At 44.3% G+C, this 72,089-nt stretch overlaps 2 protein-coding genes across 2 annotated transcripts; both read right to left on the minus strand.

Moving 5' to 3' along the window:
- Positions 1 to 1,021: 1,021 nt before the first annotated feature.
- On the minus strand, positions 1,022 to 33,963 carry LOC149452795 (tumor necrosis factor receptor superfamily member 10A-like). The gene is made up of 11 exons (XM_089688943.1): positions 33,846 to 33,963; positions 30,502 to 30,636; positions 28,954 to 29,062; positions 25,040 to 25,146; positions 24,930 to 24,962; positions 16,168 to 16,260; positions 13,926 to 13,966; positions 12,171 to 12,266; positions 4,757 to 4,924; positions 3,525 to 3,561; positions 1,022 to 2,506 (listed from the first exon to the last, which is right to left on the minus strand). Exons 1-11 carry the CDS (start codon positions 33,961 to 33,963, stop codon positions 2,223 to 2,225), a joined length of 1,221 nt encoding a protein of 406 aa, XP_089545069.1. The 3' UTR covers positions 1,022 to 2,222.
- Positions 33,964 to 39,684: 5,721 nt separating this feature from the next.
- LOC149452796 (vitelline membrane outer layer protein 1 homolog) lies at positions 39,685 to 54,656 on the minus strand. Its single transcript, XM_089688948.1, has 3 exons — positions 54,417 to 54,656; positions 49,789 to 49,901; positions 39,685 to 40,015 (listed from the first exon to the last, which is right to left on the minus strand). Exons 1-3 carry the CDS (start codon positions 54,564 to 54,566, stop codon positions 39,721 to 39,723), a joined length of 558 nt encoding a protein of 185 aa, XP_089545074.1. The 5' UTR covers positions 54,567 to 54,656; the 3' UTR covers positions 39,685 to 39,720.
- Between the last annotated feature and the right edge of the window lie 17,433 nt (positions 54,657 to 72,089).

A 72,089-nucleotide genomic window follows, 5' to 3' on the forward strand; every position in this document is an offset into this window, starting at 1 on the left:
CAGATACCCCACATCAGCAAGGATATAACCAGCATGTGTAGCCCCTGGACAGTGCAGGAAGCCGGGGAGGAGCAGACCTGCACCCAGAAGAGCCGTCTGTAGACTTTCTGCCCCTTATGAAGGTGGGGGCTAGGGTAGATTGTAAAAAGGCCTTTTAGGCCAGGCCAAGAGTTCCTTGAGTGAGGCTGCTTCCCGGGAGGGTGTACCTATGGAGGAGGTGACCACAGCCCTAATGACCCCAGGTGGAAGGAGAGACTGTTCGTGGGAGATGGCTGCTAAAAGTACTGCATATGCTTTCACATGCAACTACTGTGGACCGTCCATTAAATGTGATTGACAATGTATTGTCTAAGGAATGTTATGTGACTGTTATGCCATTCCTTGAATCCCATCAGTAAAGTGCAGCAAATCTACTCATGTGTGGAGATTCCTTCCTCGGGATATAAAGGTCAACGGACGGAATGTCGTGTGGAGGCTACTGGCCTGGAATGGAGTACAATAAGTTGGAGGGTTCGGCCTCATCAGGACATGCAGTGTTCTAGCAGGACAGGAGTGGAAGTAGGGATTTGTGCAATTCTAGCCAATCACTAAGCCCCTCTTACAAATGTCATCCTGAGACGTCTTTGTTTAGATCCCTTCAAAGTCACAAGGTTGAGAACATTTCAACATGAGACATTTCAAATAAAATAATGGATAATATTTTAGACTAATCCATTTGTTCTTCATTCTCCGAAAGAAAAAAAAAATTGTTTCTATGATGGGTATAAGGTGGTCAGACAGGCAGCTTTAGGACTCTTTCACACCGCCAGCCAGGAAACAGTAAAAACAATATTATTCTTTCATAAAACATAGCATGGTTCAGGAAAATACCACATTATGGTCACTAGAGTCACTAGATGAAACTGATGGTCAAAGTAAGAAATGCTTTCTGTATTTGCTATGATCCATAGCTCCAGCTAGTGGCCACAATGCAGCATTTTCCTAAACCACTCTATTTCACACACAAGGAATGTACCAGAAGTTTCACTGGATAAAGTGCTTTTTTTGTAAATACACCCCAGTAAAACAGACATTTGCTTCAGGTGGATGAATTACAATCAGCACCTGTTTTCTAATTCTTTTGAATAGTTGAACAGTCCAATAATTTGGATAGAAGCAGTAGAAAGAAAGGCAGATTTCCGAATTCCCAATGGCGAAAATCCAATCCTAGAGCATGCTCCTCACAACCAGCGACTCCAACACACTCATGCAGGTTAACCATCTAAACGTGGAGGCTCTTGTGTCTGCTCCAATCTTACCTGAGGCTTAGGATTTGCATAGACTTAGGAGACTCTGGAGGTCCAGATGTCAGCTCCAACCAGAGGCTTCGGATTTGGTCATACTTGAAAGCCTCTGGAGATTCCCAGTGTCTGCTGCAACCTGAGGCTTCAGATTTTGTCATACTTGAAAGCCTCTGGAGATTCCCAGTGTCTGCTCCAACCCAAAGGTTTTTGATTTGGTTATACTTGAGAGCCTCTGGAGGTTCTTGTGTCTGCTCCAAGCCGAGGCTTTGGATTTTGTCATACTTGAGAGCTTCTAGAGGTTGCAGTGCCTGCTCAAAGCTGAGGCTTTGGATTTTGTCATACTTGAGAGCCTCTGAAGGTTCCAGTGTCTGTTCCAAATCGAGGTTTTGGATTTGGTTATACTTGAGAGTCTCTGGAAGTTCCAGTGTCTGCTCCAATCTGAGGATTTGGATTTTGTCATACTTGAGAGCTTCTAGAGGTTGCAGTGCCTGCTCCAACCAAAGGTTCCGGATTTAGTCAGACTTGAGAGCCTCTGGCGGTTCATGTATCTGCTATGCTATACCTTTCCAACCTGGCCTAACCTTTTTGGGTTGCTTAGGAATTGGCCAGCTGTTGAACCTGAAAACCTTTTTTTCATAGTCCTACATCTGACACATCTTTCCGAGTGGATGCAAATCAACATTACTTGGTGGACAATATGGTAAGTAAAATATTGGGCAGGGAAAAATTTTAGAAGAATACCTGACTAGCATGTAGAAATGCTGGCCTGGCAAAAGCATGAGTAAGGTGCAGATGGCCTTATTCCCTGCATAAGAAAATCTGACACATTCAGAAATGGAAAAGGAAAGAAGCTAATAAACGTCCCATGAAAGAGTTCCATGGGACAAAGTAAAGAGGTTACCAGTCCCTCCAACAGTCCAGCATCTCACCAACTTGGTCTCATGCAATAGGGATTCCATTACATATTAAATCGTTAGCAACATTTTCTTTACATCCCCTAAGGTCCATCTTGTCCAGGACATGGAAGACCTTCCTCATAGAGGCACTCTGACCATTCTGAATTCTCCACAGGAGGAACATTTGATAGCTAGCTTCTCGAAAGGTCTTGTGATCTAGGAGGGTTAATTCAATATCTGCTTCACTTAGTCCCAGACGCCTCATCATGTCTTTCCACCTGACCGGGGGAACATGTTCTTTGAGACAGCTGTAGCATTCGAGCCATTCTATAAGAAAATAGAAAATAACATATAGTACAGCTAACAGTGATGAACTAACTGGCTTCCACAAGTCAAAGCTTCTGAAGAATTGGGGTGGTTTAACCTGAACCTGAGTTATGGCAAACAAGGCAATCCTCTCTTCATCTGGTCTGGTTTGTTCAGTGAAAGGGTACGATCGTTGCCTATTTACTTTCAGCTTGAGCTGTTGAGCTCTGTAATCCACCTGCTGGCTGGATAGAAGCCTACATTCTATTCATATCCAAAATTTCGTATTTACCTGAGTTCATAAAGTACAGGCCAAAGCCAAGGTCTGCCTGCAGCCAGGGGTCTCCAAACTTTCTAAACAAAGGGCCAATTTACTATCCTTCAGAAGGGCCGGAGTGTAACCAGCGGGAGTAGAAAATGTACTTGTGGTGGTAACAATGCCCCATTAGAATAGTGTTCCATCATTGGTGTCAGTGGGAGGAATAGTGCCCCAGCGTGGTGTCAGTGGGAGGAACAGTGTCCCATTATCAGTGTCAGCGGGAGGAATATTGTCCCATTATCCATGTCTGTGGGAGGAATAGTGTCCCATCGTTAGTGTCCGTGGGAGGAATAGTGGCCCATCGTTGGTGTCAGTGGGAGGAATAGTGGCCCATCATTGGTGTCAGTGGGAGGAATAGTGCCCCATCATTGGTGTCAGTGGGAGGAATAGTGCCCCATCATTGGTGTCAGTGGGAGGAATAGTGTCCCATCATTGGTGTCAGTGGGAGGAATAGTGCCCCATCGTTGGTGTCAGTGGGAGGAATAGTGTCCCAGCATTTGTGTCAGTGGGAGGAATAGTACCCCACTGTTGGTGTCAGTGTCACGAATTATGCCCCATTGTTGGTGTCAGTGGCAGGAATTATGCCCCATTGTTGGTGTCTGCTCATTTACTAAGCTCTGGAGCAACTGCATTTGCAAAGTGCACAGACTATTTGCCTTTAGTAAATCACCCCTATGTATACAGTAATGTTAGGAAAGAATCCACATGTATTTTGCTCACCTTCGTCAGTTAGTATTTTGTCACTTTTGAATTCCATCTACAAATTCAGAAGAAAGAAAAAGTATTGTTTAGATTTAGAGTAAAAAGTCATCAAGTCTTCAATATAATAATCAAAAGAAAAACACTCAAACAAGTAAGATATTATATCAAACTTCATATTTAAGTCTCCAAGACTTCTCCTGGGCGTCACCCATCCTCTGGAACTTCTGGAACTCCCTACCCCAATCTATCAGATTATCACCTACTCTACTTACCTTTCGGCGTTCACTGAAAACCTATCTCTTCAGGGAAGCCTATCCCGCGCTCTGCTAATTCTGGAATCCTCTACTCTTCCAACCAGTCCATCCCCCACAGTGATTACCTACTGTACCATTCACCCCTCCCTCCTAGATTGTAAGCTCCAAGGATCAGGGCCCTCCTATCCCTCTTGTATTGAACTGTATTGTTGCTGTATTGTCTCCCTTTATATTGTAAAGTGCTGAGCAAACTGTTGGCGCTATATAAATCCTGTATAATAATAATATTTACATGTCATGATACTTCCCTGCATTTTTTTTTTCAGTGGAAATCTCATAATTGGTTAGTTTTTGTCATTCCCCCGGGAGTTCCTTCTTTGCTGGACAACATGGTAAATAATAGACAGGAACAGTTGTCCCCAGTTGTCCCTTACTGGAAAAGTTTGGATTTCCCATCACTCTGTGTCAGTGGTCATCAGCATGAATAGAGAGGACAAATCAGTCAGGGGTTCTAATCCATCCCTTCTAGAGGAACCAGTCTCTTTGTAGATAAGTAAAGCATGTCAAGTTGGAGAGAAGTCGAAGAGCTGACTAATCCAACCTACTAAAGCAGTGGTCTCCAAACTGCGGCCCGGGGGCTGGATGTGGCTCTTTGCTTGCTTTTATCTGGCCCTTGGGGCACTATTCCTCCCACTGACACCAAAAATGAGGCATTATTTCTTGCTACTGACACCAACAATGAGGCACTTTTCCTCCAACTAATATCAATGATCAAAATATCAATACTAAAAATCCCAAATACCACCTAAAGAAAGCTCTATTTGAGTGAAAAAAAAAGATCTAAATTTACAGTGTTGCATGACCGCGCAATTGACAGTTAAAGTAGCGCAGTGCCAAATAGAAATAAAATGCTATGGTCATGAAGGGGGTAAAATCTTCCAGGGCTCAAGTGGTTAATGACACTTGGTCCATACAGAGGACAGTAAAGTCACTTACTCTAAGGCAGACACAGGTACAAGTCTCTAAATTGGGTCCATTTTTATCTGTAGGATCCATGGTCAATGGTTCTTCCTCTTCACAGCCGGGTTCCATCACACCGCACTGATTACTTTTTCTAACTTGAATAAAATCCTCTTTATCTTGCTGTCCCAGAGGAATATATGGCTGAAATAAAAAGAACTGCAGTTATGAATTATAAAAGGGTTAAAACCTAACTCCAGCCCAGACCTTTTGACACCCATCAACTAGACAATATGTGAGGGGACATCTAGCTCCTGGTTCTTCCCAAATATATTGACATATATTTCAAATACTATAATTTTGACTGTATTCAATATATTTGAAAAAAAAAAAAAAAATTATATATATATATATATATATATATATTGAAGTGTGTTTGTATATATTTTAAAAAATATATTTAAAAAAATGTAAAATATATTTTCAAATATACTGTATGTCTTTAAAAATACATTTAATCTACATTTTTGGAATGCATTTACAAGTATATGTAAAAATATATGGTAAAATGACTTTTTTCTATGTTAAAAAAAATCTGAAGAATATATTTAAAAAATATATATTTAAAAAAAAAAAACACATTTCAACATACAGTGTGTATATATATATATATATATGGGCAGCACTCTGGCTAAATGTGAGCAGCACAATGGCTAAATGGTTAGCACTTCCGCCTGGCAGTGCTCGGGTCACTGGTTCAAATCACAACCACGGCACCACCTGCCTGGAGTTTGCATGTTCTCCCTGTGACTGCATGGGTTTCCTCCCACACTCCAAAGACATGCTGGAAGGTGAATTGGTTCCTGTCTAAATTGTCCTGTGTATGTATGAATGTGAGTTAGGGACCTTAGATAGTACTGGTGGTGGACTGACAACTCATGGGGCCCCTGGGCAATAGGGGATCATGGGGCCCCTGTGTCCTTGCCCAAACTAAAAAAAGCCTATGATAAAGGTACCAGGGGCATCTCATGGGGCCCCCCACTGACCCTGGGTCCTTGGGCAGTGCCTGAGTTACCAAATGGTCAGTCCGCCCCTGGATAGTGCACCCCTTGAGGGTTAGGGACTGATGTGAATGTACAATATATATGTAAAGTGCTGTGTAAATTGACAGTGCTATATAAGTATATTGAATATTGTAGCATTTCAAATATATGTCAATATATTTGGGAAGAATATTTTTAAACTTTGTTTAAAATATATTTTTCTTCCATGTGGATTAGCTTGCCTTTATTCGTCCCTTGGGGCACTATTCCTCCCACTTATACATGGAACTGTTGCTTCCACTAATATCAATAGCGGGGCACTATTCCTCCCCCTGACACGGACAATGAGTCACTATTCCTCCAACCAACATGAACAATGAGGCACTATCCCTCCCATTGACACCAAGGATAGGTCACTACTCCTCCTACCAACCACAGGTGCCATGTAATTTTTTTTTAATCCCACTGATTGCCAAGCCTGAGGCATTGCTTGCTCCCACTGACACCAAGATGGTTTCTACTCCCATTGACCACAGCCTGCACCCTCTGAAGTCTGAAGGACAGTAAATGGCCCTTTGCTTGGAAACCCCAGAGTAGGGTGAAGTTACCAGATTTTCCAAATGAAGTCCGGGGATACCCTAATGTCTAAGCCCACCTTTAACCACACTCATACCCCCCATCTGGGATCTCCTCTTCTTTGTGTTGAGTAGGACTGAGGTCTGGGCTATATGCAGGACCCTCAAGTTCCTCCACACCAAACTCATCAAACCGTGTCTTTACAGAGCTGGCTTTGTACAGAGGGGCACAGTCATGGAGGAACAAGAAAGGGTCTTCCCCAAACTGTTATCATAATCTTTGAGGAATACAGTTGTTTAAATGTCCTTGTATGCTATAGCATTCATATTATCCTTCTCTGGAAACACCTGCATATAATAATTTGAATTTTTATTTTACTTTTGCTATGCAGAGCCATACAAAGCAGTGTGCAGGAGCTGACAGGGGAGATATATACTGGAATTTTATTTATTTTTTACTAGTAATGGTGGCGATCAGCGAATTATAGCGGGACTGCAGTTGGCGCCTCCTACCCAGAAATGTAAATCACTAATATATATGTGATTTTGCGCAGCCCTGCTGCCCTGTAGCAGTAGTTCTACTATAGGGCAGCGGGCAAGTGGTTAAACAATGAATACAAAACCCACACCCTGGATCAAAGAACTGACTAACCAGAAATATAAGCCTTATCACAAGTTCTAAATGGCCGCTATGAATGCGCACTTGTGCGCACACGGTATATAATCTGAACTTTGCCTGCAAAGCTAATTACAGTGGTTGTAAACCCTTCCATGTACCCAGAGAAATGATTAACCACATGCCGCCCAGCCACTGTAGAAATACGTTGGCAGGGTGGCACGGCTGGGCAAAACCACGTTTTAAAACGTGTGTTTTTTTCAAAACAGGTAGGGGGCGTGCGCAAGGCGCGCCTCTGCCCTACCTGTCCCGCCGATCACGGCCGCTGATGTCAGTCGCTGGGTCACAGGCGGTCGTTACCGGCTGTGTCCCGGCGATTAGCGGCAATCACTGACAGAGAGCAGGGCTGCAGTAGCTCTGCTCTCTGCCAGTTCCCTGTCAGCTCCTGACTGGCTGATCGGGAGAGAAGAGTTTATCTCTCCCGATCAGCATGTTCCCTGCAGTACACACCCCCGCCCCCTAGTAAAACACTCCCCTCACACAGTTAACCCTTTCACTGAATAATAAAGTTAACCCCTTCCTCCCCAGTGCCATTAGTACAGTGTCAGTGGTTTTTTTTTGCACTGACCGCTGTATTGGTGTCACTGGGGACGTCAGTGAACCCAAGTCAATTCCCCCCCAGTGTCAGAATGTCCGCCGCAGTCCCGCAGTCCCGCCATAAGTCGCTGATCGCCGCCATAAGTCGCTGATCGCTGCCATTATTAGTATAAAAAACTAAAAATCCCAGTATCTTTCCCGCCATTTGTAAACGCTATAACTTTCACGTAAACCAATTAATTTACACGTATTGGGTTTTTTTTTTAGCAAAGACATGTCGCAGAATGCATTTTGGCAGAAATTTATGACTAAATTTGATTTTTACATTTTTTTTTACTGGACATGTTTTATAGCAAAAAGTCCAAAATATTGTTTTTTTTCCTCAAAATTGTCAGGCTTTTTTTTTTATAGCGCAAAAAATAAAAACCGCACAGGTGATCAAATACCACCGAAAGAAAGCTCAATTTGTGGGAAAAAAAGGATGTAAATTTCATTTATGTACCGTATTGCATGACCGCGCAATTGTCCGTTAAACTAGCGCAGCGCTGTATAGCAATAAAATGGTGTAAATTGCAGTATCTATACCATAGTTTGTAGACGCTATAACTTCCACACAAAGCAATCAATATACACTTATTGGGATTTTTTTTACCAAAAACATGGAGCAGAATACATTTTGGCCTAAATTTATAACTAACTTTGAGTTTACTATATATTTTTTAGAGCTGAAAGTAAAAAATATCGTTTTTCTTCAAAATTTTTGGTCTTTTTTTGTTTATAGCGTGAAAAATAACAAGCGCACAGGTGATCAAATACCACCGAAAGAAAGCTCCATTTGTATGAAAAAAAGGATGTAAATTTTGGGCTTTCAATCACCTGCTGTGTCCTGGGGGGGGGGGGGGCTGGGCTGTCCCAGGACCCCTTGGTGTTGGCATAGACTGTCAGCAGTGACTCATGCAGATAACAGAGGAAGAGAGAGGAGACAGAATTCACACTAGGTGCTTTGGATGGAGGCAAGTACACATTATAGAAGGATAAGCTTTATTCATTTTACATTTCAAAGGATTGCAAACACATAAGGAGAGCTAAATCATGAGTGGAGGAGGGGTGAGCAGCACTTCGTCCCTTGAGTAAAGTGACTCACCTCTTATACATCATGACCCATAAACTTCCAGGACCCATAAACTTCCAGGACCCATTATCCTGCAACTCTCACCTATAGGAAGTGTCACATCTATAAAACCTATGGGGATTACTAACAGGCAGAAGAGCTGACAAAGGAATGGAGCTACATTAAAACTAAACTCTGAGTAAACAGCTAAATACAGAGATTAAATGCATATATGAAAGTTGTTTCACCTGCCAAAGGATTTGCATTTCTGTCCATCCAGTTCTGAAGTTTACAACGTTCTGCCTCATAGCACAGCCCTTTGTAGCAGGGGACCTGATCTTTCTCAGCTGCAGTTTCACTTTCACTTACAGGTCTCCCCACCTCCACCCTGTGACTGGACAGTGAAAGGAGAAGCAGCACATTGCTGAGCTCATCTTTCACTCTGCTCTCTTCTCCTGTCAGCATCCTCCTTGGTATGCAGTACACCAGACTTGCTCTTTGTGCTGCTTCTTCGTCCCCCTCTCAGAACTCTGCTGTACAGGAACAGACAGCAGTTCCGGGCCACAGACCTCTAGCATTCAAGGTGAAAAGGCCAAAAAGCAGCCCCCTTCCCCTTAAGTTGTAAACTGTGTCACATGGGACATTACTCCCACAATCAACTTTATATCAATCTCCTATTCCCCCCCCCCCCCCTCTAACAAATTTGGATATTTTTTTTTAATTTTTTGGGGACCTCTCTGTGACATAAATGTGACATAAATGTACAGATTTCAGTAGATAAGATGTGACCTGTAGCAATATATAGTCGTAAATGTAGTTGCATGCCTTGTCATTAAAGAAATATTCAGTCAGAGGTATTCAGACACAGATGGTCACTAATTAGCATCTGAAGTGATCTAGCTTCCTCTGGATGTGACACCTAAGTGCCAATAAGATTTTTTCTATAATCAGACTTTGCCACCTTCCTGAAGTAAAAGAGCAAACGGCTGGAGACAGGTTGGCTTCATGACAGCAGGAGACCAGAACTTTAAAGTATATACATACATCAAAGGAGTATGTTTCATCCCTCATACAAGCTAAAATATTAGTTGCAGAGAGATGAAAATACTTTCTTCTGATGGGGCACTCTGTGGGCTGCATCAGCATATAAAAACTATATTTGTGGCATATGTAGAATGCCAGGAAAATGCAGGAAATGGTTATGTGGCGCTGGAGTGCGATAGCGGAACAGCGATTGGTACTGTTGCTATTGGGCTGATGCGCTGGTGTCGGAAATTCAATCCCCGACTTGGTGATTCAAGCTGGTCTTGGTCCAATTGACTTTGGGCAGTTCAGCACCCAGAACAGCCTGTGGGCAGGTACAGGAACACCCCCCAGAGGTAATTGGCCCAGGACTCATGTCCAGCCCATGTCCATGTTCCCATAAATTGAGGACTGGAGATATGGACATTGTGAGTCGTATGGAGTCGGTTCTATTTGACTGACGGATTGCTGACTCTCTGACTTGCTCCAGTCGCAGGATAAATCTTGGTAAAAGTTTTATTTCTGTTTTTTATTCCCTTTTATTTGATAGTGAATAGTCTATGTGTGTCTTCTCGTATTTTTTGTATTTTTTATAACTTTTTATACTTTGTACATATTTTATGCACCGCCCACTTTCGGAATATTAAATCTTAAAATTAATAAGTGACTTCTGTGTATTTAAGCACGGGCTCATATCTTCGGAGAGATTAGATTGGATTGTATATTAGTGCCTTTATATGCTCGGTCAAGCTCATTGCCAATCTGTATGCAATTGCGCTGCGTGTTGGCAGATTGCGTGCAGATTGTAAACGGTAACAGATCTACCAGACGGAGATCTGGGTGTGTGTGGTGTCCCAACAGACCGTTCTGCGGATAAACTGTTGGGTGCTGGCCAGCTACCATTTGTGGTGTGTCTGGTGTGGGGGTGTGTGGACAGTGGAAGAGTGATTAACGCCGGGGTTCTAGCTGTTGGATAGCTGGAGGGATCCTAGAAGGGTGTGTGATTGCTAAGCTGCTCCTCAACTCTAAGCAGTGCACCAGATTGTATATAAGATTTGTATCTGCCAGTGTGTGGTCAGCCATCTGGATTGGAGTGGAGTCTCCCTCTGGTGGTGGCCAAGAGGTAGTGCGGGCTGTGAATAGTATCACGGCCGGTCTTATATACTGTTTTATATATTCAAAGTTAAGTCCCCCTTATTCCCTTTTACCCCAAGTCACGGCCGCACGTGCGCACCTCAGTTAGCTAGTCTCTGCGGGCGTGGCGTGTGGTTGGATCCGTGACACTCTCTCTTCACTTATTTCTGGTCTAGGCAAGAATGGCCTGTGCAGTGCCCTCAGCCTCCTGGCATACCCATATCACGGGTTCCAGGATACCACGGGACACTCTACACGCATGCGCCGCATCATCAGGGGGCTAGCAGTCTATTTATACACATCATCACGAGGCCATTGCATAACCTGGAAGAAAGAGCCAGTGGTCCCTGATGAAGATGGGAGTGCAGGACCTAGATGACCTCATGGGTTCACCTGCACCCAGAAACAGACCTGAGCTAATATTTCTGGGCTAGGCAAGAATGGCCTGTTTAGTGCCCTCAGCCTTCTGGCATACCCATATCATGGGTTCCAGGATACCACGGGACACTCTACAGCACCACATCATCAGGGGACTGGCAGTCTTTTTATGCAAATCATCACGAGGCCAATGCATAACCTGGAAGAAAGAGCCAGTGGCCCCTGATGATATCAGAAGAAGATGGTGGTGCAGGACCAAGTGGTGGTGGTGACACTGTGCAAAATTGCTTGTAAAATGTATGAACCTTGCCTGTCTGTAGGACTCAGGCTCACATTGTAAGGTGTCCATCTGTCTTCCCATACTCATAGACCCACCTAATGACTGACCATTACATTGAAGATGGCTGTTTCTCACTCCAAGCTGTTCATGGCTGATGGCAATCTAGATGGCCTCCTGGGTTCACCTGCACCCAGAAACAGACCTGAGCTAATATTTCTGGGCTAGGCAAGAATGGCCTGTGCAGTGCCCTTAGCCTCCTGGCATACCCATATGACAGGTTCCAGGATACCACGGGTCACTCTACAGCGCCGCATCATCAGGAGGCTGGCAGTCTATATATGCATATTATCACGAGGCCATTGCATAACCTGCAAGAAAGAGCCAGCGGCCCCTGATGATATCAGAAGAAGATGGCGGTGCAGGACCAAGTGGTGATGGTGACATTGCGCAAAATTGCTTGTAAAATGTATGAACCTTGCCTGTCTGTAGGACTCAAGCCCACATTGTAAGGTGTCCATCTGTCTTCCCATACTCATAGACCCACCTAATGACTGACCATTACATTGAAGATGGCTGTTTCTCACTCCAAGCTGTTGATTGCTGATGGCAATCTAGGTAGGTTCACCTGCACCCAGAAACAGACCTGAGCTAATACAAGTACATGACATATATGGGTTTGTAGGGGTAACATACAACTTGAGCTCCAAGGTTGTCCACTCGCTCCTGAGCTGGCTTGGTCAGGACAGCTACAACGCTGACAGTTTCCAGAGAGTCTTCTAAAGATGGCCTCTGCAAGGAGATTAATAGGGGTTAGGGCACATTCTACAACCACTATTATTATCTTAATATTTAATGTTTCTATATTAATTATTTTAATATTTAATACAATTTTTGATTATTTTAATATATTTAATATTTAAAAAATTGCTGTTTGAATGTCACAGTGTTTGCCCACCCGAATAATCCCTGGAATGTGTCTATGTTTACTTCCTATAATCGTCAGCTCCATCTAGTGGACATAATGTTGCATTTACCTGATTGCAGGGCCGTGGCTAAGGGGGTACCAGCAGTCCTCCTGTATGGGGCCCGGGCCAGCAGGGGGGGGTCCAGGCAGCTTGGTGAATCGGATGTGGACGGGGATGGTGATTGGAACGGCAGGGGGGCAATTACTGGAAATGATCCCCTGTATGGCTCTCTCTGCAGCAAAAAGCCATATAGGGGATCAATTCCAGTGATTAGCAACCCTCCCCCGCCCCCCTGTCACACCTTTTACCCTCCCTGTGCACCATACTTTTCACCCTGCTCAGGCCCCCCTGTGTGCCTCCTCAGTGCTGCCAGCTTCCCTCCTCTCCTTTCCACCAGCAGCTGCAAGCACACAATAGAATCCTTGATGGAAGATGGAGAGTGGGGGAAGGGTCTGGCATGTCACATTTACCAGCCCCTTCCTTTCCTGAATGAACACAATGAGTGATCAATACTGATCACTCACTGTCTTCATTCATACCTGAAGCATAGTAAACTGTGTTTTTTTTTTTTTTGGGAGGGAGGCCTGTCAGGTTGTCTGTATGGGGTCCCACGGTTTCTAACAGCAGCCCTGCCTGATTGAGGTAGTGCAGCAAAATACCACATTATGACCACTAGATGGAGCTGACAATCACAGGAAATAAACAACTTGGACACATTATTCTTGATGGCTGTGCAAATTTTGTGACACTCACAAGCATTTTTTTTTTCAAGAAATAGACCTCTAGGTGTATGTTAACCCCAAAAAATAAAACTGTCAATGTGCATTCCTCTTTTCATATCCATCGTAGCATGGTCAGTCTGTGTCCTTGCTCCTTTAATTGGGATTTTCAGGACGCTGTGTTGATACAAAGCATGCCTGTAGTCCTGTCATCAGCCTGACCTATCACAAGTGATCCTGCCAGTGACATATTTCATGTCCTGAGTGACAACCTTCACTCCCTGTACTGTGCCTGTGGAGGAGCAGCATTGTCTCCCATAGACAGTAAATGTGTAAGGACTACAGGTCACCTTCCCCTCTCAGTTCTATAACATAGGGGAGAGCTGTTCTGTAGTTCACATAGGAAAATCCAGGCAGGGCTGACAACACTGAAATTTTAGTGCAGCAAAGGCAGCATTGTCATCTTACTACCGTATATCTAAAGCTCTCAAACTTTTTGGCACGATCAACAGCAGTTTTTCTGTACTTGTAAAAAAAAAAAACATTGATTGAATGTACAATATATATATAGTATGTAAAACGCTGCGTAAATTGACTGCTATACAAATACCTGTAATAAATAATAAATATAGAAATGTAAGTATTTATGTTTTTCAGAAAATTACAGTATATTGTATATACATATAAGTCCTAAATATACAGTAAGTCCTAAATGATTAAGTTTTTTATATATATATACACACACATACAGTATATCCTCTTACCTGATCAACTTCATTTCTACTATCAGCTAGTTTCTCTTTGTCTGCAAGGAAACAACAATCAACAATTAAGAAATTACACTTTTAAATTGTATTATGTAGTTCTAGGTGATGCTGGCTAATTCATAGAGCCAATCTTTCCTGTTCTGTCTCCAGAAGGGGAATATATTATGCCTGTCCTGCCTGCAATATCAAATTTGACCACTAGATGGAGAAGGTCATCAATATACTGTTTTACAGAAACTAGAGACTGCTTAGATAAGAATTAATAAAAATTCCCATAATTCTGAAAGAAAGTTAAGAGATGCATCTTGGGAGCTCAGGCTCCAACTTAGAAACTGGGAGAGAAGGAGCCAGCTATCACATGTTGGACTAAGACTTCTATCCCTTTGTATCCCTTAAAGGCAGCATCGCTGGTGAGAATCACTTATCGCCATCTATAGCATAACTATTTATTGTGTTTTCTGCATGTTCTTACATTGATTGCATGCTTTTCTGGTTTATTGCAGAATAGGTGGGTTTAGCTGCATGTGTGGGGTTTACCCACACTACTACTTCCTGTTAGAGAGACCAGGCATCCACCTCCAAGTGACACCAGTTAGGGAGCCCCTTACCAGACAATGTGGACCATCAAGATATGAATGGTCAAAAGTGCTTGAACATATCATAGCGGTAGTTGTTTGTGACTGGCCGACCAGGAGACAGGGCTGTGGTCCATCTAGTAGAGTTCGGCTTTGCTAGGGGATCTGGCTCAAGGTGGCAACCATTGGAAATAAAGACTGGTGGTGGAGGGATCCCAATGGAGGACTTGCCTTGTGCCTGGGGAATTGTGGTTCAAGGATATGTCCAAGCACCATTGGCCATTGACCATTCATATCTTGATAGTCCACATTGTCTGATTAGAGGCTTCCTAAACGGTGTCACTTTGTGGTGGATGCAGGTTCTTTATAACAACAAGTAGAAGTGTGGAGACACCTTCAGCAATATATGGACTGTGAAAGGACTTTCTTTTGATTTCACGTTTCTTCACCTTTTGGGACTTTTATTTGGATTGTCAGATTTTCTTTATATTTCACACATTGTTTTGCTTTTATTTGTGAAGTAATATTTAGATATCAAGTTTTTTGGTGTTTATATGTCATTTGTTTATTGGATTTACCGCTGCTTTCTGTTATTATTTAGATACAGTATTACCTAATTGTGCACCTTCCAGACCCAATTCATATGAGGGTTACAGAATCTATGTGAAAGTTTAGACTATAAATCCAAATTTCTGTAATCTGTTCAGAAAGATAATTATATAATGCCCTCCAGGTTAGTTAGGTAGCTTTACTGTTTGATAGAGGCTGAGTAGCAGCCTGGGAATGAGTCAGCCTGGGGAGTGAGGTTACCTCTGGGCAGGCTGGGAGGCTCTAACAGGTCAGGGCTTCTGGAGCGGAGGAGGGGAGGAGGCCCAGATCTGCATGTTTGAGGGACCTTGGCCAATCCCCTGGCAGGAGGCTGGACATGATGACCAAGGCAACCCTAAAATATCAGAGAGCCTGTAGAGAGGTGTGGAGTGTTGGGTGGAAGATTGATTGAGGAAGACTGGAGTGTAGAAACTGGGAGGGGAGCCTACGTACAGGCAAGTCACTGGGTAAGAGGATCTCCACTGCCTCAACGTCTCCTGGGAAGGATGGCCTTTGAAGCAAGGAAGGAGCCAACCCAGCGTAAGGCCTGAAGGCAGCCACCAACCCACCAAGCCAACAGGAGAGGACAATGTGAGTACTCTTACACCCCCTGGGCCAGATAAGGGGAGAAGGCAATCAGGTGCAAGACCCAACTAGCTTTTCATCTGAGACTGTTCTAAATTAACAGCTCTTGGGCCCCCTTGTCCAGGAATACCATCAGGCAGCTGGGTGAAAAGGAAGAATCAACCGGGATCTGAGGAGGTACACCAAAGTGCTCTTCATGGAAATACTGCTGCTATCTGAATTTTTTGTACATAGCTGCTAAGGAGTTGTCCTCAAGTTATACAGCTCCTCAGGCATCCCATATACCTCTAGACCCCATCCAAGTTCTTAACCCCCTTAAAAAAAAAAATTCACGAAACAAAGCTTAAGGACTATTTACTGACTCCAGTGTGCAAAGTGTGAAAATGTGTGTTGCCTGGCTGTGCAGAGCAAAGGGGGAGCCAATTCAAAACCAGCGACCCCTAAGGGGTTACTGCTACAATTAAAAAAAATAGTTTAACAGATCACTTTACCTTTCTGTTTTTTTTTCCAATATATTAAGAAGACAATACCAAAAACGATGACCGCAGCAACGCAGATGGAAACGGGTAATGCAACAGTCAGAGCTGCAAACAGAAAAAATACAGATCCTTGATTAACGACATGAACTGAATATTTAGGGTTATGGAGTAACATGTAAATATAAAGTACAATAATAATGGTAGTTGGCCAATGAGGTCATCCATGGTAGCATCTGTTTGTGTACACAATGATTACCACAACAGATTTCTGCCTTAAAGGGAAGCTAAACGATATCCTTATTCTCCATAGATAATCCATACACACCCACTACTTAAATTGGCTGTAAACCTAAGACATGAAATTTGAACAAAGCACATAGCTACATAGTTAGTCTGGCTGAAAAAAGACAACAGTCCATCCAGTTCAACCATAGAAAAAAAAGTTATAATCCTACACCCACAGTTGATCCAGAGGAAGGCAAAAAAAACAGCAAAGCTCGATCCAATTTGTTCCTGCAGGGGAAAAAAGATCTTCCTGATCCCCCGAGAGGCAATCGGATATTCCCTGGATCAGCTTTACCTATAAATGTTAGTATCCAGTTATATTCTGTGCATCTAAGAAAGAGTCCAGGACTTTCTTAAAGCAATCCATGGAGCTGGCCAGAACCAACTCTTGAGGGAGTCTATTTCACATTATCACAGCTTTTACTGTGAAGAAACCTTTCCGTATTTGGAGATTACATTTCTTTTCCTCCAGACGTAAAGAGCGCCCCCTTGTCCTCTGATGACCTCAGGGGGAATAGCTCTACACTGAGTTCACTATATACACCACTGATGTATTATACATGGAGATCATATCCCCCCTTATGTATTATACATGGAGATCATATCCCCCCTTATGTATTATACATGGAGATCATATCCCCCCTTAATCTCCTTTTTTCAAGAGAGAATAAATTCAGTTCCTCTAATCTTTCCTCATAGCTGAGCTCCTCCATGCCTCTTATCAGTTTGGTTGCCCATCTCTGTACTTTCTCCAGTTCCCCAATGTTCTTTTTGTGAATTGGTGCCCAAAACTGAACTGCATATTCCAGATGAGGTATTACTAATGATTTGTACCTGGGGGGGGGGGGGGATGATATCTCTCTCTCTGGAGTCTATACCTCTCCTAATACAAGAGAGGTTTTTGCTTGCTTTAGAAACCGCAGCTTGGCATTGCATGCCTTTAAAGTGTGTACTTGTCTCAGTCCCGAGCACTAACTGTCATTTCTGTCTGCTGCCTCCTTTCTCTGCTATAAACATAAGTCACTTCTGATTAATTTTCCTGACACCAACAGAAAAATGGTGACAGGGGAGTGTCATGTTTCACATGACTGTCATATGTACTGTCATGTGCTTATATAGCTGTCATATAGTTAATGCTGTATAGATAGCCCTCCCCCTTTCCCAGTAATGCACTGCAGCTCTAGCCTCATGTCATGGAGCAGGAAACATTATGATCTTTTGACCTATCAGATGTTCATTGTTGTAAGAGTCTCTCCGTTTATGGAATAAACTTCACAAGATCTACAAGATGTCTTATCGATTGAGTCACTGACAGTGGCATGCAACTGAGGTTGAAGTTATCGCTATCTCATCACAACTGTAAGTTACAGAGATCACACTATCAATGCTTAGATTGGAGAGACAGAACAGTCAAAGGATCAGTGGAATGCTTCATAGGATCCTGGTTAGTCAAAAGATCAGTGGAATGCTTCATAGGATCCTTGCAAGTCAAAGGATCAGTGAAATGTCTTCATAAGAATCCTTGCTAGCTAGAATACACAGTGAGATGTTACATGGACACTGGATATAACAGCTAGAGAGTGCAGCCATCTCTATACAAGTCTGTACATGCCTCCAAGTATATCCCAGCATAACACTCATCAGTGTCAGGACAAATTATTGATGTTTTACAACTGCAAGTTTATTCACTGCATCTGTATACATTACTACATGGCTTGCCTGTGAACTTATAATAAAGAAAAAGAAAACCTTCCTGCAATCATTGCCTAAAAAACCTGAACTCATCCACAGAAAAGGTGATACATTTCTCTGTAAACTTTCTATCAACCCCTCTCCTTGCTAACATGATATTTCAGGAAAGTAATATACAGTCTGGGGAAACTACAGTAATACACAACCACAATCAGAGCTTCAACCAGAGCAGGACTTAGATAAAAGAGAAAAACGCTTAAGAAATCCAACCTGGAAAGTGCAAGAAAATCTTAATGCTGACAAAGGAGAATTGCTGTCTAATATTAATGACTTATGGTCTAATACTGTTAAATGCATGTCTGCTCTCTCCAACAATCTCATGAGCCAATACAACTAGAGGGCTCTATCTAGCAACTGAATATTGCTTATGAGAATTATCAAAGACTGTTTGTTAAATATATTGCTCTGTTAAAAAAGCGGTACAACACTCAAAGGTCATTGGAAGAATTAATGAGTTTTGAGGAGCTCAATCTTGAAAGAGACAATTTAGTGCTGCAAACAAAGACAAAGGCAGAAGTGAGAATAACACAGCTCCATGAATCCAGATTGTATCGCTCTGCATCTACTAGATGCTCCTCAAGATCTTCCAAATCCATACAATCAAGGTCTTCTACACTCAGTCAACAACTAATAAAAGCCTGCTGATGCTGAAGACTTCCAAAATTGAGGCAGCTTTCGCCCAAAAGAAAGCAGAAATAGAACCTCAGGCAGCATATAAGAACGCAGAAATGGAGGCTCCGGCCGCACATAAGTAAGCAGAAATGGAGGCTCAGGCCGCACATCAGAAAGCAGAAATGGAGGCTCTGACTGCACATCAGAAAGCAGAAATGGAAGCTCAGGCCGCAGAAATGGAGGCTGAGGTCGCACATAAGAAAGCAGAAATGGAGGTTCAGGCCGCACATCAGAAATGGAGGCTCAGGCCGCAGAAATGGAGGCTCAGGCCACACATAAGAAAGCAGAAATGGAGGCTCAGGCCGAACATAAGAAAGCAGAAATGGAGGCTCAGGCCGCACATAAGAAAGCAGAAATGGAGGCTCAGGCCGCACACCAGAAAGCAGACAAAGAAGCTGAAGCCACACGCCAAAAGGCAGAAATTAAAGTTTTGGAAAAACAATGTGAGCATGCCTCAGCCATGGCAAAGTTAAGGGTCTTAGAACAAGCCGCTAGTGAAAACGAAAGAGACAACAGTTCCAGACATTCAGTTGTATCTTATGTCTCAGATTCTTCACCAGGGATGGACTGACAACTCATGGGGCCCCGGGCAATAGGGGATCATGGGGCCCCCATGTCCTTGGCCAAACTCAAAAAAGCCTATGAAAAAGGTACCAGGGGCATCTCATGGCGCCCCCTACTGACCCCGGGCCCTCGGGCAGTGCCCGAGTTTACAAATGGTCAGTCCGCCCCTGTTCTTCACACATCTCTCCAGAACGTCAACTCCCTGTCACAGCAGCCAAAGTACTCAAAGTCTCTTCTCTGCACCTACTGTACCTCAAGACAATTTGCCCTTATATCCCCCAATACATCAGACTGCAACATCTCAGCTAGCCGCAGACACTGCTGTGTATTTAATAGACCATCCATCTTACTTTGGCACCAGCAGAGTACCTCCTAGCAAACACCCTACTCTACAAACCAACATGCCAATGGACTCTAGGCCAGCTCCGGCATTGAATGCCTTAGCAGCAACATATGTTCCCAAGTCACTCCACGTAAGTCCACCAACCGTCACAACCAACTCTGTTCCACCTGCAGTCATGCACCCAAAATCAGAAAACATGGACATACAGTTCACTAAATACGTGCTTCGCAGAGAGCTTGTTAAGACAGGCCTCACCAAGTTTGATTACAAGCCTGAAAATTACAGAGGCTGGAAATCCACTTTTAAGGCCACAATGAGTGACCTAGACATCAATGCCACAGAGGAATTAGATCTACTCATCAGTCCCCAGTCTACTGAACGCATCAAGAGGCTCAAAGCAGTTCATATTGACAACCCTGCTGCAGGCCTTAATGCTGCTTAGGGCAGACTTGAACATACCTTTGGCAGCACAGAGGCCATTGAAGATGCTTTATTCAAAAGGTTGCAAAGCTTCCCAAGGATTTCTGCTAGCGACAATCTAAAGTTTCAAGAACTCAGCGATGTTCTATTAGAGCTTCAACTTGCTAAGGCTGACATCAACCTACCTGGACTCAGTTACCTTGACACCTCTCATGGCATCAAAACTATTGTTCTCAAGCTACCATATGGAATTCAAGAAAGATGGGCAGTGCTTGGATCAAAGTATAAGGAAAAACATAGAGTTGCCTTTCCTCCGTTTTCCTACTTCTGCGAGTTCATCAAAAGAATTGCAGACACTAAGAATGACCCAAGTTTCTCATATGGGGACTGTAACCCTCTCAGTACACTCTCTCCAAGACCTATGAACACACATATGTCGCACAGAGACCGTAGAGGTCCAGCATTAGTGAAAAGGACTAATGTTCTACCCGCATCTGCTACAGTTCTTGAAAAGACTGATCAAAACAAGAGAATTGAGGACCCAAATCGCCAGTGTCCAATACATAACAAACCACATCCACTTAAGAAATGTATCTGCTTCAGAAAGAAAACCCTCCAAGAACGTAAGGAACTTTTGAAGAAATTTGGGGTTTGCTACAAATGCTGTGCCTCCATAGAACACTTTGCAAAGGACTGTAAAGTGATCATCAAATGTATAGATTGTGACAGTGATGACCATGTGCAAGCTCTTCATCAACATTCGCACAACTCTACTATGATCACAAACAATCTTCCTGAGGCAAAGCAAGGTGGGGAGCACCCAGATCAAACAGCACCTACCACCCCAGTGTTCTCTACATGTACAGAGGAGAAGGATTCTGTGACAAATCCTGTGCAAAGATATGCTTGGTCCATGAATACCCCAAAGGTCAACCTGAAAAGGCCATAAGACTGTATACTATTCTGGATGATCAGAGTAACAGATCTCTTGCAAGAACTCAGTTTTTTGAACTGTTGAACATAACTGGAGATGCTCTGCCTTACACTCTAAGCACTTGTTCTGGCACTACAGAAGTCTTAGGTAGGAGAGCCAGTGGTCTTGTAGTTGCTCCTCTGAATGACAATGTGGAAATATCTTTTCCCACTATCAATGAGTGGAACCAGATTCCAAGCATCAAAGAGGAGATCCCTACTCCTGAAGCTGATTTTCACCATTCTCACTTAAAGCACATAGCCAACTGAATACCAGCCCTCAATGAAAATGCTGATATCCTGCTGTTACTTGGTCAAGACATCCTAAGGGTGCACAAAGTTCCTCATCAAATTAACGGTCCACATAATGCACCATATGCTCAGCGTCTGGATCTAGGAAGGGTTAATGTCTGCCTAGACAAGTACAGGAGGTCCTACTCAGTCTCTTCCTTTAAAACACATCTCCTGTCAAATGGACGAACAACTTGTTCTGCACAACGACCAAATAAATATATTGTGAAAGAAAGACTGTTTGAAAAAGGTGCACAACAGCACATCATACAAGACAATAAGAAAGCTCTTAATCTTTGGGATGACAACATCAGCAACACAGTGTTCGAGGTAACCACTAAAGACAATGAGTTGGCAGCTACCATAGAAGACAAAGAATTCTTGAAAACCATGAGTAAAGAGTTCTACCAAAATGATTCTAACAGTTGGGTAGCTCCTCTACCATTTCATACCCAAAGAAAGAGACTACCAAAAAACAGGGTACATGCAGAATCATGGTTTGTTTCTTTAAATCGCAGTTTGAACCAGAAGCCTGAGATGAAAAGGCACTTTATGGACTTTATGCTGAAGGTGTTTGAGAGAGATCATGCTGAGCCTGCACCTCCTCTTATGGAAGGAGAAGAATGTTGGTATCTACCATGCTTTGGTGTCTACCATCCTCGCAAGCCTGATCAGATTAGGGTGGTCTTTGACTCAAGTGCTCATCATGAAGGCGTCTCCCTCAGTGACAATCTTCTCACTGGACCTAATCTGAACAACAATCTCATAGGAGTTTTACTTCGCTTCAGACAAGAACCAATTGCTGTTATGGCTGACATTCAGCAGATGTTCCACTGTTTCATCATCCGTGAAGATTACAGAAACTTCCTCAGGTTCCGATGGTACCGCAATTATGATGTCAACGATGAAGTCATAGACTATCGAATGAAGGTACATGTTTTCGGTAACAGTCCTTCTCCTGCAGTAGCAATTTATGGACTGAGGAAAACAGCTCAAGAGGGTGAGAAAGAATTTGGATCTGATGCAAGACAGTTCGTCGAAAGGAATTTCTATGAACCCAGAACATGCTTGCCACTGCAAACCTCAGACTTCACAAAATCATCTCTAACAGCGACAAGGTCATGATAGCCTTTCCTTCTGATGACCATGCTGTCAGTGTGAAGAAATTCCAAGTAGGATCTGACCTTTCTGTTACACAGCACAGTCTTGGATTGCTTTGGAATGTTAAACAAGACACATTCACATTTCAAGCATCAGCCTGTGACAAGCCCTTCACAAAGCTAAGAGTATTGACTACAGTGAACAGCATTTATTATCCATTAGGTTTCATTACACCTCTCACCGTTCAGGGTAAGATACTGCTGAGACAACTTCTGAAAGTTCAGACTGGGATACCCCCTTACCCAAGCAGAAACAACAAGGGTGGGAATCCTGGAAACAGTCTCTAAAAGCATTAGAACAACTCCAGATACCACGCTCTTACACCCAAGCATTCTTAAAGAATGCCACCAGAAGAGAGATTCATGTCTTCTCTACGTCTGAAGAATGGCACTCTGTTCCCACAAGCCTCAACCCTGCTGACTGTGGCAGTCATGCAGTACCTACTACTGCATTTTGGGACACATCTTGGCTATATCCACCATGAAAGAAGGTTCTGCACACCTTTACTTCAGGCCTATAAAGGAACTAGTGCTTCTTTTGCCCAAAGAGGAAGACAAGTCATCAACCTGATTTAAAGGGAGGTAAGAAGGAACGTGCATGTTGCTGCCTTCCCCTCTGAATCTGAATAGGGTCCCTTTGACAACGTGCCATTGCACGAAACGCGTCAGAGGACCAGCCTGCCTTGCCGACGTCACCTCTACCTGCTGTAGCCACGTGTTTGGCCAGCAGCTATCTTGATTTACTTATCTATCTACATGCATGAGATGTTATTTTTGGCACATCAGATACAGCAATTAGCTATCTGTTATCACAAATGTACTTATGCTATTTGCATCCACTGCTTGGAGCAATTGCCATCTGTTGCTACATGCCTGTTATTACGCTTGTTGCTTTAATATGTGATTACCACGGGCGGACTGACCATTCAAGCACTCGGGCACTGCCCGAGGGCCCGGGGTCAGTAGGGGGCCCCAAGAAATGCCCCTGTTACCATTTTATAGGCTTTTTTGGGTGTGCTTTGAGTGTGGGCAAAGACACAGGGCCCCCATGATCCCCTATTGCCCGGGGGCCCCATGAGTTGTCAGTCCGCCCCTGGTGACTACCATCATTGGCCTGAATAAATTACTACACTATATCAGCTTTTTGTCCTGGTGGCTTTGTTTTGAGCTACTCAAAGGTGGATGTCCTATTGTTGCTGAACGCACCTATTGCCGGGTGTAATTAAAACCTGTAAGCTGTTCCCACCAGGGGCGGACTAACCATTTGGAAACTTGGGCACTGCCCGAGGGCCCGGGGTCAGTAGGGGGCCCCATGAGATGCCCCTGGTACCTTTTTCATAGGCTTTTGTGAGTTTGGGCAAGGACACAGGGGCTCCATGATCCCCTATTGCCCGGGGGCCCCATGAGTTGTCAGTCCGCCCCTGGTTCCCACCATTGATGAGGGTCCATTGAGTGGTCCGGAGGATTGTCCCTGGGTATACCAAGTGCCATATTCCAACCAGGTTCCAGATGACCATCAGTGTCCCTTTTACTACATGCGTAAAATCATTTTACGTCTGGTGAGTGCAAGCACACCCCTTTTCTTTCTAATCACGGAAGTCACGTGAACCTATGATTGTACGATGGAAGTTTAAGAGAATGTTCGTTATCTTCCTGCTTTGAAAAGCTGACGCACCTTTTCGGCATATTTATGGACTCTTTATTGATTTTCTTTTGTGTATGACTTATAATGCACTTATATGATATGGTTGTCACTTTATAATATCTGCTGTCTTCAATAAGACAACACTCTTATCACTTATTAGCGCATCAGTTTGCGCAATCATCACCAATTTTCCACTTTGATATTTAATGGGGCAGCACAGTGGCTAAATGGTTAGCCTGTCCATCTGGCAGTACTAGGGTTGCTGGTTCGAATCCCAACCATGGCACCACCTGCCTGGAGTTTGCATTTTCTCCCTGTGCCTGTGTGGGTTTCCTCCCACACTCTAAAGACATGCTGGTAGGCTAATTGGCTCCTGAATACATTGGCCCTAGTATGTGTATGTATGGATGTGAGTTAGGGACCTTAGATTATACACCCCTTGAGGGTTAGGGACTGATGTGAATGTACAATATATATGTAAAGTGCTGCGTAAACTGACAGCGCTATATAAGTACCTGAAATAAATAATTCTAGCGCAGCATTTTTTGACTACAGATAAGTACAACCAGTGTAAAGGACTAAATATAGGAAAACAGATATATATTAAAAAAATTAAAATGAACCCAAAACCATTACAGTGTTTTGGTAAGATACTGAAATGAATTGGTACCTTGGCTGTTTCCATCCCACGTCTGGGTTGAGGCTGAAAACATAGAACAATCATTAGTGAGCAGTCAGCTGACAATAAATGAGATGATATGAAAATCGCCGAGTACGTACAATCATCGGGATCCCCCTTGGCGTTGGGGTGAAGGGAGCCGATATCTTCACACACGGTGTCGGAGGTCGGTGTACACCTATGCTTCTCGTACTGCCCTTCGGGACATCTGGAACCAGACGAGGACAGACTGGTCAAGTAGTGTATGGTCCTCTTAATCCAACTAATTTATATACTAACAATGGGATTGTTACAATGTAATTGTCATCATGCGTACAATGCAGAAAACGGAATTCACTGGACCGAAAGCTGATCTAGGCTGCCATTGGTCACTGGTACCACTGCTGTGGCAGCTGATTGCACGATCTGCAAAAAGGGGAGGATCTGTGTTACTCAGAACCGATGTTTGGCCAACCCTGCCTAATGGGCACTCTCTAAGGCTAGACTGACACCTATGCACTTTGCTGTGCGTTTTCAGATTTGTAGAAACGCACTATGGTCACTTTAACATGATGTCTCATGCAGTGGTGTATTTAGGTTTCATGCTGCCCTAGGCAACACAAAAATTGCCCCCCCCCCCCCACAGAGAGACCCTGACACCGACCAACACCCTCCCCCATGAAGAGAGCCTGACATTGACCAACAACACCCCAGCCCCCACCCGAGAGAGCCTTCAACTACCACCTTCCCCCATATACTGGCAACCCCCCCGACCCTGCCAGAGAGAAGACACTCCCCTTCACAGCTCCGGACATCCCCGGGAACGAGAGTCGGGCTCTGCATACACCATCAAGCAGCCCGCAGCTTCTCTCAGATCCCACCTGGTTCCCATGCTGCATGTGTCCCTTCTTCCATGCCTTCTTTTGGGGGGTGGCACTGCCCCCTTGAAAAATGCCTCTGCCCCCTGAAAGATGCTGCTGCCCCCCCTGAAAAATGCCTCTGCCCTCTGAAGGATGCTGCTGCCCCCCCCTGAAAAATGCCGCCCTAGGCAAATGCCTTGTTTGCCTTGTGGTAAATATGCCCCTGGTCTCATGGGTCACGTTCACATCTGTGAGTTTTCAACTAGTACGTTTTTTGGAAAGGGTCAGGGACTTTTTTGCCCGCAGCAGATTGCATTTTTGGTTCAATATACTTCAATGGAACGGGCATTGAAAACGCATGAAAAATGCATGTACTTGGGACTTTTTTTATGCGTTTTACTGCATGACATACAGCAAATGCACTGAAAACGCATTGCAGAGCCCACCTCATTTCCTAGTTAGAGGACGTCCACAATCATCTAGCACTTTCCACCCCAGCCTGGCTGTCCCTGACCCGCCTCTTTCATTCAATGGATATTCATTCTTTCGATCGTGGAAGCTCAGATTCATGTGGGCATTACCTAGGGTGCTCTGCATGCAAATGCAGCCTGGCTATCAACACCCCTCTCCTTCTGAAAGAAGTACTGAGGCAGGGTGCTCTGATGTTTTCGGGAAGGATATACATCATCCTATATGTTAAGTAAAATGGTGCAGCGCTAAATACTAGAGTACAGTTCATATACATGCGTGATATCACTCTAAAGGTGATCAAATGCATAAAAGTTCGATGCAATAGTGCGGATCATGTAAAGATCCTAATTCAAGGTGAGTGGACGTCCTGATCCAAGGTGTGATAATAGGTGTGATCACACAAATAGGTGAAAAACGCACTCACCAGATGTGCGTTTAATACACGCAATATGTAATCCTGCGTCACCGGGCAAAGAAACGATCATCAGATCCCAGATCAGATTGTACCCAGATCACCATCCCGGCTCCACGGACGTAAGGTCATCCGAAACCGCTACCAGGTATCACCACCAGGGTCCTGAGTCCTCCAGATGGGCACTGCGAATGATAGCACTCACACAGAGTGCCCAATAAGAGACCTCATAGCGTGATAATGCTTTAGATGCCTTTATTCAGGGTTGGTTGGTGTGGGGTACATAAAAGAATATAACAAAGAGTTTACTGACCATATGTATTCATAAGGTGGTTAGGTGTCCTGCTGCTGCTGCCCCCCTGACGCGTTTCGTGCGATGCACATATTCATAGGGTCCAGGGCTAGCCAGGACATCCTCATCTGTGCTATTTATAATGTGAATGGCAATTCTGCCTAATGCGCCCGCCATTTTCTCGGCTATCCGCGCATGCGCAGAACGTCGGCGTCGTCTTCCCGCGCTACTGCGCATGCGCGAACGATCGGCGCCATTTTGTCGTGGATCGCAAATGCGATCAGCAGTAAAAAGTCTCCTACAGTGCGGCGCCATTTTGTTGGCAGGGTAAAGGGATATAGGAGCAGTGTTAACTGCTCAGAACATTATTCAGCCAGAAAGCCTTTACACATAGCGCCTCTGTATGAAAAAAGGAGAGAGACTGCTCACACTCCTAGGATCCAATCTAATACTTAAGGGATATTATATTTGAACCTAGAAGACCTGGAGATTACTCATAATTGTGTATATATATATATATATAAAAAGGAAAAGGACCTTATATAATATACATAAAATCCATACTATTTTACTCAAAATCATTGGAAACCCGGCATAGATATTCTCTAAGGGTATACAAATATAAATAGCACTGTAATATATGGTCAGATAAAAATACGATATATGTGTATTATTATTATTATTATTATACAGTATTTATAAAGCGCCAATAGTTCGCTCAGCGCTGTACATTACAAAGGGAGACAGAACATGTGACAGAACAATACCAATACAATGCAAAACATGAGGGGATCGAGGGCCCTGCTCTTTCCAGCTTACAATCTAGGAGTATAATTTATATGGAAACATATGGTCATAAACTTCAATACAATGCAAAATCTCATAAATACATAATAGAAACATATGATGTGATACTAAATTCATATATCACAATATTATATCAGATTAAAAATGCCTTAAAAATGCCTTAAAAATGCCTTAAAAAACGATGACGAGAAATGTGAAGAAACATCCCGTTAAAAATAATAATAAGAAAAACACCCGATGTTGTATGTTAATACCATGTATATGTTTACATTCATAATGATTTGGTGTTTAATCTTAAAATACTTATACAATTCAAATAAAAATCTATATATCTCCGTATGGACCCAAAAGGGTTGGTAAACTTCATCCGTCTGTTATCTATTGTCTAAAAAGCAATTTAGATCAAAATCTATATTCAATCCTTTAGGGTATAGAGACCCAAGTTCATAGATCCACCGCGATTCCAGCTGAGATACCGCCCGTTTTCTATTTGTTCCCCGCCAATGAGCATTTACAATACCTATGCCCATAAATTTGAGTGACGAGGGATCGCTATTGTGATGGATCTTATAATGCTGTGATAAGGAATGGTCTTTGTATCCCTTTTTAATGTTATTAACGTGCTCCTTCAGTCTGTCTCTAAGGCGTCTAGTAGTACGCCCAACATACTGAAGGTTGCACGGACATTGGAGCAAGTATACAACAAATCTACATCCTGCTGACTCCTCCCACCAGCCATAATCTGCCTTCATGGCATAGAGAAGCACAGTGATAACCTCTCTGGGTCTAAACTGGGTATGCAATGTAAAAAAAAATGTTTTATTTAAGTTTTCATTAGTGGTTTGATGAGGGAAAGATGAATGAACCTGGGAAGGCAAAAGATAAGCAGGTGAAACTTTCCCCTTCCATTGGCTCTAATGCCTTTCACTAAATGGCAAAATTTCTTGATTTTTGCTGAAATTTCAGAGAAAAGAAAAGTTTTATTTTTTATCTATCCCTAGTTTTACTAGATAAGTGCACTGATACCGCTCTAATTCTCCATGTAAGGAGAATCTAGGGGACTAAAGACAGCGTTTTTGATGCATTTTGATGCATTTTTTGCCTTTTATCAGCTCAGTGGGTCCCCACGAGTCCAAGGATAGACATATCTCGTGAGCCATTTGGCCGTCTATGATCACCCCTGGTTAGGGTTACCTTGTACAGTCCTTGCAGTAGAGGTGGCAGTTACTGGTGCAGAAGGTGTTCGGTTTGCACTGACATCGATAATCTTCAGTGGCTGTACAATCTGCAATCTGTACCTGATCTATGAAGAAAACACACATTCAATACGCTCACACAGGCTCATTGATCTATTCTTCTTAAAGTGCACCTGTCATTTCACGGCAAACATTCTACAATGAAAGGAGGGTACGAAAGGTGAGCATCGGTTCTTATCAATGCTTCTCTAATGTGACATGTCCTCATTCTACAAAAATAATCCCTACAAAGTCATCTAGAGCCCAGGCAAAGATGCCAAATGCCCCCCCCCCCCCCGAAAAATGTATGAGCATTATTTGTCATAAGAGGAGCCCTAATGTTGGGGGGCTGCTATAGGGACCCTGTTGCAAGGGGGGAATGTGACATGTGGATCTATGGAGACCCTGTTGCAAGAGGGGCTCTGATGGGGAACCTGATGTAAGTGGGGGCTCTGATAGGGGACAGGGGATTTAGCTCTGCAAGTAGATCCCCTGAGCTACTCTGACACCCCCCCCCTGTATTGGCCCCACCCTCACCCATCCTCCGGTGCCCCTTCCCTGCAGCACTGCTGACTGGCTTCCCTCCTCTCCCTCCTGCTGACTTCAGCTACAGCAGGGTAATCTCAGAGGACACAAACTGGGCCAAACATGGTTCTTCAACCTGGAATCCCCCCCCCCCCTAGCAGCACAGATCCACTGCACCCTTGCAATCACTGCTGCAGTGCTAGCTGGCTTCCCCTTCTCCCTCCCCTACCTGCTGCCCGGCAGCCTGACAGGGCCCTTCCCAAATTTACTATGCTACAGTTTATGAATGAACACAGTGAGCGATCGGCACTGATCACTCACTGTATCCATTCAGGAAATGTGACATATTTACTGCACCCTTCACCCATTATTTTATGGGTCATGTGCTTTCAGAAAATGTATGGTAAAATCAGCTGTAAAGTAAAAATTATAACCTCCAGATTTTTTAAATAAATTGTTTTTTTTTACAATTTTGAGTATCTTTGGTTTCCACCATTTCGCAAAAAAGGTGCAGTTTAAGATTTACAAATATTTGTTATTTATTAAATCAACGCAGTTTTAGATTTTATATTTAGTAGGGATTTAGACAGAATTGTGTTTTTTGTTGCTGTGTTTGTGTCCACTAATAATGATTTTAGTGTATTTTTAGCAAAGTATTGATTTGATTAACATTTGCGCAAATATCACGGGGCCTAAAAAATCATTAGCACCTTCTATTTATTCTACTGGTCTTATGCTTTCAGAAAATGTATGGTTTACTTTAGGGGGCCTTTAACAAACTCTGAAAGCTGTAAATGGAAAATTGCAAAAATGGTCTGACCACCCAAGTTTTAAAATTGGAGCATGGGGCATGGCAGCGAAAGGGAGTTATAAAAGAAGAAACAGTAAATAGTCATAATAATAGAATAAAATATGGACAGACGTTATCATGAAGTGAGTAATCCTGGTGACTGGAAAAGAAGACATAACAATGAAAATCTACCATCAAATCTACAGGGGTGACATGGCAAGCACGAGTCCAGTCCATTGGATCCGGCAGCAAATTCCTTCCCTGGAGTACATGGTGAACATGACCCCGGACCGTGGTTCTCAGTGCAATGAGTGGAGACATAGGTGCCTGGAAGAGATCATAGCCAAATCATAGGGTTCAAGAAATAAAGGACTCATATTTTATAAATGACAACTATATTAAATAGATAGATAGATAGATAGATAGATAGATAGATAGATAGATAGATAGATAATCTAGAATAGATAGATAGATAGATAGATAGATAGATAGATAGATAGATAGATAATAGATAGATAGATAGATAGATAGATAGATAGATAGATAGATAATAGATAGATAGATAGATAATAGATAGATAGATAGATAGATAGATAGATAGATAATAGATAGATAGATAGATAGATAGATAGATAATAGATAGATAGATAGATAGATAGATAGATAATATAGAATAGATAGATAGATAATATAAGATAGATAGATAGATAGATAATAGATAGATAGATAGATAGATAATATAAGATAGATAGATAGATAGATAGATAGATAGATAGATAGATAATAGATAGATAGATAGATAGATAGATAGATAGATAGATAGATAGATAGATAGATAGATAGATAGATAATAGATAGATAGATAGATAGATAGATAGATAATAGATAGATAGATAGATAGATAATAGATAGATAGATAGATAGATAATATAGAATAGATAGATAGATAATATAAGATAGATAGATAGATAGATAGATAGATAGATAGATAGATAGATAGATTTAAAGATAGTGGAGTGGATGCATTTATGGATTTGGGTAGAGTAAGAGATCAATAGATCTACAGAATGATTCACAGAAACATAGATACATAGATATTTAGATAGATAGTAATGGTGCATGAAAATTGTGGTGCCAAAACCGAAAATTCAGGATGCATGTGGCCGAAAACCGAAACTGATACGGACAGTTTTTATTTTATTAATGTGGCTGGAGTTTTTGCATTGAAGTCTATGGGATGTGATTTTGCAATGAAATCTATGGGACACGATTTTGCATTGAAGTCACTAGGGGGTGTTTTTGCATTGAAGTCTAGGGGGACGCGATTTTGCATTGAAGTCACTGAGGGGGGGGGGGAGGAGTTTTGGCATTGAAGTCTATGGGGACGCGATTTTTCATTAAAGTCACTAGGTGTTTTGCATTGAAGTCTATGGGGAAGTGATTTTGCATGAAAGTCTATGTGATGCAACTTTGCATTGAAGTCACTATGGGGCAATTGTGCACAAAATTCTATAGGACGCAATTTTGCATGAAAGTCTAAGGGATACGATTTTGCACAAAAGTCTATGGGACTCGATTTTGTATTGAATTCACTAGGGAGCGTTTTTGCATTGAAATCTATGGGCACGAGACTTTGCATGAAAGTCTATGCGATGCGACTTTACATGTGAGTTGTCTTGACACATTTCTTTTATAATAAAACAGAGAAGCCATTATTGGCACCTTTTTTTTCTATTGGCATGCCGATAACACAATTTTTGGTCGATATGTTTTGGCCACCGATAGATCGGTGCATCCCTGATAGATAGAGAGAGAGAGAGAGAGAGAGAGAGAGAGAGAGAGAGAGAGATAGATAGATAGATAGATAGATAGATAGATTTTAAACAAATGTAGTATCAGGCTGCAACATAACAACAAAAAGTGAAAGGGGTCTGAATACTTTCTGAATGCACTGTAGATAAGATGAATATCTAGATAACTAGAGAGATATTATAGGATTAGTGGATAGAAACATAAAATGTATACATTGTACAGGATGCCAGGAGTGTCCTTGATGGCTGGTATGTTTCCTGTTATTCGGGTAATAGACCCTCTAATGGGGACTATATAGGACATTTTTAGTGCTCAGGGGTTCTCTCTTATGCAGGGTGAGGGGTTCTGGGGTAGTCAGCTTGGACAGGAGTGAACTGATTTACAGTACCATCTAGAGAGGTAAATTCTCATTTGGGATCCAGAATTCGGGGGCTCATGGAGACTCTCAGGTGGGAAAGAGCCTCCAAACCCAAAATGCAAGGAGGGTCCCAAAGGGGTTAAACCACCTGCAAGGGAGTCTTGAAAGGCAACAAGAAACAGCCAGCAGGTGTCTGTGAAGTGGAGTATGTAGCAGAACAGACTTAGGAGCAAGAGAGGTGGACTGCTTGTGAGTGAGACACGGCTAAGTTGCTAGTAACCTGGCCTTCAGGACCCCTGAGGCAGGGGGGCACATAACCCTGTTAAGGGACAGGTTTTTGGGCAGTGAGCCAAGAAGTTTTATTTGTACCAGGAGTGTGGACTGTTTTGTTTATTTTATGCTACAAGCAAGCTGTTTTGGTTGAATTTTCAGCAGTAAAAGACTGTTTTGCATTTACAGATGTGATTGGCTGGTGATCTGGGGGTTGATTACTTTAGGGGGGGAGAACGATAGATAGCTGGATAGATAGATAGAAAATATAGGATAGATAGATAGATAGATAGATAGATAGATAGATAGATAATATAGGATAGATGGATGGATGGATAGATGGATGGATGGATAGATGGATAGATAGATAGATAGATAGATAGATAGATAGATAGATAGATAGATAGATAGATAGATAGATAGATAGATAGATAGATAGATGGATGGATGGATGGATGGATGGATGGATGGATGGATGGATGGATGGATGGATGGATAGATAGATAGATAGATAGATAGATAATATAGGATAGATAATATAGATAGATAGATAGATAGATAGATAGATAGATAGATAGATAGATAGATAATATAGGATAGATAGATAATATAGGATAGATAGATAGATAGATAGATAGATAGATAGATAGATAGATAGATAGATAGATAGATAGATAGATAATATAGGATAGATAGATGGATGGATGGATAGATGGATGGATGGATGGATGGATAGATAGATAGATAGATAGATAGATAGATAGATAATATAGGATAGATAATATAGATAGATAGATAATATAGGATAGATAATATAGATAGATAGATAGATAGATAGATAGATAGATAGATAGATAGATAATATAGATAGATAGATAGATAGATAGATAATATAGGATAGATAATATAGATAGATAGATAGATAGATAGATAGATAGATAATATAGATAGATAGATAGATAGATAGATAATATAGGATAGATAATATAGATAGATAGATAGATAGATAGATAATATAGGATAGATAATATAGATAGATAGATAGATTAGACCCGCCAGTGGAATTGTATTGAGTAATAATTATGCAGAGTCTTACCAGCGGGGCAGTTTATGCAGCACCGTCCATTGTGGGAATATTCATTTGGCGGACAGGGAAGGCTTTGCATTGTCCTGTTATTGGCTTGATGTTCTGCTGGTAATTTGTTCTGGTCCATTCCTGCTGTCATCTGTAGAACAGGATAGAAGAATGGAGATCAGGTGGCAGAGATCACAGAATACCCTCTAAACAGAAGCTAGGACAGTAAATGTTTTATAGATAAATTCTTTTTTTTTTTTCATTAACGTGTACCTGTCATAGGTCAGAGATACATTCTACCTGTAGCACCCTCTAGTGTGCTACTAACATAGTGTAGGCAAATCTATTGTTACTCATGGTAAGTGTGAGAGTCTGTGATTCAGGTTACTGCAGGTCAAGCTGGATGGCTTAACAGGTTGGGATCTCTCCCCTGTCAGCTCCAGCACACTATGCAAAGCAGAGCCATATACAATGAAAGTAATAAGGGATGCAGCGCTACATTCAAATAATGCAACTATGTGAATGAGGGATCTTAAATCAACAAATTAAGTGAAATTAGATAACAATGGCAACATTAATAATACATATCAATAAGTGCTCGTTAAATATCATTAACACAAATAAAGTAAATAGCTCAAAACTTGTGAAAAACATGTATGAAAAACACCATCCATATATATATGAATGAAGCAAAAATACACATATATATGGTGCAATCCCACGTGCCTATTGTGAAGTGAAATGATGGTAATAATAGTACAAAAATGAAATCTCAAAGTCCAAAAAAATATATATACTAATGGTGATAAAACAGTAAATGGTGCTTCCAAATAATACTGTTAGTGACCATAGGTGAAACTCGTGCAAATTTCTGAGTGCGTCCAAATCTGAGAATCCAACCACCATCTGGATTAGCCTCTCACCTCATCCCTTCGACCCTTGCGGATCAAAGAGCAGTAGTGGATCCCTCTCACGGATCCTCCAGGTAATGAAACACTCCAAGGGCAGTTTTCTCAGACCAATATTCCCACACTGGCTCTTCTCCAGGAAAAGTTGTAGTATCAATCTCTCAAATGAGACAAAGGAATCCTCCCATAGTGTAGTATATTTAATTATACCATAGGGACAAACAGCATTTTTTGCATTACACTTACGTAGCAGCCAGTTCAAGAAAAAAACCTCATGCTTTCAGATGAGGATATATCTGTTTGGGTGTACAGCTGAATCCACAGGTGTACCAAGATGGCCACCACGCCGGAAACACGTCACCACGTCAAAGACCTACGTCACATTGTACAATGTCACAAAAGGCTACAAAAAAAAAAAAAATCAGCGAGTGCGCTGCCTCCCATACTATGGTGCCCTCCTCAGTTTGCAAACTAAGTCTGGATAAGAGCCAACTTTACTGCCGAGGTGTAAAGGGCACCATATTATGGTAGGCAGGGTTTTTTTTAATATAAGTGAATATATCGCTGTACCAATAGTGTCTACAAAAACCCCAAACGCCAAAATAATACACTTTCTCCCCCGAAAGTCCAAGCCTTTTAGCGTCTAAATGTGTAAATGTCCTAAAAACGGTAAAGATGATCCTTGTCTTCTTTAACCCCCCTGGGGGTATTCCCGAGTGTAGCTCGGGGTAAAGTTTCAGCACCACAAGCGGTAACCCTGAGCTACACTCAGGAATACACTGCAGCGTTGCTCCGGGATCCCTCCAGCACTTACCTTGTCCTGCGCTCCAGCGATGTCCCTCCTGCAGTGTCCCCTGTAATGTCCTCCGGCCGATGCCAGCATCTCTCTTCCGGGTTCCGTTCCCTGCGACGTCGGGACGTACGGGGGACAGAACTGGCAGGAAATTTGAAAATGTGAAAAAGTGACATTCACTAAATACACTAAAATCACATAGTATAACATTCCTGTATCAAACCATTTCACATACATTTTGTCCCGAGTGCTTTGTCCGGCACCCTGCCTGCATTTTTACCGCCCTTTCTGCCTGGAAACTGAGAAACGTCCATGGTGTCCAAAAAGCGTCCCTTTAGGTCAAAAGCGGTTTTAGACCGGCTAGAGAACAGCGATAGTAAATCAGAACCACTTGCAGAATTGAGTGATAATGATTGGTGGGGGAAATTCCTCATCAGACACTGAAAACGATTCTGCGACTTTGCTCAGCGATGTGCGAACTTTGGCGCTCTATTTCACATTTCAGTGTTTTTGGTTTGATTATATTATTGAATTACATTTATTATTATTATATTATTATTTTTTATGATTATTTATTAAATTATAATTTATGATTTCGTGTTTCAAGTTTTATCATCCCCGGGATGTTTACTAGACTCTTGTTCGGATAGATTTCAGGCAGTTATTCCTAAAAATTACAGGCCGACAATAAAAAAATAAAATAAATGGACAAAAACTGATGAAAACGGATGTAAACAGATGAAAAACTGATGAAAACAGATGTAAATGAACAAAAAAGGATGTAAACGAACAAAAAAAGATGTAAACGGACAAAAACATATGTAAACAGACAAAAAATGGATGTAAACGGATCTAAAGAGATGAAAAATGCATGAAAACAGATGTAAACGGACAAAAACGGATGTAAACAGACAAAAAATGGATGTAAACGGATGTTAAGAGATGAATAATGGATTAAAACAGATGTAAATGGACAAAAACTGATGAAAACGGACAAAAACTGATGTAAACAGACAAAAAATGGATGCAAACAGATGTAAACGGACAAAAACTGAGGTAAACAGACAAAAAGTGGATGTAAACGGATGTAAAGTGATGAAAAATGGATGAAAACAGATGTGAACGGACAAAAACTGATGTAAACAGACAAAACATGGATGTAAACGGATATAAAGAGATGAAAAACGGCTGAAAACAGATGTGAACGGACAAAAATAGATGTAAACAGACAAAAATGGATGCAAACGGATATAAAGAGATGAAAAATGGATGAAAACAGATATAAACGGACAAAACTGATGTAAACGGATGTAAATGGACGAAAGCGGATGTAAATGGATGTAAACTGATGAAAAACTGATGTGAATTGATCTGTTTTTTCTTGGAAAAAGCTTGACTGAACCAGGGGCGGACTGACTATTTGGAAACTGCCCAAGGGCTCGGGGTCAGTAGGGGCCCCATGAGATGCCCCTGGTACCTTTTTCATAGGCTTTTTTGGGTTTGGGCAAGGACACAGGGGCCCCATGATCCCCTATTGCCCGGGGGCCCCATGAGTTGTCAGTCCGCCCCTGGACTGAACTGATGAAAACAAAGGAATGCCCGTGTGAAAGGGTCCTTACAGTCTATGGTACATGGCTTGCTTTGAAGCTGTTTGGCAATGTGTATGAAGTTGATTGCTTTAGCTGTATTCTTATATTTGTTTTATTTTTATATACATTGCAATAGATTTGAACTATATTGTTCCTGTGGCTTCCAATTAGCCGATCACTTTTACACCAAATAATCTAAGAAAGCTTAGAATCAACTACAGAAAGGCATCACCCAAGCTTGCAATTTGAAAGATTTTTGTATTTTCAGTGTTAACTTTTAAGCTGCCTGAAAGACCTTCTCGGCACTAAAAAATATATTTAATTTATGTCCCCCAGACCACTGCACAGCTCATCGTGACCTTTTTTTTGACAATCTCTTGCCGATTGACTTGGGGTTCAGATAATGTTTGCCAAACCAGCTTTGAACCAAATCCAGGTACATTTCACTCATCCCTAATAACCATCATCTAAATCAGTGGTCTCCAAACTGCGGCCTGGGAGCCAGATGTGGCCCTTTGCTTTCTTTTATTTGACCCTTTGGGCACTATTTCACCCACTGATACCACTGAAGTGGCACAGTTCCTCCCAATGACACCCAACAATGGGGCGCAATTTCTCCCAATAACACCCAACGATGAGGACTATTCCTCCCAATGACAGCCAACGATGGAGCACAATTCCTCCCAATGACACCCAACGATGGAGCACAATTCCTCCCAATGACACCCAACGATGGGGCACAATTCCTCCCAATGACACCCAACGATGGGGCACAATTCCTCCCAATAACACCCAACGATGAAGACTGTTCCTCCCAATAACACCCAACGATGGGGACTATTCCTCCCAATAACACCCAACGATGGGGACTATTCCTCCCAATAACACCCAACGATGGGGACTATTCCTCCCAATAACACCCAACAATGGGGACTATTTCTCCCAATAACACCCAACGATGGGGACTATTCCTCCCAATAACACCCAACGATGGGGCACAATTCCTCCCAATGACACCCAACGATGGGGCACAATTCCTCCCAATGACACCCAACGATGGGGCACAATTCCTCCCAATGACACCCAACGATGAGGACTATTCCTCCCAATGACACCCAACGATGAGGACTATTCCTAGCAATAACACCCAACGATGGGGACTATTCCTCCCAATAACACCCAACGATGAGGACTATTCCTCCCAATAACACCAATGATGAGGACTATTCCTCCCAATAACACCCAACGATGGGGACTATTCCTCCCAATAACACCCAACGATGAGGACTATTCCTCCCAATAACACCCAACAATGAGGACTATTCCTCCCAGTGTCACCCAACGATGGGGCACAATTCCTCCCAATAACACCCAACGATGAGGACTATACCTCCCAATAACACCCAACAATGAGGACTATTCCTCCCAATAACACCCAACAATGGGGCACAATTCCTCCCAATGACACCCAACAATGGGGCACAATTCCTCCCAATGACGCCAGTAAAGGGGCCCAATGACACCAATAATGAGGTGTAATTCCTCTCAATGACCCCAAAACTGGGGTCCAACTCCTCCCACTGACACAAAAGATGGGGCGTTGTCTATTCCCACTGATGTCAGGACCTTTACTACTCCCAACGGCCACATTGCGGCCCCCCTAATGTCTGAAGGACAGTAAGCTGGCCCTTTGTTTAGAAAGTTCGGAGACCCCTGATCTAAATGTCACCTGCGGATGCTTACAGTTTGCACCCGATTGCATGCACAAGGGAAGTGCAACTAGCAGCTGTTTGGCTGGAGTAGTCTTTTCAATGAAAATGAAATCACAACTATATAATATGTTTTCTTGGCAGCTAAAGGGTAACTCCACTTTTGTGGGGGGGGGGAGAGCAAATAACCAAAAACTATATAATGTTTACAATTGTAAGTCAAGTCATATTGTAATTGAATGTTATTAACCCCTTCACGCCGGCGCCTTCCGGCCCTTTAAGAGTCTCAGAAGCCAGGAGGCGGGAGGGGCAGGGTTTAGGGATCATGTGACATGACCGGGAAAGGTCCCAATCGAAAGAGGAGACCGGGACCTTTCAGTGACATGTGTGCTGGGAGCATGCAGGGCGCGCGCTCTCACCACATTTGTTTTTTCTTAATAGAATGCAAATGTGTGGCCGCTCGGCGTCTAGGCCCAGATGCCGGGAGGCCGCACATTTGTATGCGGCGTGATGAGGTTAAACATTACCTTTCCCTTTTAATCTGCAGTGCTGTAATTTTCTGTAAAATGCAATGCAAAATGGCTACCTGGAAGTGTGATTGGCTTACTGATTTTCCCAGAAGTCTGCACTAAGATACAAGTCAGATTTTTGGTATCCCCTGCAGCAAAAATGTCATTTTTGGTGAGATACTCCCAAAGGGAAATCACGTTTTAAATGGGTGCAAATTTCCTTATTAGTGCCCTTGCAGGTGCCATAGCTGATTGATAAATATAAAACCACTCCCATTCACTCCGCACATGGACACAGTCAAACAAACATCTACTTCTTCAGGATAACAAAAGGTAGGAATCTGCAACAAAGTTTGTTCAAATCCCTGCAATGTATATAGATTACTCTTTATTGAGATTGGCAGCAACAGAACTGGACATCATTGAGAGACGTGTCATCTCTTTTTCCTTGGGGTTCCTCCACCTTGGTTCTGATGCCACATATTCCCATGTAGCAGATTTCACTCCAGTCTCCAAAATCACCCCAGGATCCGCCATGTCCCTTAAAGATTTTCATATCGGAACACTGGAACATGATGTTGTTGGCTGCGGTATCGTCACCATCAATGGGCGGCTCAACCTTCAGAGAGAAGCTGATGAGATCACCAGAAGGACACCACCTGACTTTGGTCCAACTTCCCCAGCTGTAGAGAGAAAAACAGGGTGACATGTTAGGTGCCTGCCTGGTAGACCGGGAACCCTCTTGCCCTATTTAATTCCTGTATAAATACCGGTCAGCTGGATTCATTTTAATACAATGGATTTCAAATGGAAAGCATAATGATATTGGCCAACCTTTTTATAATTGGTGTAGAAGTTTGTAAACTGTTATTGGTTTTTCTTCCTACTCCGCTCCACCGTTGCCTTGTCCAGGCCTCATTGCCATTGCCAGACGTAGGTGATGGCACCCCCTTTGTTTTTACTCATAATCAGATACCACTGTCCTCTCCCACCCCACATCTCCATTGCCAGACGTAGATGATGGCGCTCCCTTTGTTTTTACTCATAATCAGATACCACTGTCCTCTCCCACCCCACATCTCCATCGCCAGACGTAGGTGATGGCGCCCCCTTTGTTTTTACTCATCGTCAGATACCACTGTCCTCTCCCACCCAGCATCTCCATCACCAGACGCAGGTGATGGCGCCCCCTTTGTTTTTACTCATCTTCAGCTACCACTTTCCTCTCCCACCCAGCATCTCCATTGCCAGACGTAGGTAATGGCGCCCTCTTTGTTTTTACTCATCGTCAGCTACCACTGTCCTCTCCCAGCCATCATCTCCATTGCCAGACCTAGGTGATGGCACCCCCTTTGTTTTTACTGATCGTCAGCTACCACTGTCCTCTCCCACCCAGCATCTCCATTGCCAGACGTAGGTGATGGCGCCCCCCTTGTTTTTACTCATCTTCAGCTACCACTGTCCTCTCCCACCCAGCATCTCCATTGACAGATGTAGGTGATGGCGCTCCCTTTGTTTTTACTGATAATCAGATACCACTGTCCTCTCCCACCCCGCATCTCCATTGCCAGACGTAGGTGATGGCGCCCCCTTTGTTTTTACTCATCGTCAGATACCACTGTCCTCTCCCACCCCGCATCTCCATTGCCATACGTAAGTAATGGCGCCCTCTTTGTTTTTACTGATCGTCAGCTACCACTGTCCTCTCTCACCCAGCTTCTCCATTGCCAGACGCAGGTGATGGCGCCCCCTTTGTTTTTACTCATCGTCAGCTACCACTGTCCTCTTCCACCCAGCATCTCCATTGCCAGACATAGGTGATGGCACCTCCTTTGTTTTTACTCATCGTCAGCTACCATTGTCCTCTCTCACCCATCATCTTCATTGCCAGGCCTAGGTGATGGCGCCCCCTTTGTTTTTACTCATTGTCAGATACCACTGTCCTCTCCCACCAAGCATCTCCATTGCCAGATGTAGGTGATGGCGCCCCTTTTGTTTTTACTCATCGTCAGCTACCACTGTACTCTCCCACCCAGCATCTCCATTGCCAGACGTAGGTGATGGTGTCCCCTTTGTTTTTACTCATCGTCAGTTACCACGGTCCTCTCCCACCCAGCATCTCCATTGCCAGACGTAGGTGATGGCGCCCCCTTTGTTTTTACTCATCGTCAGCTACCACTGTACTCTCCCACCCAGCATCTCCATTGCCAGACGTAGGTGATGGTGTCCCCTTTGTTTTTACTCATCGTCAGCTACCATTGTCCTCTCTCACCCATCATCTTCATTGCCAGGCCTAGGTGATGGCGCCCCCTTTGTTTTTACTCATTGTCAGATACCACTGTCCTCTCCCACCCAGCATCTCCATTGCCAGATGTAGGTGATGGCGCCCCTTTTGTTTTTACTCATCGTCAGCTACCACTGTACTCTCCCACCCAGCATCTCCATTGCCAGACGTAGGTGATGGCGTCCCCTTTGTTTTTACTCATCGTCAGCTACCACTGTCCTCTCCCACCCAGCATCTCCATTGCCAGACGTAGGTGATGGTGTCCCCTTTGTTTTTACTCATCGTCAGTTACCACGGTCCTCTCCCACCCAGCATCTCCATTGCCAGACGTAGGTGATGGCGCCCCCTTTGTTTTTACTCATCGTCAGCTACCACTGTACTCTCCCACCCAGCATCTCCATTGCCAGACGTAGGTGATGGCGTCCCCTTTGTTTTTACTCATCGTCAGCTACCACTGTCCTCTCCCACCCAGCATCTCCATTGCCAGACGTAGGTGATGGCGTCCCCTTTGTTTTTACTCATCGTCAGTTACCACGGTCCTCTCCCACCCAGCATCTCCATTGCCAGACGTAGGTGATGGCGCCCCCTTTGTTTTTACTCATCGTCAGTTACCACTGTCCTCTCCCAGCCAGCATCTCCATTGCCAGGTGATAGGCCCAGCTCAAGAGACAGCTCCTCCACTTCCATTGGCCAGCAGTGGTGTACCTCTTGCACAGAGTTCCTGTTCCTAGGCAGTGGTGTGGTGCTGCCTGTTCCATCCCCTTGGGTCTGATTGGCTGTGGTGCTTTTACAGTATCACAAGTTCAGGTCTGTGGGCTTGTGATAGCATCTTGCCACTTGGTTCCCTACCCTTTGTAATCACTTATAACCCGCTGTCAGGAATGTACTTGCCAGTATTGGTGGGACTCACCTGCCTTGTGGGCTGCAGTACCAGGGCTGGCCAGCGGGTGCTTTCAGCAATCAGAGACTCAACCCTGTAGTCAGCCAAACACCTGAAGCTGATTACGGAGGTGTATTTAAGGGATGGCCAGACCTGCAGTCTGTGCCTTGGTGTGTGTTTTTCTATGGGCCCCTGTATCTTGTTACCTGCATCCCTGTCCCTGTTCCTGTCTGACTGATTCGTTGCCGACCCTGCCTGATCCGGACCTCTGCTGACTTCTCCTGTTTGATCCCTGGCTTCTGACCCCGACCATTCTCTGCCTGACCCCCCTGTACCTACCTGCCCGTTAGTTGCTGTACCCGGCTCGTGACCTGACTACTCTCTGCCTGCTCCTCCTGTTCCTACCTGCCCGATTGTTATTGACCCGGCCTGCCTGACGACGCTTGCATTGTATGTATTGTTATCTGTGGGTGGTTTGGTTTGGTTCGTTTGCACTGTGTTATGTTTTAGTATTGCACTGCGTTTATGTATTGTTAGTGTTAATAAACTATATTGTTTATAACATATCTGAAGCCTGCGTTTCCCTGCGTCAGTTCACATACCTCTGGTCATACCCGGGAGCCCTGACACCCGCACTCGAGTACCAACAATAATTGTCAAAAATGTGCCAAACAATGCAAAAAAATAGAGCTGCTGCTTCTATAAAGGTGCTGACCTCTAGATAAAGTGTTAAAGCAATGAAGCGCTGCCCTATATGAGTGCAAAATACCTCCGAATACACATATTATGAATGTATGAAACTCTATGTACTTCCTCTGCAAATACACCCTCAACGTAATTGTGAACAAATGGAATAAATAAGCAAATAATTCATAAATTATAGTCTCCTAAAGTGCAAGTAATTCTTCATAAAGTGCAGTGAATCCTACATTTGGCATACACAACCTGCTAATTATTGATAAACATTAAACATTCAAAATAAAACAATTGACGTCAATATCCCCTCGGTGTCATAGCCCTGAGATGATAAATCCACTGGAATTCATTTTGAGAAATAGATTGTTTCATATTCGTTCCTCTCCAATGATTTTCAACTCTTATCTATACCACAGAATTTTAATTTCTTTGGATCTTTATTATGATGAATCGTAAAATGATTTGACAAACTGTGCTGGCGGAACCCCTTTTTAACCTCCCTGGCGGTATGATTATTTCAGATTTTTGGTGCTGAAAGCGGTACCATTATTTTGCATGGAAATATGTAGTTTTTTTATTGTAGGCCTGTAATATTTAGGAATAACTCACTGAAATCTGTCCGAACAAGAGTCTAGTAAACATCCCGGGGATGATACAATTTGAAACACTAAATCATAAATTATAATTTAATAAATAATCATAAAAAATAATAATATAATAATAATACATTTAATTCAATAATATAATCAGAAAACACTGAAATGTGAAATATAGCGCCAAGTTCGCACAGCGCTGAGCTCAGTCACAGAATCGTTTTCAGTGTCTGATGAGGAATTTCCCCCACGAATCATTATCACTCAATTCTGCAAGTGGTTCTGATTTACTATCGCTGTTCTCTAGCCGGTCTAAAACCGCTTTTGACCTAAAGGGATGCTTTTTGGACACCATGGACGTTTCTCAGTTTCCAGGCAAAAAGACAGACAAAATGTAGGCAGGGCGCCGGACAAAGCACTCGGGACAAAATGTATGTGAAATGGGTTGAAACAGCAATGTTTTACTGTGAAAAATGTGTTTTGAAAAAAATGACATTTTTTAAAATTTTCAAATTTCCCGCCGCCGCCCGTACGTCCCGACGTCACAGGGACCGGAACACAGAAGCCGGATGCCGGCATCAGCCGGAGGAGATGGCCGGGGACGCTTCAGGGGACACATCGTGGGAGCGAAGGACAAGGTAAGTGCTGCAGGGACTCCCTATGCAACGCCGCATGGTAAGCCCGAGTGTAGCTCAGGGTTACCGCTTTTGGTACTAAAACTTTACCCCGAGCTACACTCGGGAACACCGCCAGGGAGGTTAATATTACCAACATGTTCCCTTAATCTTGTTTTAAGTTCTCTAGTGGTTCTTCCTACGTACTGCAGTCTTTCTTTTGTTTTGTTTTTAACAGATCTTCTCTATTCATATTTTTTTACTTCCCCTTTGGTTTTATTCAGCATGTTTCTTTTGTACCCTTTTTTCCAAAAATCTTACTGCTAATATGTTGGCTTCTTCTTCACAATCCTGTTCCTGATCACAGTTTCTTCTGATACGTATGATTTGACCTTTTGGTATGGTTCCCAACCATTTTGGGTGGTGTCCACTATTGATAGGAATGTAACCATTCCTATCTGTCTCCTAAAATATGTACGTGTGTTGAGGCGTTCTCTCAGGGTAAATATCTCTAAATGCAAATAATTGACCTTTTTCCTATCATATATAGCTGAGAATGTAATTCTATACTTGTTTATATTAATTTATTTTTTAAGAATTGGCCAATGTTTTGTTTATCGCTTCTTCCATCTGTTTATATTGTCTATTATATCCCGTACAGAATGTGATCCCGTAATCCTCTACTTCTTTCGTTTGTTTTGTTTTTAACAGATCTTCTCTATTCATATTTTTTACTTCCCCTTTAGTTCTATCCAAAATGTGTCTTTTGTACCCTTGTTCCAAAAAATCTTTCTGCTATGTTTGCTTGTTCTTCAAAATCCTGCTCCTGATCACAGTTTCAACAGTTTTTACTGTAAAGGATCAATCTACTAAGAAAGAAAAACATAAACAACAATTGCATATTGGCCAGTAATGATGTAGAGTCATTATACAGTAATTTCAAGCAGAATGATGCTATAGAGGGTGTAGAATGGGCCCTTAAAGAGAAAGCATATAGCATTCATGATAAATACATTAGAACTGGCTATGAACGGTAAGAAGTACCGTATTTTCCGGCGTATAAGACGACCTCCTACTTTTCCTGTTTAAAATGTAGTGTTTGGGCTATACTCGCCGTGTAAGACTACCCCTCTTCCAGTGCACACCAGTGGGAAGAATCGTGCCCCATCATTGGTGTCAGTGGGAGGAATAGTGCCCCATCATTGGTATCAGTGGGAGGAATAGTGCCCCATCATTGGTATCAGTGGGAGGAATAGTGCCCCATCATTGGTACCAGTGGGAGGAATAGTGCCCCATCATTGGTATCAGTGGAGGAATAGTGCCCCATCATTGGTATCAGTGGGAGGAATAGTGCCCCATCATTGGTGTCAGTGGGAGGAATAGTGCCCCATCATTGGTATCAGTGGAGGAATAGTGCCCCATCATTGGTATCAGTGGAGGAATAGTGCCCCATCATTGGTGTCAGTGGGAGGAATAGTGCCCCATCATTGGTATCAGTGGGAGGAATAGTGCCCCATCATTGGTATCAGTGGAGGAATAGTGCCCCATCATTGGTATCAGTGGGAGGAATAGTGCCCCATCATTGGTGTCAGTGGGAGGAATAGTGCCCCATCATTGGTGTCAGTGGGAGGAATAGTGCCCCATCATTGGTGTCAGTGGGAGGAATAGTGCCCCATCATTGGTATCAGTGGGAGGAATAGTGCCCCATCATTGGTGTCAGTGGGAGGAATAGTGCCCCATCATTGGTGTCAGTGGAAGGAATAGTGCCCCATCATTGGTGTCAGTGGGAGGAATAGTGCCCCATCATTGGTGTCAGTGGGAGGAATAGTGCCCCATCATTGGTGTCAGTGGGAGGAATAGTGCCCCATCATTGGTGTCAGTGGGAGGAATAGTGCCCCATCATTGGTGTCAGTGGGAGGAATAGTGCCCCATCATTGGTGTCAGTGGGAGGAATAGTGCCCCATCATTAGTATCAGTGGCGGGAATAGCGCCCCATCATTGGTGTCAGTGGGAGGAATAGTGCCCCATCATTGGTGTCAGTGGAAGGAATAGCGTCCCATCATTGGTATCAGTGGGAGGAATAGTGCCCCATCATTGGTATCAGTGGGAGGAATAGTGCCCCATCATTGGTATCAGTGGGAGGAATAGTGCCCCATCATTGGTATCAGTGGGAGGAATAGTGCCCCATCATTGGTGTCAGTGGGAGGAATAGTGCCCCATCATTGGTGTCAGTGGGAGGAATAGTGCCCCATCATTAGTATCAGTGGGAGGAATAGTGCCCCATCATTGGTATCAGTGGGAGGAATAGTGCCCCATCATTGGTATCAGTGGGAGGAATAGTGCCCCATCATTGGTATCAGTGGCAGGAATAGTGCCCCATCATTAGTATCATTGGGGGGAATAGCACCCCATCATTGGTGTCAGTGGAATAGTGCCCCATCTTTGGTGTCAGTGGGAGGAATAGTATCCCATCATTGGTGTCAGTGAGGGGGGGGGGAGGAATAGTGCCCCATTGTTGGTGTCAGTGGGGGGGGAGGAATAGTATCCCATCATTGGTGTCAGTGGGGGGTGGAATAGTGCCCCATCATTGGTGTCAGTGGGGGGTGGAATAGTGCCCCATCATTGGTGTCAGTGGGGGGTGGAATAGTGCCCCATCATTTGTGTCAGTGGGGGGGGGGGGAATAGTGCCCAATCGTTGGTGTCAGTGGGGGGGGGAGGAATAGTGCCCCATCGTTGGTGTCAGTGGGGGGGAGGAAAAGTGCCCCATCGTTGGTGTCAGTGGGAGGAATAGTGCCCCATCATTAGTATCAGTGGGAGGAATAGTGCCCCATCATTGGTGTCAGTGGGAGGAATAGTGCCCCATCATTGGTATCAGTGGGAGGAATAGTGTCCCATCATTGGTATCAGTGGCAGGAATAGTGCCCCATCATTGGTATCATTGGGGGGAATAGCACCCCATCATTGGTGTCAGTGGAATAGTGCCCCATCTTTGGTGTCAGTGGGAGGAATAGTATCCCATCATTGGTGTCAGTGAGGGGGGGGGAGGAATAGTGCCCCATCGTTGGTGTCAGTGGGGGGGGGGGGAAATAGTATCCCATCATTGGTGTCAGTGGGGGGTGGAATAGTGCCCCATCATTGGTGTCAGTGGGGGGTGGAATAGTGCCCCATCATTGGTGTCAGTGGGGGGTGGAATAGTGCCCCATCATTGGTGTCAGTGGGGGGGGGAGGAATAGTGCCCCATCATTGGTGTCAGTGGGGGGGAGGAAAAGTGCCCCATCGTTGGTGTCAGTGGGAGGAATAATGCCCCATCATTGGTATCAGTGACACCAATGATGGGGCACTATTCCTCCCACTGACACTTGCTGACCCCTGTTCCAGTACGGTGCTGCTGCAGCCAGCATATGTGGTTGCAGCAGCACCTAAGCACGGCACACTTACCTGCATCTCCACTCGATTTTCGCGGGGCCGCTCAGCTCCGCCTCCTCACCGGTGATTGGCTGCCTGTGTGCCTTTCCTGAGCTACAGTTCTGGCGGCCAATCACCGGTGAGGAGGCGCAGCCGAGCAGCCGTGCGAACATCCAGTGGACGAACCGAAGGAAGGAGCAGCCGCGCTTCCTGGACCGGATCGTCGTGGGACCGGAGCCAGGTAAGAGACAGCAGCCCCTGCCCACCCCTGTACTTAGTTTCCCTTCTGTTGGAAGGGGGGGGGGGCGGTGGCGGGACCGCGCCGACCCCCTAAAAAGTGTCAGCATGCCGTTACCGGCGTATAAGACGACCCCCGACTTTTGAGAAGATTTTCAAGGGGTAAAAAGTCGTCTTATATGCCGGAAAATACGGTATATAGCAGTCTTGTGACTTCTATCAGAATCCGGCTGAGCACTGGTTAAAGCTTGTAGAAGGAGCTATCTTTCTGCTCTAGAAGGATGTAGAACACCTGACTTCTGTCTAGACAGCCAGGTCAAACGCAGGTACTTCTACAGCTACAGTTTTGAAAAAATAAAGTGAATTATTTATTAATAAATACAAAGTTGTATTCATTTGTGTTTATTAAAATCTGATTGGAGTTTTGACTTTAATGCCAACTTCCTATAGGATGAGCTAAAAGGCAATGACAGCGAAGGAGGCATGAGAGCGAAATCACTCGGATAATATATTACAATTGGATTATAAATAGGAAATTGTCAGGCCGTTCACATGGAACCTTGTGTCCCCATTGGAAGATTTCCCCGCTCTTCCCTTTTTCCATTCACAGTTTTCATTTTTGGGCTTTCATCACTTTCTGCCCGAATGACAAAGATCATCAGGATAAATAGAGAAGGAAAATCTCCCCAGTGGGAATGCAGACAGCAATAAAAACCTGGCATGGGCCATTTTATATATATATATATATATATATATATATATATATATATATATATATATATATATATAAATTAAATAAATAAGTTTGGGCTTTAACCCCTTAACGCCACCTACCTGTGGCCCTTTAATTGGGTTTTAAAGGGTCACTTTAGTCTGTCCCCCTTGGCAGCTCCACACCACCAGCATGGCGCAGATTGCTGTCTGGCTCTGCCCAGCCTTTGGGTCCTAGCAGAACCCAATTATTTTATTTATTTATTTCAGGTACTTATATAGCGCCGTCAATTTAAGCAGCACTTTACATATATATTGTACATTCACATCAGTCCCCGCCCCCGAGGAGTGTACAAGGTCCCTAACTCACATTCATACATACACATACTAGGGACAATTTAGACAGGAGCCAATTAACCTACCAGCATGTCTTTGGAGTGTGGGATGAAACCAGAGTACCCGGAGGAAACCCACACAGGCACAGGGAGAACATGCAAACTCCAGGCAGGTGGTGCTGTGGTTGGGATTCGAACCAACGACCCTAGTACTGCCAGGCAGATCAGCACATTTGCGCACGTGCCAAGACAAGGAAGGTTTTGGACTCTCCTGCCAGCAGTCTTTGCACGTGCATGGGAAACCCTACACGTGCGCTCTCGAATGGAGGCGAAGAGAATTTCTCATCTTGGTTGAAAACACATAAGTAAATTTAATGTACTTTCTGAAAAAAAAGACATCATTCCATTTAACTTCTAAATGACATGATTGCTGTGGTTGGTTCGTACAGCAGTCACATGATCAGGGGTCCTTCCCACTGACTCCCAATCAGAAGCCATGAACCGGGAGCAGTGTGCCAGGGGCGCGCACTGGGCACGCTCTCAGGCTGCCCTGGACCCATATGTGTGGCAGCTGGGTGTCAAAGTCCACCCTTCTTACACAACGTGGAAGTCAAGTGTTTCCATTGGTCTTTAAATGGAGGGATTTCTGGGCGTCTCCACAACAGGCGTTTACATGGACACTAGACACAGTATAGACTCACATCCCCTTTGTAGAAGTAATGGTGGCTTTAATGTCCTCACTGCCGGGTTCAGCGCAGTGCAGTTCAATTCCGTTCAGAGCCGTGTCATCTCCTTGTCCTTGGGGCTCTTCCACCTTAAAAGTACACAAAAGCCAAATTTTAATGGGGGGGACACCTGTGTGAGAAGGATCTGATGGAAGCAGCTATTAATCCTTGACTGTTTCATGTGCTGGTTCTGATGGAAAAGAGATTATTATTATTATTATTATTATACAGGATTTATGGCGCCAACAGTTTGCTCAGCACTTTACAATATAAAGGGAGACAATGCAGCAACAATACAGTTCAATACAAGAGGGTTAGGAGGGCTTGATCCTGGGAGCTTACAATCTAGGAGGGAGGGGCTAGTGGTACAAAAGGTAGTAACTGTGGGGGATGGACTGGTAGGAAGAGTAGAAGATTCCATTATTAGCTGAGGGCAGGATAGGCTTCCCTGAAGAGATAGGTTTTCAGAGATCGCCTAAAAGTGAGCAGAGTAGGCGATAGTCTGATAAATTGGGGTAGAAAGTTCCAGAGGATGGGGGAAGCTCTGGAGAAGTCCTGGAGACGAGCATGGGAGGAGGAGACAAGGGAGCTAGAGAGTGGGAGGTCATGCAAGGAGCAGAGAGGACGGTTTGGGTGATATTTGGAGACAAGATCGGTGATGTAATTTGGGGCAGAGTTATAAATGGCTTTATATGTTATTGTTAATGGAGATAGACATGCCCTGAACAGAGGCGGACTGACAACTCATGGGGCCCACGGGCAATAGGGGATCATGGGGCCCCTGTCTCCTAGCCCACACTCAAACCACACCCAAAAAAGCCTATGAAAGGTACCAAGGGCATTTCATGGGGCCCTCTACACACCCTGTGCCCTTGGGCAGTGTCCGAGTGCCCAAATGGTCAGTCTGCCCCTGGCCCTAAATCACTGCCATGGATCCAGTACACAACCCCCCACTACGATGACTGCAGAGACCCCGGAGAAGTAAATAATGTCAGTTGCAATTTCAGTGAAACATTCAGTAAAGTGCATTATAGTGCGCACAGACACAATAAGTGACCCAGTTGTTGGTAAAATATAAAAGAGGAGGCTGTGCTGAGCATATAGATACCCAACATGTCGAGCTTTAAAATTTCTTCTCGTGCGCGCAGGGCTGGGACAAGGGGTGGGCATGAGGGTCAGCTGCCCTGGACGCAGTGGGGATTTCGGGGATTGTGATAAAAGAGATGATTGGGGGGTGGTGGATTTGTGTTAGGACAGGGGATTTGGGGGGATGATTTGTGATAGTAGGGATGATTGGGGGGATTTGTGCCAGAAGGGTAAATTTGTGTTAGGAGGGTGGATTTGTAATAGGACAGGGGATGATTTGTGATAGTAGGGATGATTGGGGGGATTTGTGGCAGGAGGGGGAATTTTTTTAGGACGGGATTTGAGGGGATGATTTGTGATAGTAGGAATGATTGGGGGGATTTGTGACAGGAGGGGGTATTTTTGTTAGGACAGGGGATTTGGGGGGATTATTTGTGCTAGTAGGGAAGATTGGGGGGATTTGTGTTAGGAGGATGGATTTTTGTTAGGACAGAGGGATTTGGGGGGATAATTTCTGCTAATAGGAATGCTTGGGGGGATTTCTGCTATCACAGTGGATTTGTTAGGACAGGAAGAGGATTTGGGGGGGGGGTAATTTGTGCTAGTAGGGACGATTGGGGGGATTTGTGTTAGGAGGGTGGATTTTTGTTAGGACGGGGGAATTTGGGGGGATGATTTTTGTTAGTAGGGATGATTGGGGGGGTTTTGTGCTATCATGGTGGATTTGTTAGGACGGGGGTGATTTGGGGGGGAGGGGGGTCATTTGTACTAGTAGGGATGATTGGGAGGATTTGTGCCAGGAGGGTGGATTTGTGTTAGAACGGGGGGATTTGTAGTGATGACTGGAGGGATATGTACTAGGAGGGTAGATTTCTGTTAGGATGGGGGGATTTGGGGGGTGATTTTTGCTAGTAGGGATGATTGGAGGGATTTGTACTAGGAGGGTGGATTTGTGTTATGACGGGGGAGTTGTAGGTATGATTTGGGGGATTTGTGCTAGGAGGGTGGATTTGTGTTAAGACGGGGGATTCGAGGGGATGATTTGTGCTAGTAGGGACATTTGGGTGGGGGATGGGGGGGTTTGTGCTAGGAGGAACATTTTGGGGCAGGATTAGGGCCAGCAGAGGGGATCTGGAGGGGATTTGTGCTGGGAGAGGGAAATTTGGTGGGGGAGAGAATTTATATTCAGAGGGGAAAGTTGAAGGGTAGTGGATTTGTGCCAGGAGGGGGTAATTGGGGAGTGAGATCATTTGAGCTAGGAGGGGGGATTTGTACTGGAAGAGGGGGAATTTTTATTTTGGAATAATTTTGACTTGCAAGGTAAATTTATGCTTAAGGATGAGTGTGAAGATTATTGTTTAGATATTTGGGGAGGGGATTTTTTTTTGGGGGGGGGTGGCTGTTTGGCATCTTCACCCTGAGCACTAGATAACCTTGTGCAGGGACTGCATGCGTGCCCTCCAGTGGCATACCATTGCACTTAGTAGAGTGCACATCAGCCTCTAGCTGGGGATGACCATCATACTGAACACTACATGGATGAAGGTTGCCCCAAACGTTTTTTTTACAAACTGACAGCTGAAAGAAGATGAGCTATTAACCACCTCCAATCCGGGCTAATTCTGACATACCTCTCCTACATGTAAAAAAAAAAAATCTCTTTTTTTAACTAGAAAATTACTTAGAACCCCCAAAGTTATATATTTTTTAAGCAAATGCCCTAGAGAATAAAATGATGAGTGTTGCATATTTTTATGTCACACGATATATGCGCAGTTGTTTTTTTTTTTTTTTAAATACACTTTCATGAATTTTAATGCACACAAACACAATATAATACCCAGTTGTTTGGTAAAATATAAAAGATGATGTTATGCTGAGTAAATAGAAACCGAACATGTCACGCTTTAAAATTGTGAATGCCCATGGAACTACGATACCTAAAAACCTCCATAGGTGGCACTTTAAAAGCATTTACAGGTTACCAGATTAGAGTCACACGGGAGGTCTGGTGCTAGAATTATTATTCTCAAGAATAACTCACGTGTGATGTGATCAGCGTTTACATATGCATGCAGGGGTGACAGGGGAGCTTTATTTATTTATATATTTGAATATCAATTTTATTTTATTTAAAAAAAAACATTTTTTGCACTCTCTTTATTTATTTTTTGATCAACTTTTTTGCTTTCTCAAGAGATGAACAACATCCCTTGCGATAGCATGGGCCGTGACAGGTCCTCTTTATGGAGAGATTTGGGGTCTGTTAGACCCCAGATTTCTATTGTGGCCTCCAATGCAGCCGATCAGACACAAATCGGTCTGATCAGCTGCTTCACTGGCCGGTAATGGAAAACAGGTGACTAAATTCTCATCGCTTCTGGTTTCTGGTGTCACACGGTGGGAAGAACAAAACTCATTCCTCTTCTTGTGTCCCAGGAGAGCCCTAACAGCAAGGACATGCTGCTTTGTATCTCTCTGCACAACATGTCTCCCTAGTAAAACACACACAGCACACAGTTAACCCTTTGATCGCCCCAGATGTTAACCCCTTCCTGCCCTGTGCCATTAGTACAGTGTCAGTGCTTTTTATAAGCACTGATCACTGTATTGGTGTCACTGGGGAAGTCAGTGACACCAAGTCAGCTCCCCCCAGTGTCAAAATGCCCGCCGCAGTCCCGCTATAAGTCGCTGATCGCCGCCATTACTTGTATAAAAAAAAATTCCGGTATCTATACCGCCATATGTAGACGCTATAACTTTCACGTAAACCAATTAATTTACACGTATTGGGATTTTTTTTAGCAAAGACACGGAGCAGAATAAATTTTGGCCTAAATTTTTGATGAAATGTGATTTTATTGGAAATGTTTTATAACAGAAAGTAGAACATTTAGTTTGGCCTTTTTTTAATTATATAATGAAAAATTTAAAAAAAACCTCAGTGTGGTGATCAAATACCAACAAAAGAAAGCTCCATTTGTGTAAAAAAAAAACATATACATTTCATTTGGGTACAGTGTTTGCATGACCATGCAATTGCCAGTTAAAGCAGCTCAGTGCTGAATAGCAAAATATCACTGGTCATAAAGGGGGGGTAAAACTTTCTGAAGCTCAAGTGGTTAAACAGGAACATAAGCAAGGAGTGAAAGATAAAGAGGCTGCATACTTCATAAGCGATTAAAAACAGAGGGTATCACTTTAAGAAAAAAGTAAAAACAATTGTAAAGTAAAAAAAAAATTAAATAAAAGGTAAAGAAGAATGTATTTTTATTATATTTATGTATTTTAATCTGTGAGAAAAAACATCAAATAATTAAAAAACAAAATTAGGAGACTTTTATAGCCAACTGCACTCTTAAAAATCTTTTTATGCTTTTTATTTTGCTTTTCTCATTCATGTCTTTAGGCGAGACGGTGGAACTTCACCTGAAGTGTCAGCAAAGCAAACATATAAATATGATCATTTTTCATTATTCATCATTAGATACTAAAGCCATTTTTATCGTGTTATTTACCAATAATCTAAAAGCCCGTGCGGAGGTTCCGGCAGGACACCATTCTGTGTGACCCCACTCGCCCCAGATTCCACCGTTGTCCACATAGATGGTCTCCTCGCAGGTCAGGGTGACTTGTAGCAGGCAGAGGATCACCAACACCCGAATCATATTCTATAGAAGGGCTCCTGAAGTACACTGAATTCTGGAAAAGCTTTTGGGAACTGACTGCAGGCTTTCCACATTTGCAGCACCGAGTCACAGAAAGAACTTTGGCCGTTATTGATTTTTTTTTTGTGCTTTGCTAGTCAACAAGCCTTTACTAAAATATCAGAGGTACAAGTCCAAAACCCAGATACTCTTGCGCTTAGGGATGGACTCTATGTCATAGAGCCTCGCAACCGCCCTACCCCCCACCACACCTAACGTCCCGCACACTATAACCTCCCCAACACTCCGCTCCTTCAGCCTTGCTACCACTGAGGAGGTCACTAAGGTCTTCTCAGAAGCCCGCCTCACCACTTGCCCCCTTGACCCTGTTCCCACACAACTCCTCCGGTCACCCTCCTCCTCCATCCTACACTCCCTCACCCACATGTTCAATCTCTCCCTCTCTACTTGCGCATTCCCCACCCCCCTAAAGCACGCGCACATCACCCCCATACTCAAAAAACCCTCCCTGGACCCCACCGACCTGAACAACCTTAGACCCATCTCCCTGCTGCCATTTACTTCCAAGCTCCTTGAGCGCTTAGTCTACAATCGCCTAAGTTCCCACCTCAATGACAACAACCTCCTTGATCCCCTACAGTCTGGCTTCCGTCCCCTACACTCCACCGAAACCGCCCTACTTAAATCACTAATGACCTGCTAACCGCCAAAGCTAATGGCCACTATCCAGTCCTCCTACTCCTCGACCTCTCCGCGGCCTTTGACACAGTCAACCACCCCCTCCTCCTTAACAATCTACACTCCCTCGGCATCAGAGACTCCGCTCTCTCCTGGCTCTCCTCCTATCTATCCCAACGCTCCTTCAGCGTTACCTATAACGCTACCACCTCCCCCTCTCTCCCCCTCTCTGTTGAGGACCCCCAAGGCTCGGTCCTTCGGGCCCCTTCTTTTCTCCATCTACACCTCCTTCCTCGGCAAACTGATACATTCCTACGGCTTCAACTATCATCTCTACGCCAATGACACGCAAATTTACCTCTCCACCCCTCGCCTCACCCCTTCAGTCTCCGCCCGTATCACCCAGCTACTGAACGACATATCAGACTGGATGTCGCTCCATTTCCTCAAATTGAACCTTTCCAAAACCGAGCTCTTGATTTTCCCCCCCAGCCCGTGCCCCCCCACCCTCTCCATTATGACCAACAACGCCACCATCAGTCCCACCCCACAAGCCAAAGTCCTAGGCGTCACTCTAGACTCAAACCTGTCCTTCCAGCCCCATGTCCAATCGTTGGCAAACTCATGCAGGCTCCACCTCCGCAACATCTCCAAAATACGTTCGTTCCTAACCCCAGACACTACTAAACTGCTCGATCACTCCCTTATTATCTCACGTCTGGACTACTGCAACTCCTTTCTCACTGGCCTACCTCGTCGCAGACTATCCCCGCTTCAGTCTATCCTGAACTCAATGGCCAGACTCATCCACCTTACCAACTGCTTCTCTTCTGCCACCCCCCTCTGTCATTCCCTCCACTGGCTCCCAATTGCCAAACGCATTAAATTCAAACTACTAACACTGACATACAAAGCCATTCATAATGCTGCCCCAAACTACCTCACTGAGCTGATACCCAAATACCACCCTACCCGAAATCTTCGTTCCTCACAAGACCTCCTACTTTCTAGCTCCCTGGTCCCCACCTCCCACGCCCGACTGCAGCACTTCTCTAGGACTTCCCCCATCCTCTGGAACTCACTACCCCAATCCATCAGACTGTCCACCTACCCTCCTCACCTTTAGGCGCTCCCTGAAAACCCATCTCTTCAGGGAAGCCTACCCTGCCCTCACCTAACAGCCGAGCTCCTCCTACCACTCCATCCCCCACAGCCACTTCCTCCTGTACCACTATCCCCTCCCTCCTAGATTGTAAGCTCAAAAGAGCAGGGCCCTTGATCCCCTTGTGTATTGTATTGTTACTGTCTTGTCTCATGTACTGTCCCCCACTATAATGTACAGCGCTGAGCAAACTTTTTAGCGCTATATAAATACTGTATAATAATAATAGGGATCACACAAGGAATGTCTTGGAATATAATGTTTCTTGGGAAACAGAAAGTGAAATTTGGTGTATTATTCAGGGGTGGACTGACAACTCATGGGGCCCCTGAGCAATAGGGGATCATGGGGCCCCTGTGTCCTTGCCCAAACTCAAAAAAGCCTATGAAAAAGGTACCAGGGGCATTTCATGGGGCCCCCAACTGACCCCGGGCCCTCGGGCAGTGCCCGAGTTTCCAAATGGTCAGTCCGCCCCTGGTATTTTTTAATGATGACCAATGTGCCAATTTATTTGAAGCCATGCATGGAACTCTAAAAGCTGCCAAACGTAAGAAGATTTAAAGAACCTGGGAGTCGAAAAATACTAATAGAGAAAAACAAAACAGAGGGCGCCTAGAGCTCCGAGGAAGAGGCTAGCCCTCGAAACGCATCAGCCACTTTGGATGTCTGTCATTCTCATCACCATTCAGAAACGCAGTGCGAATTGGACAGAGCGGTCTCATATGATGTGCTTATATTCATGTACTTTTGTGAGTAGAATACCTTCTTTTAAATTTAATAAATATTATTATTATTATTATTATTATTATTATACAGGATTTATATATTATTATTATACAGGATTTATATATTATTATTATTATACAGGATTTATATATTATTATTATACAGGATTTATATATTATTATTATTATACAGGATTTATATATTATTATTATACTGGATTTATATATTATTATTATTATACAGGATTTATATAATATTATTATACAGGATTTATATATTATTATTATTATACAGGATTTATATATTATTATTATTATTATTATACAGGATTTATATATTATACAGGATTTATATATTATTATTATTATACAGGATTTATATATTATTATTATTATTATTATTATACAGGATTTATATATTATTATTATTATTATACAGGATTTATATAATATTATTATACAGGATTTATATATTATTATTATACAGGATTTATATATTATTATTATTATTATACAGGATTTATATATTATTATTATTATACAGGATTTATATATTATTATTATACAGGATTTATATAATATTATATAATATTATTATACAGGATTTATATGGCGCCAACAGTTTGCTCAGCACTTTACAATATAACGGGAGACAGTACAGCAACAATACAGTTCAATACAAGAGGGATAGGAGGGCCATACTTTTAAAGGCAATGCACAAGGCTGGTGCGCCCTCCATTTGTTTTTCTCTATTAGTACAAGTCCAAAACATTTTGCTACTTTAACCACTTCAAGTCCGGACACTTTCACACCCTTCCTGTCCAGGCCAATTTTCAGCTTTCGGCACTGTCACGCTTTGAATGACAATTGTACAGTCATGCGACACTGTACCCATATGAATTTTTTAGCATTTTTTTGAGACAGATAAAACTTTATTTTGGTGGTATTTATTCACCACTGGGATTTTTATTTTTATACATGAAAAAATCCAAAAATTTTGAAAAAAAGGTGTTTTTCTTATAAAATTTTGCAAATAAATAATCTTGGCCAAGATGTATTCATCTATCTGTTTAGTTAAAAAAAAATAACCCAAATTAGTTGATGACCAAAAATTATAATTTTTTAATTTTGTTTACATTTTTATTTTTTTTTACATGTTGGTTTTTTTTTTTTACATACTGTCGCCCTAGTAGTACAGTGTCAACATAGTGACACTGTACTACTTGTGAGGGTTGATGAAGATTTGTTTTTCTTTTTTTACACCGATTGCTGTTACACCCATAAAGGCTGTAAAAGCAATCATTTTTCCTTCTCTCTGGCTGCATTCTTGCAGCCATTGAGAAATACTGTGTGAGCTGTGATTGGTCCCAGCTTGCCACATGGTACAAGGCTGTTGTGAATAGCCTTGTACCGTGTGACCTCTGTGATCATTCACAGATTTCACACTTAGTAAGCAATGATGTCAGGAAGTGACATCTTGCTTACTACTATGCATGTGATCACTGATTGGCCAATCAGTGATTACATGATCGGGACCTCACACAGAAGTCCTGTACAGCGATCGGTGTTCCGCTGTGTCCGGAGGACATAGCGGGTGCCGCGCGCTCGCAGGCAATGGAAGCAGAGGGGCATTTAGAAACGTTCACCCACACCTGCAGGGCTCCCGTCCGGCCCATGCAGATAAACTGCTGGACAGGAGCCATGCTGGAGAGGATGGACGTCTCTAAATGTCCCCCCACTTCCACTGCCTGTGCGCGTTCCCTGGGACCGCGCGGCACCCGCTGTCTGCCGGACACAGCGGAAAACCGATCACTGTACTAGGTCCCCTCTGTGTGAGTTAAAAGGCAACCCATTGCATTTTATTTATTAGGTGCAATACTTAAAAGTTAATTCTTTTAACATTTTTTAGTTTTATAATTACCACATCTAGCCAGTGGGATGCGCTGTCTCCAGCCATTTTCCTTCACCTTTAAAATGGATCCAAACCCTATCTGGATGACATTGGGTTTGCCAAGTCACTGTGTATTGTGACAGCTGCCATTTCATTTTTTGCATCCTTTTTTGCATCTGTGTTCGGATCTCCTGCAGGCCGATTTTGGCCACTTTTGCTTATATGCACTCAATCCAGCCTCCAAGTTCTGATTGGCTCTTCACTGGCTTACAAAAGTAGGCCATGCCTGTGCGAGTGTGTGTGGACATGGCTGTAGTGCTGGGGGAATATCTCCCAACTGTCTGGGATGAGAAAGACGGACACCTTCTTACACGATGTAATTAGGCAATGGAAATATCCCCACCACAACCCCGGTTCTGTAGATCATTAGGAACTTACAGTATATGCCAAAAATGACTGATTAAACCAAGAATTCTTTGTTTCCACCATTACTTTTTCTTTATATTGTTTTTTGCCACACTTGCCTGTTCTATGCTCCAGGGCCATGTTTTGCTCCTGTGCAAGGCCACTGGCTGCAGCCAATCAGTGTCTGCCAGCACCTCAGCCAATTGTCAGCTGAGCTCTGACTTAAAACCAGAATGTGCGTTGTTCGCCATTTGAGAAACAAGTCCACACGCTAGCAGTTGGACCCCCAGTGTTCCCAGGGGACTTTTAAAGTGTTTCCAAGTACGTTTGTGACCTCCAGTGAATTGTCAAGTGTTTACCAGTGCCTCTGTAACCTCCAGTGTTCCCATTAACCTGTCAAATGTTTCCCAGTGCCTCTGTGGCCTCCAGTGTTCCCATTAACCTGTCAAGTGTTTCCCAATGTCTCCATGATTTTCAGTGTTCCCAGTTCCTCTGTGACCTCCAGTGTTCCCAATGACTTTTCAAGTGTTTCCCAGTGTCTCCATGACCTTCAATGTTCCCAGTGACTAGTCATGTGTTTCCCAGTGTCTCCATGACCTTCAATGTTCCCAGTGACTAGTCATGTGTTTCCCAGTGTCTCCATGACCTTCAATGTTTCCAGTGACTAGTCATGTGTTTCCCAATGTCTCTGTGACCGCCAGTGTTCCCAAGTGAGTTGTCAAGTGTTTTCCAGTACTTCTGTGACCTCCAGTGTTCCCAATGGACTTGTATAGTGTTTCCCAGTGCTTCTGTGACCTCTAGTGTTCCAGTGACTTACCAATTGTTTTCCAGTGTCTCTGTGACCTCCAGTGTTCCCAATGACTTGTCAAGTGTTTCCTAGTGTCCTCATGGCCCCCAGTGTTTTTATGATCTTTGTGACCTCTAGTGTTCCCAGAAACTTGTCAAGTGTTTCTCAGTGCCTTTGTGATCTCCAGTGTTTCCAGTGACTCATTGATTCTTTCCCAGTGCCTCTGTGACCTCCAGTGTTCCCAATGACTTGTCAATTGTTTCCTAGTGTCTCCATGACCTCCAGTGTTCCCAATGATTTGTCAAGTGTTCCCCATTGTCTCCATGACCTCCAGTGTTCCCAATGACTTATCAAGTGTTTCTTAGTGTTTCCATGACCTCCAGTGTTCCCAATGACTTGTAAAGTGTTTCCCAGTGCCTCTGACTTGCAGTGTTCCCAATGACTTGTCAAGTGTTTCTCAGTGCCTCTGTGTCCTCCAGTGTTCCCAATGACTTGTCAAGTGTTCACCAGTGTCTCCATGACCTCCATGTTCCCAATAACTTGTCAAGTGTTCCCCAGTGTCTCCCTGAGAGTGTCTCCAGTGTTCGCAGTGACTTGTCAAGTGTTTCCTAGTGTCTCCATGACATTCAGTGTTTCCAATGATTTGTCGAGTGTTTCCCAGTATCTCCATGACCTCTAGTGTTCCCAATAACTTGTCAGGTGTTTCTTACTGTCACCATGACCTCCAGTGTTCCCAATGACTTGTCAAGTGTTTCCCAGTGCCTCTGTGACTTCCAGTGTTCCCATTAACCTGTCAAGTGTTTCCCAGTATCTCCATGACCTTCAGTGTTCCTAGTACCTCTGTGACCTCCAGTGTTCCCAATGACTTGTCAAGTGTTTCCCAGTGTCTCCATGACCTTAAGTGTTTCCAGTGCCTCTGTGGCCTCCAATGTTCCCAGTGACTAGTTACATGTTTCCCAATGTCTCTGTGACCTGCAGTGTTCCCAAGTGACTTGTAAAGTATTTTCCAGTGCTTCTGTGACCTCCAGTGTTCCCAAGGGACTTTTCAAGTGTTTCCCAGTGCTTCTGTGCCCTCCAGTGTTCCCATGGGATTTATCAAGTGTTTCTCAATGCCTCTGTGATCTCTAGTGTTTCCAGTGACTTGTCGAGTCTTTCTTAGTGCCTCTGTAACCTCAGGTGTTCCCAGTGACTTGTCGAGTCTTTCCCAGTGCCTCTGTGACCTCCAGTGTTCCCAATGACTTGTCAATTGTTTCCTAGTGTCTCCATGACCTCCAGCGTTCCCAATAATTTGTCAATTGTTCCCCAGTGTCTCCATGACCTCCAGTGTTCCCAATGACTTATCAAGTGTTTCTTAGTGTCTCCATGACCTCCAGTGTTCCCAATGACTTGTAAAGTGTTTCCCAGTGCCTCTGACCTCCAGTGTTCCCAATGACTTTTAAAGTGTTTCCCAGTGCCTCTGACCTCCAGTGTTCCCAATGATTTGTCAAGTGTTTCTCAGTGCCTCTGTGACCTCCAGTGTTCCCAATGTCTTGTCAAGTGTTCCCATGACCTCCAGTGTCCCCAATAACTTGTCAAGTGTTCCTCAGTGTCTCCATGACCTCCAGTGTTTTCAATGGTTGTCAAGTGTTTCCCAGTATCTCCATGACCTCCAGTGTTCCCAATGTCTTGTCAAGTGTTTCTTCGTGTCTCCATGAGCTCCAGTGTTCCCAATGTCTTGTCAAGTGTTTCTTCGTGTCTCCATGAGCTCCAGTGTTCCCAATGACTTGTCAAGTGTTTCTTAGTGTCTCCGTGACCTCCAGTGTTCCCAATGATTTGTCAAGTGTTTCCCAATGCCTCTGTGCCTTCCAGTGTTCCCAATGACTTGTCAAGAGTTCCCCAGAGTCTCTATGACCTCCAGTGTACCCAATCACTTGTCAAGTGTTTCCCAGTGTCTCCAAGACCTCCAGGGTTCCCAATGACATGTCAAGTGTTTCCTAATGTCTCCATGATTTTCAGTGTTCCTAGTGTCTGTCCAGCCTGTACCCAGCTCCTGTGTGTCCTAGTGGTCCCAGCATTTCCCAGCGTCATCAGTTATTCCAGCCTGTGTACTCCAGTCTTTGACCAATACCCTTCTGTGATCCTCATGTTCCCTAGCTTGTTTGACTTAGCTTTAGCTCATCCATCCATCCATCCCATTGGGATCTTCCGGTCCCCTCACATCAGACTCTCACCCGGCGAGAGCCTCTGGCAGACTCCTCTACCACTGGTGGGTATACCCGGTAGTTGCGACCTGGTCTCAGAGCGCTCCAAGTCCATCCCCACCATCAGGGGCTCTGGTGAACAAGTGCTCCGGGACTTAGACTCCGCGCTCCTGGCCAGTGGGTTGCTAGAGGTGCTGCCAGGTGGTCCCTTACACTGTGATTGGTCACAGTAATCACATGGTACAGACTGGGCCAATCACAGACCATCTGTGTCCTGTGATTAGCTGTGGCCAATCACCGCTATTCACAACAAAAAACACTGAATGAATTGAGTTCACTCAGTTAAATGCTTGCCTATAGCAGTGAAATTCATTGCTATAGGCAATCATAATGTGAAAAAGCAAAATAAATACTGATCACTTCCCCAGAGTAGTAAAATGTTACTATAGTTGCCAGGGGCGGACTGACAACTCATGGGGCCCCTGGGCAATAGGGGATCATGGGGCCCCTGTGTCCTTGCCCAAACTCAAAAAAGCCTATGAAAGGGGCATCTCTGGTCATAGTGTTTTATAAAAAAAATTGTAAACAAAAATGTAATAAAAAATACAAAAATACAGTTGAAGGAGGTACAAAGATCCACAGCTCAGGTGGGAGAATCTGTCCACAGGACAACTATTAGTCGTGCACTCCACAAATCTGGTCTTTATGGAGGAGTGGCAAGAAGAAAGCCATTGTTGAAAGAAAACCATAAGAAGTCCTGTTTGCAGTTTGTGAGAAGCCATGTGGGGGACACAGCAAACATGTAAGAAGGGGCTCTGGTCAGTTGAGACCAAAAATTAAAACTTTTTGGCCTAAAAGCAAAACGCTATGTGTGGCGAAAAACAAACTCTGGACATCACCCTGAACACACCACCATGAAACATGGTGGTGGCAGCATCATGTTGTGGGGACAGGGAAGCTGGTCAGAGTTGATGGGAAGATTGATGGAGCCAAATACAGGGCAGTCTTAGAAGAAAACCTGTTAGAGTCTGCAAAAGAATTGAGACCGGGGCGGAGGTTCACCTTCCAGCAGGACAACAACCCAAAACATCCAGCCAGAGCTACCATGGAATGGTTCAGATCAAAGCATATTCATGTGTTAGAATGGCCCAGTCACAGTCCAGACCTAAATCCAATGGAGAATCTGTGGCCAGACCTAAAAATTGCTGTTCCCAGACGCTCTCCATCCAATCTGACAGAGCTTGAGTGATTCTGCATGAATGGGCAGAAATGTCCCTCTCTAGATGTGCAAAGCTGGGAGAGACTTTCCCAAAGACTTGTAGATGGAAGTGCAGTATTGCAAAGTATTGACTCCGGGAAGCTGAATACAAATAGGTATACCCTGAGGAAGTCACATGACAGACCGTGACGTAACGCGTAGGTACACCAGTGGAAGGAGCTTCCGGTGCGTGGTGACATCACATCCGGCGTAGGCGCCATCTTGGTGCACCCATTTTTGATCATCCAGGCAGTACACCCATACTGTGGTGTAAAAGCCTGATTGTATCTTTCAAACCGTGAGTGGGTAATTTTATTTATATAGTCTGCAGTAATAAACGATTTTACACTATGTTGGCCATTCTCTGTCTTACTATCGGGGCCGTATAAGGAGAGGTACATACGCAGGAGTGGCACGAGTGGCACGAGTGGCTGGAGGTGGAATACATATAAGGAGTTAAAGAGTACCACCACCATTGCTGAGAAGACTACCCAGGACTGGGAGGACCGTAGTATTGATACATAAGGCTCAGAAGGAAGGGAAGGCACCTAGGACCACCTAATGCACCCGCACAGCAGCACCACCATCCAAGCAGCTGCTCCTGCACGGCAACACCACCACTCAGGCAGCACCACCACTCAGGCAGCTATGGCCCCTGGCTGGGCCCCACACGTCATCACTACTACTCATCCAACCTCCCTGCCTGGTACGACCAGGCAACCCGCACGGCAACACCACCACCCAAGCAGCTGTGCCCGCACAGCAGCACTACCACTCAGGCAGCCACGGCACCCGGCAGGCCCCCCACACACCATCACCACTCCTCTACCAACCTCCCGGCCTGGTACAACCACACCACCTGGGGACACCACTCCGTGGCTAGCCGCACACCTCACAGACACCCCAGCGGACTCCCTGACCCTCTCCGCCGACGCAAAGAGCCACCCCTGCAAGACCAGGCTGCCGCAGCCCCTGACAGGATCCAGCACGGCATCACTACCACCTGACCCCGCACCATCCGTGGCCACTACCCCGCAGCCAGGCGCGGCCGCTCAACCTCAGGCTCAGGCGCTCAGGTCCTCACCCGGACAGCAGAGAACCCCAAGGCTCCCTACAGCGTCCCCTGCATCCGCCTACCCTCATCCTTCTGCCTGGGACCTCCACCTGGTCCTTGTACCCTGCCAGCAAGTCTCCGCAAGAGCACGCGCACCCTCCCGCAAGATACCGTCACACAATGCTCCTGATCCGACCACCCAGACACCACTCATGCCAACCCCGACCCAGCTTGATCCAACGAACAAGAAACAGCTGCATAACGCTCCAGACCCGACCACCCAGAGACCCAGCTCAACTTCACCTAAAGACTAGAACCCTAGATGTAGACACGCACGCCGAACTATCTCCAGTCAAGCGCCCCTGGCAACTATCCATCCACACCCGATCGCCTCTCCCTACCCCCCTAACTTCAGCTACCAGAAGACACAGCAACGAGATACACCACTGCACGATGGACTATCGGCAGCCAAGCCTCCCACCACTCCTGTCCGCCACCCCGTGCACCTCCCTAAAATGCCTCTTCCACTCCTCCTTCTCATATTCCTCTCCTTCATTCCCAAAATCTATTCACTACACCCCTCTGCTCCTCCCAAACAACTGTATATTGTGTCCTCACTGCTTCCTTCACCCCTCTACGGCACCCACCACCTCCTCCTAATACTCTACTCTCCCACTGACCCGAACACCTCCACTGGTAGACTGACGCGCTCCTACACATCCCGCTCCCATGCCACCTTTCTCACCCTTCTTCTCCTCCTAACCGCGGGGGACGTCTCCCCGAACCCTGGCCCTCCACCACCACCCTCACCCACACAGCACCCTCCCGCTCCACATCCTGCCGCAACCCCTGTAACCTAATATCTGTCCCCCTGCTCCCTAAAACCACCCCCCTGTTTTCGTGTGCACTCCTGAATGCCCGGTGTGCAACAAACTCACTGCCATCCACGACCTCTTTGTTTCCCGCTCTCTCAACCTCCTAGCGATCACGGAAACCTGGATCCAGGCCACAGACTCTACCTCCCCTGCTGCACTCTCCTATGGAGGTCTCATCTGGACCCACTCACCCAGACCTAACGGTCGTAAAGGTGGTGGGGTTGGTCTGCTCCTGTCACCACAGAGCACCTTCCGAGTCCTCCCAAACCCCCCCTCTCTATCCTTCTCCTCCTTCAAAGCCCATTCCATCCGACTATTCTCCCCAACCCCCCTAAAGATTGCCGTAATCTACCGACCTCCCGGATGCGTATCCCACTTCCTTGATGACTTTTCCTCATGGTTACCCTTCTTTCTCTCCTCCAAGCTACTCACCATCATCCTTGGGGATTTCAACATCCCTGTCAACATCGACAACCCGGCCTCATCCCAACTCCTCCACCTAACTTCCTCTTTCGCACTCTCACAGTGCATTAAATCAACCACCCACTTCGACGGAAACATCCTAGACCTTGCCTTCTCCCACTTCTGCGCTCCCCGCAACCCCCTTCCCTCTCTCTGACCACAACCTTATCACCTTCTCTGTCTCCTCATCCTCTAACCCCTACCCCTCCAAATGCCATACTACTACCAGCCGAAACCTCCGCAACCTGAACCCTGCCCCCCTCCACTCTGCAGCTGATCAACTCCAGGACAGCATCCTCCCCCTGTCCTGCCCCGACCTGGCTATGACTGCCTACAACAATGCGCTGTCAGCCGCCCTTGACTCACTAGCGCCTTTAACCACACGAAACATCCGACCCCGACCCCGACCGCTCCAGCCCTGGCAGACTGATCACACCAAAACTCTCAAACGACACAGTCGTGCCCTGGAGCGACTATGGCTCAAAACCAGATCCCAGCAAGCCTTCACCCGCTATAAATCTGCCTTCCACACCTACACCTCCTCCCTCCAAGCTGCCAAACAAGCCTACTTCCTGACCCTCATCAAAGCCCTCTCCTCCCATCCTCGCCGACTCTTCTCCACCTTTAACTCTCTACTCTCTCCACCCCCACCTCCACCCAGCACCTCACTCACCGCCCTTGAGATTGCCAATCACTTTAAAAACAAAATTGACACAATTCGCAAGGACATCACCGCTGCTCAAACTCCCTCCAAACCCGTCCCCTCTCACACAGTTACCCCCTCATCCCCCCTCTCCCTCGACCTCACCACTGCTCCGACCTCCACCCCACCTAACATTCCTCACACTGCAGCCCCCTCAACACTCCACACCTTCGACCTTACTACCATCGAGGAGGTCACCAAGATCCTCTCTAATGCCCGCCTCACCACCTGCCCCCTCGACCCTATCCCCTCACAACTCCTACGATCTCCCTCCCCCTTCATCCTACGTTCCCTCACCCACATCCTACTCCTTGACCTCTCCGCGGCCTTCGACACAGTCGACCACCCCCTCCTCCTCAAAAAACTACACTCTCTCGGCCTCAGAGATTCCGCTCTCTCCTGGCTCTCGTCCTACCTATCACAACGATCCTTCAGCTTTACCTTTACCGCTACCACCTCCCCCCCACTCCCCCTCTCTGTTGGGGTCCCTCAGGGCTCCGTCCTCGGGCCCCTTCTATTCTCCATCTACTCCTCCTACCTTGGCCAACTCATACACTCTCATGGCTTCAACTACCACCTCTATGCCGACGACACACAAATCTATCTCTCAACCCCTCGCCTCACCCCCACAATCTCCGCCCGAGTCACAAACCTACTAAACGACATATCAGACTGGATGTCTCTCCACTTCCTTAAACTGAACCTCTCCAAAACCGAGCTCCTAGTCTTCCCCCCAGCCCGCACACCACCCCCCATTGACTTCTCCATCACGTCCAACAATGCCACTATCAGGCCCGCCCCGCAGGCCAGAGTACTTGGGGTCATTCTAGACTCCAACCTATCCTTCCAGCCCCAAGTCCAATCAATAACTAACTCATGCAGACTCTGCAACATCGCCAAAATCCGCACGTTCCTAACCCCAGAAACCACTAAACAGCTCATCCACTCCCTCATCATATCACAACTCGATTACTGCAATTCCCTCCTCACCAGCCTGCCTCGCCACAGACTATCCCCACTTCAGTCAATCCTGAACACGGCAGCCAGATTCATCCACCTTACCAACCGCTCCGTTTCCACCACCCCCCTCTGCCAATCCCTCCACTGGCTTCCGATTGCACAACGGATCAAATTCAAAATCCTAACACTGACGTACAAAGCCGTCCACCATACTGCCCCGAACTACATCACCGACCTAATATCCAAGTACCGCCCAGCATGCACACTCCGCTCCTCACAAGACCTCCTTCTCTCTAGTTCCCTGGTCTCCTCCTCCCATGCCCGCCTCCAGGATTTCTCCAGGGCGTCACCCATACTCTGGAACTCCCTACCCCAATCCATCAGACTATCACCTACTCTCCTCTCATTTAGGCGCACCCTGAAATCCCACCTCTTCATGGAAGCCTACACCACCCCCTGCTAATTGCCGACCTCCTCCACTCTTCCTACCACTCCATCCCCCACAGCTATCTCCTCCTGTGCCACCATCCCCTCCCTCCTAGATTGTAAGCTCAAAAGAGCAGGGCCCTCGATCCCCTCATGTTTTGCATTGTATTGGTATTGTTCTGTCACATGTTCTGTCCCCCTTTGTAATGTACAGCGCTGAGCGAACTATTGGCGCTTTATAAATACTGTAAAATAATAATAATAATTGGTGCCGCGGGACCTGGGCAGGAAGGTGAGGGGGCACCCCAGCTTTTGAGGATTTGGCACAATACCAGCACATGCACCAGAGAATCACTTGCATGCTATGTGATGTTATGCCATCTATGTGGACTATTTATACTACGGCATTTAGGATATATGTGGAGACAGTGTGCAGTAGTATGGTCCATTAGAGTTTTTGGCACGGTTCACTTAATTACCACATCCCCCAGGGGATGCACACACTGTGTTTGCACGTATTTATGATCCCTCAGTTGAGGATCCAGGAGTGGGACTGTGAACAAATTTATAACTGATATTGCATTTATTTATCTGCGACTTGTTCTTGTCATTATATTGGTTTTTAGTAGCGCCGCACTACTCTGGTACATATTGATATCTTCTTGTGCCTCGGTTGAGGCATCTTAGTGCTGGCAGCTTATTTAATAGTATGTTTTAGTCTATCCATACCATCGCAGGAGGTACCATACAATTTTTTTGCATTGATTTATAAAAGACCTCAAAGGAAGGTATATTTTTTAAGATTTTGGGCTTTTTATGCTATACGTAGGAGAAGGAGGAAAGGTGTAATGAGAAGGCTCAGCCACCACTTTGGTGGGCATGTGAGAACCTTCATCAGAAGTCGATTACCCCTATTACTGCCATTTCAACCGTTGATGCCTCTGCTTTTAGGCATGCCTGCCATTTTTTTGTATATTTGTGTGTATAGTCATACATTTCGTTGTTTACTAAGGCTTGGTGCGGGGAATGTGGGATGATTTGGCAGCTCAGGAACAGATGGTCAGCATTAAAATGGATCTTCACGTCATTAATTAACATTGACTATTTTGAATACTTATGCTGATAGCATTAGTAAATAGATAGGAAAGTATACCTGCCATGTTTCACATGACTGTCATATGCCTTTAAGTGTTCTCTATATTTTGTCTCTGCTCCTCCCTTTCCTCTGGTTTAGTTAATGCTGTATAGATAGCCCACCTTTTTCCCAGAAATGCATTTCAGCTTCAAGCCTCATGTCATGAAGCAGATCACATTATGATCTTTTGACCTATTCGATGTTCATTGTTGTAAGATTCTCTCAGTTTATAGAATAAACTTCACAAGATCTACAAGATGTCTTCTGGAGTCACTGCCTGTGTTATTCAACTAAGATTGGAGTTATCGCTATCTCATCACAACTGTAAGTTACAGAGATCACACTTTCAATGCTTAGATTGGAGAGACTGAACAATATCTTATTTACTGTTTTTTACATTTCTTCAGTTACTTCCTGGTTTCCATGCTTAGGCAAATGATGTCATACATCCCAGGAGTCTTCAGGAGGAGGGGAGGAGGAGTTTTCTCAGCTAAGCACACCCTCCTGCCTGCATGCCTGAGCTAAGAGCAGATGGATTCCAGGAAGTAAATGCTACAAGAATCATCTGCCCATACTCAAGATGACCATGGCCAGAAATGCTAGGGGTTGTTATTCAAAGTGATTACTCAGCAAAAACAAGCATGGAGACATGGATGGATGAGGGAGTTTACTTTGAATATTAACCACTTCCAGACTGGACACTTTTACCCCCTTCCCGACCAGGACAATTTTCAGCTTTCAGCACTATCACATTTTGAATGACAATTGCACGGTCATGCAACACTGTACCCAAATGAATTTTTTACCATTTTTTTTGAGACAGATAAAGCTTTATTTTGGTGGTATTTATTCACCGCTGGGATTTTTATTTTTTTTTGCTATGTAAATGAAAATGTCCAAAAATTTTGACAAAAAGTGTTTTTTTTATAAAATTTTGCAAATAAATAATATTTCATCATAAATCTTGGCCAAAATTTATTCCATTGTCTTTTTAGTAAAAAAAAAAAAATCCAAATTAGTTTATAACCAAAAATTATAATTTTTAAACTTTTTTTTTTTACATTTTTATTTTATTTTTTATATTATTATTTTTTTATTTTTTTTACATACTGTCACCCTAGCAGTACAGTGTCACCATGGTGATTACTCACCATGTGTCACCATGGTGACACTGTACTACTTGTGGGGGGTGATGAAGATTTTTTTTTTTTTTTTTTTTTTTTTACGCTGATTGCTTTTACACCCATATAGGATGTAAAAGCAATCATTTCTCTTTCTCTCTGTCTGCATTCTTGCACTCATTGAGAAGTACTGAGTGAGCTGTGATTGGTCACAGCTTGTCACATGGTACAAGGCTGTTGTGAAGAGCCCTGTACCATGTGACCTCTGTGATCATTCACAGATTTCACACCTAGTAAGCAATGATGTCACAAGTGACATCTTGCTTACTACTTTGCATGTAATCACTGATTGGCCAATCAGTGATCACATGATCGGGAGCTCTCACAGAGGTCCCGTCCGACGATCAGTGTTTCACTGTGTCCGGAGGACACAGCGGGCACCGGATCATGGTGATCACCAGGTCACAAGCAGGGTGCGGGGAGGCCGTTTATAAATGGCCACCCGACCCTGCAGTGCCACCGTCCGGCCGTTTATATGCAATGGCCGGTCGGGAAGTGGTTAAAAATGTTTTTTGGTTTGTGGCGCTCAGATACAGCATAGTTCTGCTTTCAACTGACTGCTGCTATTCAATCACTAAAAACAGGGCCCGTCTTAGAAAAGTAGTTCTTCCAAGGTAAGTCTAGTAGTAGTTGGCCATATTCAAATGGACTTGTTCAGTAATGTTGAAGATGTTTCATAGCTTCTCCATGTCATTTCTTCAGTTCCTAGAGTGTCAGGAACATATCCCACCATGTAAGTCATGCCTTAGGACACCTTAATCCAATCAGCATGGAATGTCTAATTATATGTTCTATAGTGACTGGATTAAGGTGTCCTAAGGTGTGACTATAAAGGCCAGGGTATCTTCCCAACATTCCCGGAGGAACTGAAGAAGTGGCTTGGTAAGCCTCAAAAAGTCTTCAACATTACGGAACAAGTCCAGGTGAATGTTACATAGTTAGTATGGCTGAAAAAGTCCATCCAGTTCAACCATTAAAAAAAAAAAAGTTATAATCCTGCACCCACAGTTGATCCAGAGGAAATCAAAAAAGACAAAAGTCCATCCAGTTCAACCATAGAAAAAGTTATAATTATGTACCCACAGATGATCCAGAGGAAGGCAAAGAACCCAGCAAAGCACGATCCAATTTGCTCCTGCAGGGAAAGAAATTCCTTCCTGATCCCCTGAGAGGCAATCAGATATTCCCTGGATCAACTTTACCTATAAATGTTATATCCAGTTATATTCTGTGTATCTAAGGAAGAATCCAGGACTTTTTTGAAGCAATCTACCAAGCTGGCCAGAACCAACTCTTGAGGGAGTCTATTCCACATTCTCACAGCTCTTACTGTGAAGAAACCTTTCTGTGTTTGGAGATTAAATCTCTTTTCCTCCAGACGTAAAGAGCGCCCCCTTGTCCTCTGTGATGACCTCAGGGGGAATAACTACACCGAGTTCACTATATGAACCACTGTTGTGGTTGATATGAATGTGACTGACTACTACCAGATATACCATGATCGGGATCAATGAGAACCTTCACATCCATACTTGCAAGTACAGCATCAGTACATCTGTATGGAGCAGGGGCGGACTGACAATTCATGGGGCCCCCGGGCAATAGGGGATCATGGGGCCCCTGTGTCCTCACCCACACTCA

Source organism: Staurois parvus, unplaced genomic scaffold (assembly GCF_062004578.1).
Source record: "Staurois parvus isolate SC_StPar_1 unplaced genomic scaffold, SC_StPar_1.0 ptg000463l, whole genome shotgun sequence".
NCBI lineage: Eukaryota > Metazoa > Chordata > Amphibia > Anura > Ranidae > Staurois > Staurois parvus.

Coding starts and splice junctions, on each gene's coding strand:
- LOC149452795 (XM_089688943.1), bottom strand. CDS start 33,963: ATGGACCAGAACAAATTACCAGCAGAACATCAAGCCAATAACAGGACA. Junction 13,967..16,167: donor TTGGAAAAAAAAACAGAAAG/GTAAAGTGATCT, acceptor GTTTCCTTGCAG/ACAAAGAGAAACTAGCTGAT. Junction 12,267..13,925: donor GTAGAAATGAAGTTGATCAG/GTAAGAGGATAT, acceptor ATCTCCTTGCAG/AGGCCATCTTTAGAAGACTC.
- LOC149452796 (XM_089688948.1), bottom strand. CDS start 54,566: ATGATTCGGGTGTTGGTGATCCTCTGCCTGCTACAAGTCACCCTGACC. Junction 49,902..54,416: donor CACGGGCTTTTAGATTATTG/GTAAATAACACG, acceptor TGTACTTTTAAG/GTGGAAGAGCCCCAAGGACA. Junction 40,016..49,788: donor ATTACTTCTACAAAGGGGAT/GTGAGTCTATAC, acceptor TTCTCTCTACAG/CTGGGGAAGTTGGACCAAAG.